Here is a 72,089-nt window from a genome sequence, read left to right on the forward strand (position 1 = left end):
TTTACCTTATATCACAAGTCTCCATAATTGGATGAGATGACATATCCAGTTGCCATAGTCAAAGATCACTACCCTATGGCATGTAGTGACCCTTAGGGGTGCTTCGGTTTGATGTGATTGAGAACATTTGAGCACTCAATGGGATGGGGCAAGCTTGGGGCTAGTGTGTACCTACCCACCTAGAGCTAATGAAATAGACAGTTCGATCCCACGATGAAAGGTGAGAGAGATTTGGCAATTGGCAACTTTGTACTGGCCAAAACTACAAGTTTTAGCATCACTTGAGATGGCATCACAAAATCAAACAAATTAAGATCACCAAAAAGTGAGAGAGGTTATTGTAGGTCTCTGCAACATAGTCCTATAGGACCTAGAATCACATACATACCTTGCACGAGCTTTGAGATATACCTCGTCAAAGATTGTTGCCCTATGGCATTTAATGACCCTTAAGGACATTTCAGTTCGATGTGCTTGAGAATGTTTGAGCACTCAATAGGATGGGATAAGCTTGGGGCTAGGGTTTACCCAACCACCCAGAGCTAACAAAATAGACAATTCAATCCCATGACAAATGGTGAAGGAGATTTGGCAATTGTCAACTTTGTATTGGTCAACACTACGAGTTTCAGCATCACCCGAGATGGCATCACAAAATCAAAACAGAGTAAGATCTCCAAAAAGTGAGACGTTATTGTAGGCCTCTGCAACATGGTCCTATAGGACCTAGAATTGCATCCATACCTTGCACAAACTTTGAGATATGCCAAGTCAAATATTGCTTCCTTATGGAATTTAATGACCCTTAGGGATATTTTAGTTTAGCGTGCCTAAGAATGTTCGAGTGCTCAACAAGACATGATGAGCTTGGGGCTAGGGTTTACTCAGTCACCTAGAGCTAATAGAATAGATAGTTTGATCTACGATGAATGGTGAGGAAGATTTGGCAGTTGGCAACTTTGTATTGGCCAACACTACAAGTTTCAGTATCACTCGAGATGGTGTCGCAAAATCAAAAAGGAGTAAGATATCCATAAAGAGAGAGAGGTTATTGTAGGTCTTTGCAACATAGTCCTATAAGACCTAGAATTACATCCTTATCTCACACGAGCTATGAGATATGCCCTGTCAAATATCACTACCCTATGGCATTTAGTGACCCTTAGGGATGTTTCAGTTCAAGATACCTGAGAACATTATAGTGCTCAATAGGATGGGATGAGATTGGGGATAGTTTTTACTTAGCCAATTAGAGCTAATAGAATAGACAATTTGATCCCATGATGAATGGTGAGGGAGATTTGGCAAATGGCAAGTTCGTACTTGCCAATACTATGAGTTTCAACATCACCCAAGATGGAATCTCAAAATTAAAATGGAGTAAGATCTCCAAAAAGTGAGAGAAGCTATTATAGGTCTCTACAAAATGGTCCTATAAAACCTAGAATTGCATCCATACCTTGGACGAGCTCTAAGATCTGCCCCATCAAAGATCGCTACCCTATGGCATTTAGTGACCCTTAGGGATGTTTTAGTTCGGCATGCTCGAGAATGTTCAAGCACTCAATAGGATGATACAAGCTTGGGGCTAGGGTTTACCCAGCTACAAGGAGCTAACATAATAGACAATTTGATCCCATGATGAACAGCGAGGGAGATTTGGCAGTTGGCAACTTTGTACTAGCCAACACTACAAGTTTCAACATCACCCAAGATGGTGTCATAAAATCAAAATGGAGTAATCTCTCCAAAAAGTGAGAGCGGTTATTGTAGGTCTCTACAACATGGTCCTACAAGAGCTAGAATCACATCCATAACTTGCATGAGTTTTGAGATATGCCCTGTCAAATATTGTTGCCCTATGGCATTTAGTGACCCTTAGGGATGTTTTGGTTCAGCGTTCCCAAGAACATTCGAGTTCTCAACAGGATGGGACAAGCTTGGAGCTAGGGTTTACCTAGCCACCTAGAGCTAACATAATAGATAGTTTCATCCCATGATGAACAATGAGGGAGATTTGGTAGTTGGCAACTTTGTACTGGCCAACACTATGAGTTTTAGCATAACCCAATTGGCATCGCAAAATCAAAATGGAGTAAGATCTCCAAAAAGAAAGAGAGGTTATTGTAGGTCTCTACAAGAGTGTCCTATAGGACCTAGAATTTCATCTATACCTCACACAAGCTCCAAGATATACCCTGTTAAAGATCGTTGCCTTATAGCATTTAGTGACCTTTAGGGATATTTTGGTTCGGCATCCTTGAGAATGTTTGAGCACTCAATGGGATGGGATGAGCTCGAGGCTAGGGTTTATGTGGCCACCTAGAGCTAACAAAAAAGACAATTCAATCTGACAATGAATGATGAGGGAGATTTGGCAGTTGGCAACTTTGTACTGGCCAACACTATGAGTTTCAGCATCACCCAAGATGGCATCACAAAATCAAAATAGAGTAAGATCTCCGAAAAGAGAGAGAGAAGTTATTATAACTCGCACAAGCTCTGAGATATGCCTCATCAAAGATTGCTTCCTTATGGCATTTAGTGACCCTTAGGGACATTTCGATTCGGCGTGCCCAAGAATGTTTGAGTGCTCAAAAGGATGGGATGATCTTGGGGAAAGGTTTTACCTAGCCACCTAAAGCTAATAGAATAGATAGTTCAATCGCATCACAAATGGTGAGGGAGATTTGGTAGTTGGTAACTTTGTACTAGCTAACACTACGAGTTTCAGTATCACCCAAGATGGTGTTGCAAAATCAAAATGGAGTAAGATCTCCAAAAAGTGAGAAATATTATTATAGATCTCCACAACATGGTCCTATAAGACCTAGAATTGCATCCATAACTCGCATGAGCTCTAAGATATGCCCCGTCAAATATTGTTGCCCTATGGCATTTAGTAACCCTTAGGGATGTTTCAGTCCAGCATGCTCAAGAACATTCAAGAACTCAATGGGATGGGATGAGCTTGGGTCTAGGGTTTACCTAGGCACTTGGAGCTAACAAAATAGAAAATTTGGTAACATGACCCTTTTCCCACTAAGTTGCAAATTTGAGCAACTTTTACAACTTTCAACAATGCAACTTTGCACAAAAAGTGCAATTTTTACATTTTTCACTTGATTCCACTTCTAAGACTCGAAAAAGGTTCCAACATACCTAAAACCAACTTTAAAAAACTCATTCCTATGATTTCTTTACCGAAAACATTAAAAATCCCAAATTTTTCTAATAAGCAACTTTTGCTTATAAATTGCATAAAGTGCCTTAAGCATACAAAATGGTGTCTTTCTTTGAAAACCATGGACTTCTCATCCAAGGATTGTTTATTCTAGCCTAAGTAGGTGAAAAAAATGAAAATCAAAATATAAACCAAGTTGCAAGCACCTATTGACTTATCAGTTTCAAATTTGGTATAATACCTAAATTGGAGGTTGATGCTTTTTCCTATTAGTATGATGACAACTCTACCATGGTTGTTTATCATTTCATTAAATTATAGAAAATATTGTGATGTATTTGAAGAGGCCCTTTGATACCTTTGTATGTCTCTATGAACTTTGTAAAAACCACTAGATTAGGATAGTATCTATGTTAGAGTTGACGAAATCCAACTCCGAAGATGCCCAAGATCACCTGCATGTGAAAACTTGTCAAAGAGAAGCCAAGGAGGGAAGAGTATGGAGCAAGGGAAAAACCCTAAATTGACATGAGAGAGAACACAAGATATTGTAACACAAGAAAATATGTATTTACAATATGCAAGATGTCTTGTTGTGTTGTTCTGAAATGCAAAGAGGGAGAGACCGCTTATAAAGGCCTCATGGAATCTCCTAAAACAAGCTAGAAGGCACTAGGAGATAAGTGTGACAACTAAGCATAAATCCACATGAAGTGGAAATTCCTTGAACAATGTAAGAGGATAAGTATGACTTAGCAGAGAACAAACTCCTGTATTGTCAACAACTTATAACTAACTCCTAGACTACAACTAATTAATAAAATGCATTTAACTAAGTAATCTTAAGTAAATAGAATAAATAATAAATAATTATTTATTTATTCTAAAACACCCCCTTAAGTGCAACTTAGGGAAATGCCTTAAGCTCACAAAAATAAGAAATGCAGAATGGAACCCAGTAACAAGGTCATGTTAGGTACCCATGTACAATGCAAAAGATGCAACCTCTGAAAATGGGGAAAGAGAGAAAACCACGTGGGAATAGCCCTCCCCCAAAAAGAGGTAAGAACCTAGTGAAGAACTAAAGAAGCCTCCAACTAGGGAAATGTCCCCTAAAACAGGAATAAGGAGTGATCATGAAGAGCATCACTGAAGCATGAAGAAGTCACAAAATTTTCCATCAAAAAGAAAAATGCTAATTTGAAGAACCTCCATGGAAGAAGAAGGCACAAACCAAGTATATCTATATGGTAGATGATCCATCTCACCGAAATGCATAGGTATCCAGCCACTGCAATTGCCTTATATATAGGATCAACCACTAAATACATAGTTCACACTAATGAACCATTGAACTATGGATGCATTAGAACAACAACATAACCCCCCTTAATGCAGATAGGGTGTGATGACAGGCAACTGAGTAGGTGGGCCAAAGTCTCCTGCAGACAAATGAAGAACAATGAGAGAGGAAGAGGTACAGACACCTATAAAGACATAGTCACATTGACACTACATGGGGCTAATGTCACTTGACAAAGGGAGAATGCCTGAAACAACAAACAACTATCTCCCATGGTGCTTTATAAAAATAGTGTATGTACAACTAACTCAAAAACAACGTTCATGAACCCAAAATGAAAAAGTGACACTTTATATTAGTGCTTATACAAAAGTTCTTAGAAATGATGTCTACAATGATCAAAACTAAAAACAAGCTATAACAAAATATAGTACAAGCCAAAACAAAGGAAACCATGCTAGGAAAATGATCCTCAGACCTAAAACACTCAAGATATCCACCATATAGAAAAAATGCTAAAAACATGATAGAAAGAGCATGGGCCAAAATCAAAAGAAAAGGACCACATTTTTGAAAAGGTGAAAAAACTAGCTTTCCAAAAATATAAAGTTTTCAAAAAATTGACATGGGACGCAAAAGATATGCATGCCAGAGTCAAAAACATAACTTTGGAATTCAACTGAAAAAATGGGCAATAAAAATGCATCAAAACCTAAACATACCTACACAAATGTCTCTATCTTAGAACCATCTTTTCGACGCTTCTTTTAGATCAAAGAAATACCTTCGTATACTCAAGTTATGGCCAAAAAACTGAAGGTAGGTCAAAAAGGACTTAAGAGGAGAGGTGCAAGAAGTGGATGATGTAGTGTTGATGTCATGCTAATGTCAGCAAATTAGGCCATTAAAATTGATTACCATTCAACTATCACAGTAAAAAAAAGATGCCACATGGTAGCCATGTGGTAGTGCCATGTGGCAGAATGGCTAACGTGGCAGAGGCCACGTGGAAAAGTGCCACATGGCATCCTTGCCACGTATCACAACCTGAACGGTGTTGACTACGCTACAAAATGCTGACTGTCCACTAATGCAGATAGGTGGCAGTGATTGTACAAGAGTAGCGATGGGGCTGAGCAAAGAATGCAGGAGGTTTCCACTAGAGGAGAGGCACAGACAGGGTGGAGCCACCAGTGTCAGGTGGTGCAGAGGAGGAGGTGATGCCTAAGGGAGGGGCACACTGGTTGTGGTGCTACCATGGTCATTTGATAGTCACACAACTGACTATGGTAGCTTGTGGGCTAAGCATTGATGGAATAGCGGTGGCGCACCCAAAATTATTATTTTTTATAAAAAAAATTCACTGAAATCGTCCATACGACTATACGGCAAGTGTGGAAGCAAAAAAAATTTGCCTCCCGGAGCTCTATCTCCAAAAATGAAAAGTTTTATATGAATCTTGACTGCAAATAGCCTTCTGAATCCAATGGTACTATCCATTTGGGTTCAAAGTGCTCTAAAAATTTGTTGTTCCATTGATTTGAAGAAAAATGCATAAACAAACTAGGGTTTGTGACTCCAAATCATGGCTTTAAAAATTCTTAAATGAAGCAGCAACAGGGAGGCTCTGATACCATGTTGGAGTTAATGAAATCCAACTCCGAAGATGCCCAAGATCACCTACATACGAAAACCTATCAAAGAGAAGCCAAGGAGAGAAGAGCATGGAGCAAGGAAAAAACCCTAAACGGACATGAGAGAGACCACAAGATATTGCAACACAAGAAAATATGTATTTACAATATGCAAGATGTCTTGTTTTGTTGTTCTAAAATACAAAGAGGGAGAGACTGCTTATAAAGGCCTCATGCAATCTCCTAGAACAAGCTAGAAGATGCTAGGAGATAAGTGTGACAACTAAGCATACATCCACATGAGGTGGAAAGTCCTCAAACAAGGTGGCAGGATAAGTATGACTTAGGAGAGAACAAACTCCCATATTGTCAACAACTTATAACTAACTCCTAGACTACAACTGATCAATAAAATGCATTTACCTAAGTAAGCTTAACTAAATAGAATAAATAATTAATAATTAATTATTTACTCTAACAATCTAAGATCATGGAGGGAACATTGCATCTACTAATCCTATTTATCATTATGATGGTGTATATTAGCATGAATATCTTCAGACTATTGTGTATTTTAGACTTGATGATCCCCTTGGTTGTATCAACTATGTCATATGAATAATCCACACCATTTTTCCCACCAACTAGTCTCAAAACTCTAATTAGAGACTTCTACATTTGTGCAATTCTTGCTCACATGAATAAAGATATCACAAAGTATATAAATATACCTCAAATGATTACAAAATCTATCTCAACTTGCTCTATTAAAAAAAATTCATTGTTGCTTACTGCTTTTTTGGATTTGGCCTTGTAATAAGTCCCACTCTATACTCTAAAGATAGATGTGAACCAAGTTCAGTAAGAGGTATGAACAAAACAATGTTTATGTCTCCTTTGTTAGGTCTATTTGATTTACAAGAATACAAACGAATTTGGAAAAGCTAGGACTTGACCAAATGACCCTAAGGATAATTAAAACCTTCTAAGGATCACAAAATTCTTATTTGCATAGAAAAACCACCAAAATTGCTTATTTTTTACCCATTGGTACAATTTGGCACTCTGGCTTATAATGGCCCTTAGAGCCCAATTGATCTTATTACAACCTTCTTATTAATGTTCCAAATCCAAAACTAGGACCTCTATCCATTTTCCTTAGTGCCCTACACTAGTTTCCTTCAAGCAAAATAATGTAAGCATCCCCTTTCTATTCTAACTGTGACTTGGGGATGGATTATTAACATGTATCATATGTAATTATGCATTCTAATGTAGGGAAAAATTAGAGGATGCAAATGAATGGTGTAGAGTCTATAGCCTTAATCCAACAAAACCTTCTTAAGTGCCTAGTAGCACACAACCCACTGCAAGATGCCAAACAAGGTTTCCAACCTTTACCCAATGCTAACCTCTATCTCTTCAAGTTGACTCCACTTTTCCAAGGTCTTACCCTCTCCCTAGGGTTCTTAGAAAACTTGGGCCAAAATAAGGCTTTAGGGACACCAGCCCTCAACTAGGCCAAATAGGAAAAATTAGAAAAAATACTTTTAGAGGTTCAAAGAAAGATATTTTTTGTCATATTTTTTCCTGTCCTACTAGAATTCATCCACTTTTAGGGTTCCCACACCACCAATAGACCTATTTCCCAAATCTAGGCCTAAAAATCCTAGTAGGTCTATTTTTAGTTTTCCAAGGTTAACTCCCAAACACCCCAAACAATGTGGCAAATAAAACAAATTTTTGGATATCCTTTTTCAAACTCTTGAAGATTCCAAAGAGTCATGTGTTCATCCTCCTCTAGCATACCCAAACACTAACTAGGTTCATAGTCCTAATAGGCCTAATTAGGCTAGCTTTCCAAGGCAAGTGTCAAGAGATGGGCTTATAGAATCAGTAAAACCACTTGGAACTCTTCCTCACCATGCAAAAAATCCATTTCACCCTTTACTTGGGTCATTACAAGAAGTTTGAGAGTTTTACACCAATTTCTCCTCAAAATTGGGTTAAACACATGATGATGTTCAGCCTAGGGCCTAGAAGCAAAAATATTAAACCAACTTTTCTTCCCCTAAACTCTTCCATGTGTAATAATACACCCCTAAATTTCTTCCCACAAAATGGCATCAATATCCCATCGTTGGATTGCAAGTTAGAGAGCCATAAGTGCAATCTAGTCAATTTACAGGCTTACCTAGGTAGCCCTTAGTAAAATGGCAATATATTACACATATGAAAAGAAAAAAATCTCAAACCAAATGAAAATTAAATATACTTAAAATTCCTATCCAACCATATCAAATTTTCACATGTGCTAATCCGTACACATCTGTACAACAAAAAAACATAGAAAAATGGCAGAAAATCAGGTTTTTATTGCTTCAAAAGACATCAAATCCATACAACCATCACCCACTAAGGCCTATATGGTCATATCATACATATTTTATTCCATTCCAATGGTTATAACCACATTTCAAATGGTTTTTCTAACATACACTTAGTTTTTCAACAAAATTGCAAAGTTGTTAGCGTTTTTGTAATTTTTTGCAATTTTTGACATCTTAACTCCTAGACACCTAAAAATTAACCCAATAACCCTAAGGACCTTTATAACCTTCTAAGAAATATAAAAATCCTTTTTTCCTTGAAAAATCACCTATATTTCTCATTTTTGACCCCTTGGTTCAATTTGGCACTTTAGCTTATAATGGCACCTAGAGTCCAATTGACCTTACATTTTGGGTCTTATTACATAATTTTGCAACCTTGTTCCTAATTCAAAACTATTATAACACCTATATATTTTCCTTGGTTCCCTGCACCAATGATCATCCAATTGGACAAGTTTGGAGTGCTTGGGTGCATAAAAATGCATTAAATTTGATGCCATACATATAGCAAAAGGAGATCTGCCTAAAGGAGGAAATTTTTTTATGTAAAATAGTCAAATTAATCATCATAAACATGGTTTAGGATCAGCTAAATGGTCTTGGAAGTGATTTCTTGGTCAAATTTGAAGAGACCCTAGTTTTTTGCCTTGTTTGGTGAGGGTTTCATAAAAAGCACATATAGAGAGTTGATGGGTTCAATCCAATTGAATGATCCTCACTTTAGGATCATATTAAGATAATTTACCAAGTTGTATAGTCGAGGGGTAATTATTTCATATAGTTCCTTTGTAAATGGAGGGGTTTTTATAATGTAACAGCAGAGACTTGGTCCAAAACAACCATACCTCATATTTTGATATATTATAGAGAAACCAAATGGGTATCCTAATATTCAATTTACTTTCTTGATATTATGGAAAAATGTGGAGAAAAATGCAAGAGGAAAACATTTGAGGGCTAATTGGGGCTTGTAGGCCTAGTAGGCTAGGATGATTGGTTCACCTTAGAGATAGGTTCTTGGAATTTGGTAAACTAGTTATTTGGGGTGTATTAGGGTATTCAAAACCATTATATTACTAAGAAGTATTTGGATAATTAATTTACCTAATTTTGGAAACTTAAGCTTTAAGGTTGCATTTAGAAGCCTATATAATTAAAATTTCTACTACATGCAAAATACTTTCTAACACTTCCAACTTGTTAAATGGGTTATCCCTTTGCAATTCCATGCTAGGGACCCTTCCCTAAGCTAGAGACTTATCCGTTAAGTTTCTCATTTCCCAATGGTAAGGTATGTCTTGACTTTTAAGCCAATTAGTGACTCTTCCAAATACATTGTGAATTCCTACACCCTAGCTATCACACCTAGGTCTAATGACCCTTATTGATGCAAAGCACATAGCCTATTTTTTCCACTTGGTTCTTAAACCTCTAAGGGTACCCAAACCCACTTTAGGATGATGTCTTGGTTACCAGCCTTTTCCAAATGATGACCTTTACTTATCCAAGTGGACTCCACTCTCCAAAGGTCCTTCCCTTTTCCTAGGGCTCTTGGCAAACTTGGATCAAAATATAGATTTAGGGACACTTGCCCTCAACTTGGCCAATTAAGGAAAAAAAAGTAAAAAGGTTTCAAGACTTAAAACTTAGACTTGATTCAGCATTTCTAGGACTAAACCACTAGGACTCACACACTATCAAGGCCCCAACATCTTCAAAGGATCAATATCCCAACTTAGGCCTAGAAATCCAAGTAGGTCAAAATTTAGTTTTCCTTGGAAAACTTCCAAACTTTCCAAAGGACAAGGCCAACTTATCACCTTTTCAAATACCTTTTACCTAGTTCTTGAAGACTCAATGAATTCTCAATTATCTTCATATCAAAATATTACACAAATGTAAAAAATGTTTGATTTTAAGATAGCTATCAACTTTGACTAGCATATAAAATGGCACTAGCTTTTTATGTAGAATTACCCATCTCAAATGAAAACAACAAATAAGTTCTACCCAAAAAAAAACACATGAACTATCTAAACAAATTATAACATAAATTATACTATTTAGATAAAACCATGAATGATGATAATGTACCTAGATTGACATGCATGTCATCATCAACCTTAACATATAAATCAACATCCCATTTAGCGAGTGTTGTAGAGAATTAGATCTTGGTCTTTGCTGAGAGATGATGGTAGCCTTCAACATGTTTGAGTCTAAGGAAGTCATTATGCTCTGCATCTTCTTCTTCAATTGCACGATCCAAAATGCCACCTAGTGTAGCACTGTGCCCAATCACAAACCTTATCACTATCCCCTTCTCCTCCTCCAACTTCTTCAGCTTTGCCCCTGCCATTCTCATTTCCCATTTCCCATTTTATTCATGGGCTTCAAACAAGACATAGTGATATTCAAATTTAAAAAATTATAATTGTTACAAGTGTTTTAATTGAGTATAGTTGTTGACCTTGTGGCATCCAAGTGTGTCAGATAGAATCATAACATTTTCTACTGCTAAAAGCAGTGTTGATTCCCACCATGACAAATGCTTTTTTGGTAGAAGATTTATTTGCTTTCTCCACTCCATTCATCTTCACTCCACTTGTAACTCTTGCTACTCCTAATTCCATTTCCAATGAAGATATTGTTTTGTGTAATGACCTACATCACTCATGCCCCTTTATATTCTTCAAATGAATCTTAAAACTATCCATTACAATACCACTTATCCCAATAGATTCAGCTAATTTAAACTTCTCATACATTTATATATATCTTAGATGATAACACATCAAAATTCAATCTAGCATTATAAGATGATTTTTATAAGTTTATGATTCAAAAATAAATATGTTTTGGAGTTTATCTGAAATAATTACAGATGACAAAACAAATAAAAGATAAAAACATGTTAGTCATAATATCATTATTGATAACTATGTTCCAAATGCAAATAATTATTTGTTTGAGCTTCTAGCAATGATCAAGCGGCTCACTAAATGGCTTGATGAGTCTTAGAAACTTCTCCCATTATATCCTTGCTTTCACTAGTTTCAAGTTTCTAGTTACATGCACACAATCATGACTCTACATCACAAATCATTCACATTCTAAAAAAATTCATGTTCTTTTATTACATTTTGATCTAAACAAAAAATTCTACACTTTCACTTATTCAAATGACTAATCTAAAAATGGTTCCTATTAAAGAATCTAATATAAATTCAAATAATGTATCTAGATTCTAAACAAATCAAAACATAAAATATGTGATTTAAACTTATCTCATCACTTGCACATAATAACAATACCCACCTTGTCATGTGGATAGTCTTAGGGGCGAGGTTGCAACATTGTATTTGGTTCCAAATGATCACTCTTTCTCTCTCTCTCCCTCTCTCCCTATTCAATCTAATGAACCAACTGGATCTGCTCTACATTTTAATGTCTCAAGTATTATCTCGTGGTCTAATTCTTTCCAAAGAATCTAATTATGTGGTTTTCTACCATATTTTATCAAGTGGACATTTGATGCAACAACAAGGTTTGAATAATGAAGAATCTTTCTCTTTGTTTGCCAATCCTTGAATAACCACAAGTTAGGGTTCTTTATAGAATATCGTCTAAGTGATGTGCCAATTACAACCACCACACTGATATGGTACTCTAAACCTTCACCATCTATAATAGAGTGATCCAAAAAAAAAAAAAATTCTTGGATACAATGATACGAATAATAATTTGTCCCTTCTTCATTGTCTTCAAGTGTAATAACAACAAAAACATGGTCTATAGTGACAAATGTACAAAATTTGGTCATTAATTTAGAAAATACTTAGGTAAAACTTATAAAGTTACATATTGAAATTACAAAGATATATAAATATATATATATATATATATATATATGAATTACCAAGTTGCACTAGATCAGACAAGTGGTCAAAGTCAATAGATAAATCCATCTCTATCATTTTCAGTGCTTGTGCGGGACGATAGGTGTCAATTGGGTCCAAAACCTGTATATCCCATTTGTCCACCCATTCAGTTGACTCGAAGTCATCCTAATTTTCCTCTACACATGATGGACAATAGCATGCCATTTTTCATGTGTGGATACTCCATGAACCTGCATCAGAGCTTCTAAAAGAGTACAACTCACTGGATCCTATTAGTGTGCAACAATGCTCATATGGTGCAATGTTAGTATTATCTATCAACCAAAAAAATCTATGAATCGTAGATTCACCTTCCTTACCTGGACCATTGTATTGCTCCATCTTTGTACTTTAGTTCTTCATGAGCTAAGGCTCTTTTGCTGCATGTGCGTACACCATCATGCTCTCCCTTTCCATGACCAGCCTCAATGAAATTCCACATATATTGAATTCTACACAACCTGTGCATCTTGCTCAACCAATAGAACATTCGTGCATTCTTGAATTGAGATTCACAATTGTCTAACCAAATAATGTGCTGATGATATCTTATGCCCTTGTTAGCCAAATCTCCATAAAATAGTTGAAAACAACCATGTACAAATACCATAGAATGTGATAGATCATCACTGATGTAAAAATGGTACTCCCTCAAAATCTTCCTATCATCCTTTGTACTTGTAGGTGAATGCATGAATGTTATGTGAACAAATATGGAAACCTATTCAGAAGTATAATACTTTTCTTGCACCTCATTTTGTGGTTGTAGTGTGTAGTTCTTTGTGAAGTCTACAACCAAAAAAATGGTATCTAGTAAAAATGTATCCTTGCACAACTTGAATTGCAAATCCAATCATTAAGCTCTATGTGTATACGTTGCATACTCATAAATAATCTTTTCACAAAAAATCTTCATGAACTCATACACTGGAATCTTTTCAATGACTAAATCACATCTTTTACCCTATTTCCCATCTTTTAGAGGATATGTCACTATCTTAAATTTTTCATAATCTACTATTTCATTTTTAATTGCATGTGTACTATCCATATGTTCACAAATTGATAAAAGTTGCAAAGAACCAAAAAATAAGCATGTACCATCCAAGCATGATGTCTTGTAAAATTGTTGGTTGTCCCCTGTTTCACATAAAATGTTGGATATAAATTCCCTTGAAGATCTTGGTGGATCATTCATGTCACAATCTTGCAAAACAAACTTAGAATGCAAAAACACACATGTATGCCTAAAAATATCAAAATGTTTAGAAAATTCAATATGTATCCTACAAAAAGAAGTTGTGCATGTTTGATTTATCTTCACATAAAAAGGTTTACCCATCTCAAAAAATCTTTGACTTATTTGAATTTGAGGATACATACCAATAAATTTTGCAAAAAATTGTGTCTAAGTTGAGTCCAAAAAATGTTTCGCATGTGGGTCACGATTTTGGCTACCAATCCTCCTTCTTACAACATCTGTTTGATTAGGAGAAACACGTGTGTTATTTTTTCAGAAATCTTTGATCAATGATTTCAAAGCTTCACTAATTTCTTTATCCTTTCATGGTAGTCCACTCCTAAATGTCCATAACTCTTTTTTTTTGGATCTTCCAATCTCTCATGCCTTAGAATGGTTCTCCTTAGGGTACCTCTACCAATTTTTAATATTTTTCTTGTCTTTCTCATGTGTCAAGCTTTCTTCATTTGGGTACTTACTATTGTTGATGGAAGTACTCATCTTGTGATATTATTATCTTTGGTGTGTAATTTAGAACCCACTTTTTCATAAGCACTCATTAGATTCTTTACAATATTTTTTCATTTGAATTGTCCATCGTTCTTAGCCCAAGAATCTTCATGATAGGCCTAAATTTCAAATTTCTTATCATTTCAAAAAATAATTGGCATTGACCTATAATATTTAATTCTTCAAAGAATAATTTCCACATACAATTAACTTTTTGTTGACAAGTACACTTGCTAATCTTGTCAAGCATTGATTTAAAATGTTAGTATCAATATCAATCAAATATTTTGGTCTTCTAAAAAAAATTATAGAAGGTGTTATAATCTCTTCCATTCCCTCAACATTTTGAATATTAACATAAGGTTGAGTGTTTTGCATACCTTGAACCGAGGATGATATGAATTGGCAATAAGATGCAAAAGATGGAATATCACCTACTTGATATATTGATGTTGTGCCTTCAACATGACATGATGGAGTGTGTACATCATTGGATCTACAAATTAATGTCTCTTCAACATGAGAGGATGATATGACTCCAACATTGGAAGATGGTGTAGCTTTTCAATTGTCTTCTTGAGCATAACAGTCTCATTCATTCTCTTTGTCTTTCCAATTCTTCATCTTTGTTTCTTTGTATCGGTGGTTCTTGTTCCTCTTCAAAAGTCAATTCTTTATTATTGTTTTGCAATTTTCTTTGTTCATGTAGCAGTTTCATTTTATCTCTTTTAACTGCCAAATCTCTCACCCTCTCTTCATTTGTTTGAGTTTTTGGTTTCTTCCTTGGCATGATGATGATTTCTACATGTCAAATTATTCAAACATCTGAATTACTTACAATTTTTAAATTACAAATCATTCAAATAAATATAAAAATTATAATTATTTCAATGAATACACAATATATATCAAACAACTTGCCAAATTTTTAACCATTTCCAAAAAATAATTCATTCAAACATACAAATTTTAACGAATTCACTATATATTAAACAACATGTTAAATTATAATCAAATTTGTCTCTATATATCAACAAACAATATTTAAAAAGGACTGTACTAACCTTTTTTATAGAAAGAATATTCAAAAAGCCTTCAAATAGCATATCTAATGATTGAATTTGGTGTTTGCTAGCTTCAAAAAGTTTTCAAATAGTGTTTGCTAACTCCTAATAGCTTGAAACTCGTGTTTTCTATTAAAACAATAGAATGCACAACAGACAATAAGAAAAATATGGATCAAAAGGGACCCAAACTTGCTTTGAGACCATTTTTTGGTGATTTCACATAGTGCATATGCACTATAGCATGTATGCACTATAAATCATGTACGCATTATAGTGCCTACGCACTATGTGAAAATACATCTTTCCCTATCCCACCATCCCCCATCCCCTACTTTCTCTCTCTCCCTACTCTCTCTTAGTCTCTCTCTCCTCTCCCATCCCTTTCTCTCTCTCCCTCTCTCACTCCCTCTCCCATTGCCTACTCTCTCTCACTCTCTCTCTCCCATCCCCTACTCTCTCACTTTCTATCCTTTCTCATCCCCTACTCTCTCTCTCCTCTCCCATCCCCTACTCTCTCACTCTCTCTCACTCTCCCTCTCCCACTGCCTACTCTCTCTCTCACCCACTCTCCTCTCCCATCCCCTACTCTCTCTATCTCACACACTCCTAGCCCCTCTCTCTCTCCCACTACCTACTCTCTCTCTCTCCCCTCTCCCATCCCCTACTCTCTCTATCTCTCTCCCTCTCCCTCTCCCACTACCTACTCTCTCTCTCCCATCCCCTACTCTCTCTCACTCTCTCTCCTCTCCAAACCCCTACTCTCTCTCTCACACTCCCATCCCCCTCTCTCTCTCTCCCTCTCCCACTACCTATTCCCTCTCTCTTTCTCATCCCCTACTCTCTTGAGCTCCCATCTCCTACTCTCTCTTGCTCTCCCTCTCCTACTCCCTCTCCCACTACCTACTCTCTCTCTCTCACTCTCTCTCTTACATCCCCTACTCTCTCTCACTCTTTCTCATCTCCCATCCCCTCCTCTCTCTCACTCTCTCTCCTCTCACATCCCCTACTCTCTCTTACTCTCTCTCCTCTCCCATCCCCTACTCTCTCTCTCAAGCTACTTTCCCTCTCCCCCCTCTCCCATCCCCTAATCTCTCTCACTCACACACTCTCATCCTCCTCTCTCTCTCGCTCTCCCACTCCCTCTCCCATTGCCTACTCTCTCTCTCCCATCCCCTACTATCACTCTTGTTCTCTCTCTCTCTCTCTCTCTCTCTCTCTCTCTCTCTCTCTCTCTCTCTCTCTCTTCTACCCCCTACTCTCTCTCACACTCTCTTGTATCCCCTACTCTCTCTCTTACACACACTCCCATCCCCCCTCTCTCTTCCTCTCCCACTCCCTCTCCCACCACCTAGTCTCTCTCCCCCATCCACTACTCTCTCTCTCTCTCTCAAGCTTCTCTCTCTCCCCTCTCACATCCCCTACTCTCTCTCTTTCACAAAAACACACTCCCATCCCCCCTCTCTCTCCTCTCTCATCCCCTACTCTCTAGATCTCTCACACACACTCCCATCCCCCCTCTCTCCCTCTCCCACTGCTTACTATCTCTCTCTCCCTCTCTACTCTCTCTCTCTCCCATCCTCTACTCTTACTCTCTCTCCCATCCCCCTACTCTTTCACACTCTCTCCCATCCCCTACTCTCACTCTCTCTCTCTCTCCCATCTCATCTCTCTCTTTGCCACCCCCTACTCTCTCTCAAACTCTCACACTCTCTCCCATCCCCTACTCTCTCTCTTACACACACTCACATCCCCCCCTCTCTCCCTCTCCCACCACATACTCTCTCTCCCATCTGCTACTCTCTCTCTCTTAGGCTACTCTCTCTCTCCCCTCTCCCATACCCTACTCTCTCTCTTTCACAGACACATGCTCTCATCCCCTCTCTCTCCTCTCACATCCCCTACTCTCTAGATCTCTCACACACACTCTCATCCCCCATCTTTCTCTCCCTCTCCCACTCCCTCTTCCATTGCCTGCTATCTCTCTCTCTCCCTCTCTACTCTCTCTCCCTCTCCCATCTTCTACTCTCTCTCTCTCTCATCCCCTACTCTCTCTCACACTCTCTCCCATCCCCTACTCTCACTCTCTCTCCCATCCCATACTCTCTTTCTACAACCCCCTACTCTCTCTCACACTCTCTTCCATCCCCTACTCTCTCTCTCTTACACACATTCCCATTCTCCCTCTCTCTCCCTCTCCCACTCTATCTTCCATTTCCTACTCTCTCTCCCCCATCCCCTACTATCTCTCTCTCTCTCTCTCCCCTCTCCCATCCCCTACTCTCTCTTTTACACACCCACACACTCCCATCTCCCCTCTCTCTCTCTCCTCTCCCATCCCTTACTATCTAGATCTCTCACACACTCCCATCCCCCCTCTCTCTCCCCCTCTCCCACTCCCTCTCCCACAGCCTACTATCTCTCTCACTCTCTCCCTCTCTACTCTCTCTCTGATCCCTTATTCTCTCTCTCCCATCCCCTATTCTCTCTCTTCCACCTCTACTCTCTCTCACACTCTCACACTCTCTCCCATCCCCTACTCTCTCTCTTACACACACTCCCATCCCCCTCTCTCTCCCTCTCTCTCTCCCTCTCCCATTACCTCTCCCACTGTCTACTCTCTCTCTCCCATCCCCTACTCTATCTCTCACTTTCTCTCCCTCTCCCACTCCCTCTCCCACTACCTACTCTCTCTCACTCTCCCTCTCTACTCTCTCTCTACCACCCCTATCTCTCTCACAATTTCACACTCTCTCCAATCCCCTACCCTCTCTCTCTTACACACATCTCCATCTCCCCCCTCTCTTTCTCCCTCTCCCACTTCCTCTCCCACCGCTTACTCTCTCTCTCCCATCCCCTACTCTCCCTCAAGCTACTCTCTTTCTCTCACCTCTCCCATCGTCTACTATCTCTCTTTCACACACACGCACTCCCATCCTCCTCTCTCTCTCTCACTCTCCCTCTCCCACTATCTCCCACCGCCTACTCTCTCTCTCCCCCATCCCCTACTCTCAATCTCTCTCTCCCATATTGTACTCTCTCTACCACCTCTACTCTCTCTCACACTTCCTCTCTCTCAAATCCCCTACTCTCTCTCTTACACACATTCCCATTCCCCCTCTCTCACTCCCTCTTCCACTGCCTACTCTCTCTCCCATCCCCTACTCTCTCTCTGTTTCTCTCTCTTTCTCTCCCTTTTCCCATCCCCTACTCTCTAGATCTCTCACACACACTCTCATCCCTCCTCTCTCTCCCTCTCCCACTCCCTCTCCTACTGCCTATTGTCTCTCTCTCACTCTCTCCCTCTCTACTCTCTCTCCCCCATCTCCTACTCTCTCTCCCCTCTCCCATCCCCTACTTTCTCTCTTTGCCACCCCTACTCTCTCACACACTCTCATCCTCCTCTCTCTCTCTCCCTCTCTCACTCCCTCTCCCACTACCTACTCTCTCTCTACCATCCCCTACTCTCAATCTCTCTCTCTCCCATCTCATACTCTATCTTCCACCCCTACTCTCTCTCTCTCTCTCTCTCACACTTCCTCTCTCCCATCCCCTACTCTCAATCTGTCTCTCCCATCCCATATTCTCTCTTTCCCACCCCTACTCTCTCTCACACTTCTCCTCTCTCCCATCTTATGCCCTCTCTGCCACCCCTACTCTCTCTCACTTCCTCTCTCACACATCCCCTACTCTCTCTCTCCCTTCTCCCATCTCTCTCTCTCTCTCTCTCTCTCTCTCTCTCTCTCTCTCTCTCTCTCTCTCTCTCTCTCTCACACACACACACACACACATGCACACATGCCCATCCCCCCTCTCTCTCGGTCTTGATATACCTCTCTTCTTTCCTCTCTATGCACTATTTAGGTCTCAATAGTGTGTGCACTAAAGTGCGCAAGCGCTATTAAGACCCAAATTTAACAAGCTTTAAATAGTTCACACACACTATGCACTATGCGCTATAGGGTGTACATACTATTCAAACCTTTGCATTCTACCAAGCCTAAGGCTTGGTTTTTCCTTGGGGATCAAACCCAAAGATTTGGAGTATACAAATTGGTTTGAGACGTGTTTTACTATAAACATACAAAAAATGATTGATTTTTCTTGTGTGCTCTCCTTCAAGATTCCTTGTGGTTGAGCATCGATAAGATCAGGTTACATGACATTGTAGGTCTCTGTGTTGGCTATATAATCATATAATTTATTTTTTATTTGAGCTATTTCAAGCCTTTCATCTATAATTTATTTTGAATGTATGTGCATTTTTGTCAAAAACCAACATGTACTAATTAGGCTATAGATTTTAGCTCATTCATTGAATTTTGCAACAACTTAGTTTTTTAGAAACTAGACTCCATTCTACACACTTTGAAAAAAAGAAGTTCTGATTTTAGATTAGTTTTCAATCATTTCTAGGGGGAGCACACAGATATTTCATGTTTTTGGGATGTGTTTAGTTAAAAAAATTCATTAAAAAAATACACATTATAATTAAATTACCCAAAAAAATTGGGATAAACTACATAGTATTAAGTAACTTTTGACTAGAGTGATTAAAGAATTTCAAAAATAAAGTTAAAATTTTAGGGGGGCCACACTTTGTACTGTGTTATATTTTTTTTGAATAAATAATACCACTTTCTATGGCCCCCTTAATTGAGGACCTAAAACTAAACCATTTTGGAAAAAAATTAGTAGTTTAGAAACTAGATTCAAAGGACTACTACTTTTGTTTTTGTCAAATCTTAAAATTTTGACTGTAACTATCTTCAAATTCTTGTTGAAGTTCAAAAATTGTTGATTTTAGAAAAAAGGTGTCCACTTATACCCCCCTTTTGGCACCACAACTTGGTGCACTTACCCATTATATGTACCTTAAAAATTTTTGATAAAAATAGCAAAGAATTTGGATAGAGCTCAAGAAGATCTTTCTAGTACTTTTTTGGGTTGAAAAATGGAGCTAAAATGAGCAAGTTGTGCCCCCTAGAATGCAAGAAGGATAATCCAGCTTCAACAACAAAACCAAGTACCGACATGGAGAAAAAAGACAATAAAAATCTCATGAGAGTGTCAGGCTAGAAATCAGATTTTTGGTGATATCTTGTTTGCCCAAAAATGTCTATCTTTTCTCAAGATATCACAAAAAAACTCAAAGTACCCTTGTTAAGCCAAAAATCCCTTTAAGGGCCAAAAAATTAGGTCTGTGGGCCTCCATAGGACCGTAGGAGGGCATTGATCATTAGAAGTGCTAGTTGGTGGAGTAGCGTGTAGGTAGTGGTCGAGTCGTGTGCAAGTGATGGTCAGCTAGTGGAGATACCTGGCAGTGTTCTGGCTATGCAACCGCTATAGGTGAAGCGTGTAGTGACACACTGACAGTGCATGGGCAACACATTTTTTTTATAATGGAGGATGGTTTTTTAAATCACAATAAAAATAAATCTTTTGATTTTTTTGTGTCTCGTTTTGCATGTAGATTCGTATAGGCCCTAGAGGTAAAAACAATTGTCACATAATTCAACTATCTCCAAAATTGAAGTACCTTAAATGGAAATAGAGGTTTTTTTATGCTGCAAGCTCAAGGGCGAGGTCTGCTTGAGACCAAAGTGCACCAAAATTCAGAGACCCGCTATTTCAATAAAAAAAATATCAAAGTGATCCAACAAATCCATGTTCCTCTATTTTTTCAAAAACAAACAAGATGCACAATAGGTCTGACTTTGATACCATAAAGGATTTGAGAAAATAGAAATCCATAGATCCCATTGAACACCTGAATTCAAGAAGCTATCACATGGAAGGAAAAATAAGAGAAGGAAAGGGTTTGGCTCTAAAAAAGAGGAATAATATATTTATTAGCGAAAATAATAAGTAAAATATACAATGGATCAATGATTATAGAAGGATATCAGAAACCTAAAAGGGAAAATCTAAGAGTTAAGCATTTAATAATTAATATAATTATTAAATGTGACTAATGAAAATGTACAAAAGTGAGATCTTTAGAAGGAAGTAAAGTTAATTTAATCAGTGTAATTAAATTAATACTTTAACAAGTAATTTTGACAAATTGGAAGTAGGGAAAAATTAATTACATATGAAATCCATGATTTAAATTATCCTTAACCAAAATAAATTTTAACATTTTCATTTTTGAAGTAGAACCTTAAAATTTGGTTAGTAGAAAACCTAGAAGAGTTAAAGTTATAAATTGGTCGATCAAAGAGTTAGATTTTTTTGAAGAAGGCTTCTTCTCAAGAAAAGTATATGATTATCACTTTAGATTTCTCTCCTTTTCTCCTTACTCTTCAAAGTGATCTCTAGACTAATGTTGGTAGAAAATCACTTGATGAACTACACAGTCAACTCAGTGTATTTGAAGAAAATTATAAAGTACAAGTCAAACAAATTACCATTAGATGGTCTTGATCAAAGAGTTAAAGCTTTTTTTTAAGGAAGTTTTCATGTCTCTCGAAGGGATTATTATGATTATAAACATAATTGAACATATATCTTGTAGCTTATTGATTTCGTATGTTATGGTTTATTCAACCCATAATACAAGCACCTTGTTGTTGCATTGATTCAATTTTTTACATTGATGGAAGCAAAAAATTGATATGCAAATACTTTGAAGGAATCACCTAGATACTTAGAGGATGTTTGAAAATAAGTTGGCTTATCATCCATTATATTATTTGCATAGTTTCATGTTTGATGGATTCAATGATATTATTAATTCAGGCAACATTTATATCTAATGACATATACTATTAGAAATGCTTTACAATAACTAAGAGTGGGGTGAGGGGGGTGGATGAATTAGTTATTCAAGGTCCAAAAATCCAATTCAAACTTTTTAACTAAGTGTAGTGAGCCCATTCAATCATTCATTCTTCTAAGCTTAATCATTTATATTCATCATTCCTATTCAGCAAGTTACTGTAAATCAATATGCAAACATAACACATGAAATATCAACACATAACACAGTGATTTACATGGAAACCTCATTTGAGAAAAAAACACTAGTAACATGCTACCCAATTCTCACTCTTTTGAAGTGATGCCTTGTAAAAGGCTTTCCCTATTAAAGGCTACAGCACATAGTTAAATGTGACCTGGTTAAAGGATTTAACCACCTTGTGATAAGTGGGCCTAGTTAGAGGACTTTAGAAAATTTACTTGGAATGCCACCCTATTAAAGGATTTACAAATGTTTGTTAAACCAACCTAAGTCCATAGGATTTTTACCCTAACTGATACAATTTCTAGAGAGTAACAATAAGGGGTTTTGATCTTATTACAATGTACAACTTATCTTGCAGATTTTAGATCACTCTTCAGCTCACAACATTGTGTGGCTTTCAACCTCTTCAACTTTGACAGCTTGTCCTACTCTCAAGCCTTATCTCCTTGAGTCTCCATGCTCAATGTACAAGTGCAATCCTCTCTTTCTGATCACTTATCAAAGTAGAGTCTCTATGCTCTATTCTTCCTTCTCCTAGATGCCTTCTTCTTGACACCCTTCAACCACTTCACAATTTGGCACACTAGCAACTCTTGCTTCTTGGTTTATGACTCCTTAAATAGAAGTCTGGACTTTCTTTTCTTGCTTGATTCTTCCCTCCTTTGATTTTAGTTCGAATGGATTAGGTAGGATTCATTGAATCTAACCTACTTCTTGTTTCTTCTAAAAACACCTTGAAGAATCCTCTTGAATTCACTCAAAAATGGTTTACATAGAATTTTGTACAACCAGCTCATCATCCTTATCCTTCAAATAGTTTAAAAAATTCAAGGTAACAACTTTGTTGACTCAGATCTAGCAAATCTTTGACTTTTCCAATAATGTAACAGCTTGGCACTATTGAAATTTTAGTGCTCAGCACCTACTATGTTACTTGGCACCAACTACATTTTACTAATGCTCGACACTTGAAGTCCACTTGGCATCCACTAAGTTTTCTATTTTCTCGGCTCCTTCTATATCACTCGACACTTGAAGTTCACTCGACACCTGAAGTTTACTTGGCACACACTAGGTTTTGCATTTGCTCAACTCCAACTGAAAATTTTCTTAGCTTAAACTAGCTTACTCAGCACTCACTGATGAACTTAGTTTAAGCTTTATAGTCAACCTTGTTACAACTTATTCCTCCAAAGTTTCTAAGTGTGGCCAACCTTTGTATCTTTTATTATGTGATCAATACATCATTTAACCATTATCTTAGCTAATCCTTGCACTTCATTACAAAACCATAACTCACCCTTTCCCTTAGGTGCTTTTGTTACACCTTATTGATTAAATCATCTTCATTAATCAACTAAACTATAGTACTTGGATCTTATAAGAAATTGTCATTCTTAAAAATAGTAGGTTTGACATCAATGACAAAAAAATAATTAAAAAAAAATTATTAACAACATTCTCCCTTTGTCAATCAATCTTCTTCTTGCAATGATCTTTTCAATTAGATTTCCAACAATCTCCCTCTTTAGCATTGATGGCAAACCAAACTGATCAACCATCAAACCAAACTATTTAACCATGTTATCAAAATGTGAACTAGGTTAGAATAGTAAGTCAAATGCCAAAAAAAAAAATTAGATTACACAATTTCTTCCTCTCTTGATCTACTATCCTGATTGCTTTACTTCTACTTCTCCCTCTTAGCTATTGTATCAGTTTTCTTTCCTTTCTTCCTTCTTACATTCTCTCTCTTTGTATGCATTGCTCATCTTCTACTATTCTGGTATCTAACCACTTCTTTCTCTGTCCATAAATATAATTAGTTTCTCCATTCTTCTTCATCTTCTCCCTCAATTGTTGATCAGTTTCTACATTTTCTCTCTCTTTGACAAAATGCCAAAGACATATTATCTCAATATCTTATCATGCAAGTGTACCATTTGTAGGTTCTTTCAATTTCTCCCTCAGTCACCTTGCTTGTGACTAATTTGAAACTTCAGCACCTTAATTACTTTAGAAAAAATCCTAAAATAAGTATCCTTTGCATCAATGTGTAATATTTTAATCAATCAATTCATTTGATGCAGGATAGTCTTTGTTATTGCTTAAGTAGCCTTGGCTAGGGGTATTACCCCTAGCTTACCTCTAAGATATTCAAAAGCATCTTTGGGTAATGCTTTTGTAAAGATATCAACAATCTATTCCTTTGAATTAATATATTCCATCCTCACTTGTTTGTCTTCCACCAATTCTCTTACATAATGATACTTAATTGCAATATGCTTGGTTTTGGCATGCATTACAAGATTCTTTGATATTTTGATGGCACTTGTATTATCACAATAAAGTATTGTAGGCTCATTTATCTCTTCCTTCACACCTTGAAAAAAATGTTTAATCCATACAATATTAGTGCAATTAATAGTAGCAACAACATATTCAACTTCTGCTATTGACTATGAGGTAAAACTTTGATTTTTGTTGGTCCAAGTAATCAGTCTTTTACCTAAGAAAACTTCTCCTCCACTAATGCTTTCTTTGTCATCAATATCACCTCCCCAATCTGCATCAGTGTAGGCTCTTAGTTCAAACTTTTCACTCCTCTTATAGTACAAACCAAAGTCATCAGTTCCTTTTAGATACCTCAGTATTCTCTTTAAAGTCATCATATGATTTTCTCTTGGATTTGTAAAAAATCTTGCCCCTATTCCAACAATTAATGCAATGTTTAGTCTACTATGTACAAAATACTACAACTTTCCAATCATTGATCTATACATTGTCTAATTTACTTTAGCTGACTCATCATTCTTTGATAACTTATGTCCTGTTACCATTGGTGTGTTGACTGGTTTTGAGTCTTCTAATCCAAATGTCTTGAGTATCTCCTTGATGTATTTTGATTGGGTCACAAATATACCATGCTTCAATTGATGTACTTGTAAGCCAACAAAAAATTTCATTTCTCCAAACATTGACATTTCAAACTCATGTTTCATTTGATCAGCAAAATCTTTGCATAGAGTATCTTTTCCTCCAAATATTTTATCATCAACAAAGATTTCAAATATCAAAATGTCTTTACCTTTTTCTACCTTGATATATAGGTTGTTGTTCTCATCTGTTCTCTCAAATCCTATCTTTACAAGATATTTTTGCAGTCTCTCAGACCATGCTCTAGGTGCTTGTTTCAAAACATAGAGTGCCTTATGCAGTTTGCAAACCATATCCTTGTTATCATCATCAACAAATCCCTCTGGTTGTTCTATGTAGACTTCCTCTTCTAGTATACCATTTAGAAAAGTAGACTTCACATCCATTTGGTAGACATTGAAACCTTTGTAAGTAGCATATGCAAGTAGTGTTGTTAATCCTTCCATTCTTGCAACAAGGGAAAATGTTTCCCCATAATCCAATCCTTCTTGTGCATAGCCTTTGCAAACTAGTCTAGCCTTGTTTCCTGTTATCTCACCATTCTCATCAAGTTTTTTTTTTTTTCTGAAAACCCATTTGGTACCAATTACATTCTTATCAGCTGGTATCTCACCATTCTCATCAAGTTTTTTTTTTTCTGAAAACCCATTTGGTACCAATTACATTCTTATCAGCTAGTATCTCACCATTCTCATCAAGTTTTTTTTTCTGAAAACTCATTTGGTACCAATTACATTCTTATCAAGTTTTTTTTTTTTTTTTCTGAAAACCCATTTGGCACCAATTACATTCTTATCTCACCATTCTCATCAAGTTTTTTTTTTTTTTTTTTTCTGAAAACCCATTTGGTATCAATTACATTCTTATCACATACTTGGCTAATATTGATTCTATTCTTATTTCCATGTTTGATCCTTCAGCTTCAGAGTCATTTTGCTCTTCTTCATCTGGTATTTTATCATCTCTTTCATGTGTACTATATTCAAAATTAGAATGTGCATTTTCTTCATTCTACATCTTGGCTTCTAAATGTAGCTCGACATTCACTAGTTGTGACTCGGCTGATATTGAAATTTGTTGTTGATTCCCAACTTGATTGGTAGCATCATCTTCAATAGTCATTCCTTCATAGAAGTATACAAAGGATCTATAATCTTTTGGTTACTTAGTTTCATCAACCTAAATTTCTGCATGCTCATCAAAATTTACATTTGCACTCTCCACAATCTTGTTAGTGTTAGTATTCAAACACTTATATGCCTTACTTCTAGTGGAGTATCCAAGGAATATGCCTTCATCACTTTTTGTATCAAACTTGTCATTTCTAGTATCTTTAAGAATATAGCATTTACAACCAAATACTTTGAAATGTTTTACATTATGTGAGTGACCATACCACAATTCAAAAGGTGATGCATTTGTTCCTTTCTTGACTTGGACTCTATTTAGGGTGTAAAAAATAGTACTTATAGCTTCTCTCAAGTACTTTAGAGCAACATTTTTCTCCATCATCAAGGTTTTGGCATAGTCTATCACTAATCTATTCCTTCTTTCAGCAATACCATTCTAAGATGGAGTTCTTGGTGTTGATGTATTCCTTTTGATACCTTTGTCATTGTAGAATATCTCAAATTCTTTTGATGTGAACTCTCCTCCTCTATTTGATCTCAGACACTTTAGACTCTTTCCTATTTCCTTCTCAACTCTGGCCAAATACCACTTAAACATTTGAAATGCATCATATTTTTGCTTGAAAAACATGGCAATCATCATCCTGGAGTAGTCATCTACAAATAACATTATGTATATGTCTCCTTGGTAACTTTGTACTTCTATTGGACCACATAAGTCTGTATGGACTAGTTCTAGTACTTCTTTGGAAGTGTATGTTTTTCTTTTGAAACTAGATTTAGTAATCTTTCCTAGTTGACATTGTTTGCACATTGTGTTTTCAGGTTTCTTCAGCTTAGGCAAACCTCTAACTTTCTTCTTTTTTTTGATGCTAATCAGATTGTCAAAATTAACATGACATAGTCTTTATGCTATAACCACACATCATCAAGTCAAACAACTAGATAGGTTGCATCTTCTATATCTAGGTAAAACAAATTACTCCTAGTTTGTTCACCTTTTCCTATTAGATTTCCATCAATGTCACAGATTTTGGCAGTTTTGTTTCCAAATCCTACTTTGCAATCTATATTACCTAACTGTGATACACTCAAAAAATTATAATTTAATCCTTCAACATAGTATGCATTATCACATGAAATTTTCTCTATAATTTTAATTGAGCCTTTTCCCTTGATTTGACATGGAGCATCATTTTCAAATCTAACACTATTTCCATTATACTGGGTAAAGGTAACAAACTTACTTTTATCTCCTATCATGTGATGTAAGCACCCATTGTCTATGATTCACTTGTCATTTTTGTTCACATAGGTTACCAATGTTATTGCTTCATCTTCATTTGATTCATCCTTCATGGCCACATAGACTACTTCTTCATCATTCTCATCAGAATCTTCTTCAACAATGTAGCATCTTTTGCCTTTGTCCTTGTAATCACTACTATCATCTTCTCTCTTGTTCTTGTACTTATTTCTTTCTTTGTAGATTTTCTTCTGTGTACACCTTGTAGCAATATGACCTACTTCATTGCAATTGAAACAAATGATAGGTAGCTTACCTTTGAATTTACCTTTGCCTCTATGGAATCTTCTAGCCAGTAGTGCTTCCAACTATTCTACATCTTCCTCATTTGTACTGCTACCACTAGATGCATGTTTTCCTTTTCTACTCTTCTTCTTAGATTTCACCTCCTCAGTGTCTTTCAATGTCATCTTGGCCTTGAAAGCAGATTCAAGGTTCTCAGGTCTATAGTTGTCAAAGTTGGATAACTCAAATGTAGTAAGTCTTCCCACTATACCTTTAAAGGTTAGTGTATTTCCTTGTACACACCTTATCTCTTGGATGGCTGAAACTCTAATAACATAGATAGGGAGTAGGGTCCTTAAGTATTTTCTATTTATAGTTTCTTCTTCCAATTGACCACCCAGACTTCTTATTGCACTTACCACTTCTTTCATTCTAGAGCCATATTGAGTAGCATTCTCACCTTCCTCCATTTTCATGTCATCAAACTTTCCTCTAAGGCTTTCTCTCTTTGCTCTCTAAACATTTTGATCTCCTCCATAGATATTTGATAGGGCTTTCCACATCTTAAATGCAGTATCACATCCTTTGATGTCATCAGATTCAACATAGCTGAGTGCATAGGCAATCTCCAACATTGCCTGATTGTGCTCCTTCATTTTGTTCAAATCATCTGCAGCGAGGGGTCTAGCTGAATCTACATGCTCCACTCTAATTAAGTTTTTTGCATAATCACCTATTGATCCAAGGTGCAATTTCATCAAACTTTTCCATACAACAAAGTTGTCTTTGTTAAGCTTGGGAACTTCTCTCTTGGACATCTTGATCTTCCTTCTTCTAGTACCTTGAAACTAAATTAGTAGATGACTTTGATACCAATTTTTAGAAATGTTTTAGAATAGCTGAGAGGGGGGGTGAATCAGTTATTCAAGGTCCAAAAGTCCAATTCAAACTTTTTCACTAAGTGTAGTGAGCCCATTCAATCATTCATTCTTCTAAGCCTAATCATTCCTATTCAGTGAGTTACTATAAATCAACATGCAAACATAACACATGAAATATCAATACATAACACAATGATTTATGTGGAAACCCATTTTGAGAAAAATCACTAGTAACATGCTACTCAATTCTCACTCTTTTGAAGTGATGCCCTATGAAAGGCCTGCCCTATTAAAGGCTACAACACATTGTTAAATGTGACTTGGTTAAATGATTTAACCACCTTGTTAGAAGTGGGCTTGGTTAGAGAACTTTAGAACATTCACTTGGAATGCCACCCTATTAAAGGATTTACAAATGGTTGTTAAACCAACCTAAGTCCATAGGATTTTTACCCTAACTGATACAATTGCTAGAGAGTAACAATAAGGGGTTTTGACTTGATTACAGTGTACAACTTATGTTGCAAATTTAATATCACTCTTCATCTCATAACATTGCCTAGCTTTTGGCCTCTTCAGCTCTGATAGCTTGTCCTCCTCTCAAGCTTTGTCTCCTTGAGTCTCCATGCTCAATGTACAAGTGCAATCCTCTCTTTCTGACCACTTATTGAAGTAGAGTCTTTGTGCTCAGTTCTTCCTTCTCCTAGATGCCTTCTTCTTGACACCCTTCAACCACTTTGCAATTTGGCACACCAACAACTCTTGCTTCTTGGTCTATGACTCCTTAAATAGAAGTCTAGAATTGCTTTTCTTGCTCAATTATTCACTCCTTTGATTTCAATTCGAATGGATAAGGTAGGATTCATTGAATCTAACCTACATCTTATTTCTTCTAGACACACCTAGAAGAATCCTCCTAAATTCACTCAAAAATGGTTTACATAGAATTATGTGCCACTAGCTCATCATCCTTATCCTCCAACTAGTTTACAAAATTCAAGGTAACAACTTTGTCGGCTTAGATCTGGTGAATCTTTGAATTTTCCAATAATGTAGCAGCTCGGCACTATTGAAATTCTAGTGCTTGGCACATATTGTGTTACTCGGCACCAACTACATTTTACTAATGCTTGACACCTGAAGTTTACTCAACATCCACTAAGTTTTTTGTTTGCTCAGCTCCTTCTATATCATTTGGCACTTGAAGTTCACTCGGCACTTGAATTTTACTCAGCACGCACTAGGTTTTGCATTTTCTTAGCTCCAACTAAAAATTTTCTTGACTTAAACTAGCTTACTTGGCACTCACTAATGAACTTAGTTTAAGCTTTGTAGTCAACCTTGTTACAACTTATTCCTCGAAAGTTTCTAAGTGTGGGCAACCTTTGTATCTTTTAGTATGTTATCAATATATCATTTAACCATTGTCTTAGCTGATCTGTGTACTTCATTACAAAACCATAACTCAACCTTTCCCTTAGGTGCTTTTGTTACATCTTGTTGATTAAATCTTGTTCATTGATCAACTAAGTGATAGTACTTGGATCTTATAAGAAATTGCCATTCCTACAAATAGCAAGTTTGACATCAATGACAAAACAATGATTGAAAACATTTTGTTAACAACATTCTCCCTCTATCAATCAATCTTCTTCTTGCAATGATCTTTTCTATTAGATTTCCAACATATACTTGTAAAAGTTTCCTTTCTTTGAATAAAATTTATATTATCAAAAAAAAGGGAAAGAAACCAAACAAAGTGCTTCCATTTGAAGGAAAATTATATAAACAAGTGTAGAGAATTCCACATACTCTAATATCATCACATTGTTTAGGTAACCATATGCAAGAGTTGGATTTTTTTCTCCTACTCTATAAATATTCTTGAATTCTTCTCACAATGGATTACAGAAAATATAGAAGAAATGGTTAGAAATTAGGTAGATTTGAGCCATTCAAGAGACATGAAAGCCTAAACTACTTGGGAAATAGATATGAGAGATGGAAAGAAGGGAGTCAAAGGAATCATCCAAGGAAAAAGGTTCACATCTATCAATTTGGGGGGGCAGAGTGGCTTTTGAAAATATTGCTAAAAGACTAAGGAAACTATAGATCATGGTAAACCAAGGAAGTAGATGACAGAGGAACAAAAAATGACAAGATGCACAGTAGAAAGGGTGATGTTAGAAACTAGTTCTATGAAGGAGAAGAAAGATTTGATAGAAAAGATTGCTTTCTTTATGAAATGGGGAGGGCCATGGCCTGTAATAGGGATGATAAAAACTTGGTGTCATGAGAAGTGGGGAAAGGTGAAAGATTTCAAAACTCTAGAGAATGGTTATGGTGGAGATGGCTCAAGACAAACATTTTGAAATGTCCCTTTACTGGTTTTTCATGGTATTTCCATCTTCAACTCGGATCTTTAAAATCAAACAACCAAAATTACAAAGATCTGCCAATTTCCCAATAAAACCCAAATCGGGTATGTCCAAATTGGTGCCAAAAACTTCACAACTTCACAAATTATTAATAAATCTGAGAATGGACATTTTTACATAAATTTCAGCAGCATAACAGCCTACAAAATTACATTTCTAGATTTGTATAGCCTTTACACAACAACTCACAAATGTAGGACAAAACTATGCTCAATCGGGCTCCTGAAATTAACACACAATGCCCGAAAACACCACAAAACACTCATAAACTATCTTAGAAGTTTAATCAAGACCCAACACATATATTCAGCTCTATTTTAACATCTTAAAGTCTGAAATACAGCAGAAACCCAAACTGATATGAAACACTCAACTGAAAACACCAAATTCAAACCAAAAACAACCCCAAAAACCCACAAATCGGCACTATTCAGCACAAAGGAAAACTCTTTATGAGCATGCACATGGAATGGCTTCAAACTCCCATCCTTAGCCTTCCTAGAAACCTACAAACTCTGGTTCTTGGGTCTCCTTCTCCACAGGTTTGGCAGCCTCTGAAGAACAACAAGAAAATTAGCAAAAATCCAGTTCTAGCATGAGCCCAAAATGCCTCCAAACCCCCTTAAAAGAGGGCATAACCCTAACTCACGTCCAAGAGGGGTTAATAAAATTTAATTTAATAATAATTTTTATTTATTAGTCCATTAGTTTCCAAAGATTAGCCCGAAACTTCACCTTTTTGGAGCCTGCTTGCCTTAGCAAAATTTATTATTTTTTAATTATTTGAAAAGGGGACATGACAAGTCCTCCCCTCCCAAATATTGCTTGTCCTCAAGCAATTAAGGTTGGAATTCTCAAGAATATGTGCTCCTTCCCAAGTTGCATCCTCTAGTGGTAATCCTTTCCATTTGACCAAATGCTCTATGATGCTCCTATTTCTCAACCTTTTCTCTCTTGTATCCAAAATCTTTTCTGGTATCAAAACTAATTTCCCTTCATCATCAAGAGGTGGTAATTCTGTAGATACCATGGTTTGCTGGCCTAGAATCTTCTTTAAGCAAGATACATGAAAAATATTATGTATTTTGTTGTTTGGTGGGAGCTCCAATTCATAAGCTACCTCTCCTACCTTCTTGATGATTTTATAAGGCCCATAGAACCTTGGCTTGAGTTTCTCTGCCCCACTCCTCTTCAAGGTGCTTTGCTTATATGGCTGCAACCTAACAAATACCAAATCTCCCACCTCAAAAGATCTTTCAATCCTTTTCCTATCAGCATATATATTTTTTTGGTTCTGTGCATGTTGTAGATTATCCTTGAGCGACCTTATTATGTCTTGGCTTTTCTTGATGAAATCACTTGTTGCGGGTACTCTACTATCGGAAAGTATTAGATCAATAAAGGAAAGGGCATCATAACCATAAAGAGCACGAAAAGGAGGCATACCAATAGACATGTGATGAGATGTATTGTAACAATACTCCCCTAGGTGTAACCATTTCACCCAAGCATGTTGTTGATTTGAAACATAGTTCCTCAAATATCCCTCTATCCATTTATTAACTATCCTAGGAGTGAGTTCAGTTCCTGCCAAATGAAAGAGCTCCTTCCAAAAAGAGCTGAGGAATATACTATCCCGATCACTAACAATGTTTCTAGGCAAACCATGTAATCTAAAAATTTCCTTGAAGAACAATTCGGCCACTTGTGATGCCTTGAAATCAGATGTGATAGGAAAGAAATGTGCATACTTAGTTAGTCTATCTACCACCACATATATGCAATCCTTACCTTGAACCTTGGGCAACCCAGTGATGAAATCCATGGAAATACTTTCCCATTTTTGTTCGGGAATAGGAAGTGGCTGCAACAACCCTGCAAGAAATTTTGCTCACTCTTGCTTTGTTGGCATACCATACATTCCTTAATGTGTTTAAGGACATCCTCCTTCATACCCTTCCATGAAAACTGCTCTCGAATTTTCCTGTATGTCTTGAAGTATCCCTGATGACCAGCCAAAGGTGTGTCATGAAAGGCCCTCAATATCCTCTCCTTAGTTTTTGACCCTGGCACTAAGAAGATCTTGTTCTTGTAATAAATCAATTCATCAACAACCTTGTACCTGTTATCATCCACTAACTTATCCAAAATCTTGGTGGCAAATGAATCTTTAGCATACTCTAAAATTATGGAGACTTTCCAATCAACAGAGATAGATGATAAGGAACACAAAGTGGGCTTTCTTGAGAGAGCATCAACAACCACATTATTCTTTCCTTTCATGTATTCAATATCAAAAGCATAAGCTTGCAATTTTCTTACCCATTTTTTTTGATGATCATTCAAATCCCTTTGGTTCAAGAAGAATCTGAGGCTATTATGGTTTGTCTTTACAATGAATCTCCCACATACCAAATATTGTCTGAACTTATGAAGTGCATGCATGATTGCCAACATTTCCTTATCATAGATGGAGTAACCTTTCTCTGATTGATTTAATTTTCTACTCTCAAATTCTATTGGATGTCCTCTTTGAGTTAGGACAGCCCCTATACCTTCTCTAGAAGCATCACATTCAACAACAAAAGGTAAAGAGAAATCTGGAATTGCAAGCACAGGGCATGAACTCATTACCTCCTTAAGCTTATCAAATGTTTTTTGTGCCTCTTCTGTCCAAACAAAAGCTCCTTTCTTTGTCAAATCAGTCAAGGGGGCAGCAAGTTGAGAAAATCCCTTGGCAAATCTCCTATAGTAGCTACACAACCCGAAGAAACCTCTCAACTGTGTAAGATTAGTGGGTGGAGGCCAATCCAAAATTGCTTGGATTTTTTGTTGATCAACCTGTACTCCTTTAGAACTTATAATATGTCCCAAATATAAGATCTTTGTCAAACCAAAATCACATTTAGATAGCTTAGCATAGAATGATTGCTGCTCCAAGATTCCCAAAACAGTGTCTATGTGCTTTAGATGCTCTTCCCATTTTTTATTGTATATCAAGATATCATCGAAAAATATCAAAACAAATTTTCGAAGATGCTGACTGAATACCTTATTCATACAAGATTGGAATGTTGCAGGTGCATTATTGAGTCCGAATGGCATAACAAGAAATTCAAAGTGCCCATAGTGACATCTGAAAGCAGTCTTTTCCACATCTTCACTCCTCATTCGGATTTGATGGTACCCTGATCTTAAGTCAATTTTTGCGAAGTATACAACACCATGTAACTCATCAATGAGTTCATCTATGTGTGGTATGGGATACCTATTTTTTATGGTCTTCTTGTTTAGAGCCCTATAGCCTATCCACATTCTCATTGTACCATCCTTTTTCTTGACAAGTACCACAGATGATGCAAATGGACTAGAGCTAGGCCTTATGAATCCCATGTCCAAGAGTTCTTTAATAGTTTTTTCAATTTCTTCCTTATAACCTCTTGGATGGCGGTATGGGGTTGTTATAACTGGTTTGGCACCCTATTCTAACTCTATAACATGCTCAAAACCTCTATCTGGTGGTAATCCTGGAGGCAAATCATTGAAAACTATACTATGCTTATCAAGAATATTTTGAATTTCAAAATGGAAATTACCTTGATTCTTTGGAGAGCTTGTTGGTTGGATTATGACTCCTGCTGCCCATGTTACTTGTCCTCTTCGAAAAGTCCTCTCCATCCTCTTTGCAGAGACTGCCTTAGGTGCTCCATTCGATAACCCTCTCAATATGACTTCTTTCCTATTGGAATGAAATTTAAACTCCATAGTTTGATGGTTCATGTAATAGCCTCCGATGGAGTGCAAACATTGAACACCCAATACAAGATCTGTCTCCCCAATACCAACCACATAGAAGTCATCACATAACTCATAATCTCCTAAGGTCATCTTGAGTTGTTTCACCACCCGTGTGCAAGGCATAGTGAATCCATCAGCTACAGTAACATTGAATCCCTCAAAATCTTCTACTTTAAGCCCTCTTTTCATGACAAATCCCTCATCAATAAAATTGTGAGTTGCCCCACTATCAAGAAGAACGGTCAACCTTTTCCCTGCTAGTACCCCTCGAATTCGGAAGGGATGGTATCTTGGGACTCCTGATAATGCTGCTAAAGTTCCATCCTTGCTGATTTCTTTTACTTTCTCTTCTTCTACCTCCTTCTTAGTATCATGAAATTCCTCATGCTCATCTGAATCAGATTCTGAAGCAACTTCAATATAGTGCACTTGACCTTTCCCCAAACATCTGTGTCCTGGAACCCATGGTTCTCTATAAGTAAAACAAAGCTTTTTCCTTCGTAATTCACTCCTAGTCTCTTCATCTACCTTCTTTTTTGCCACATTTGTCACATCTTTTGGTGGTAGTGTTGGAAAAGTCTTTTTCTGAAAATTTCCCTTATGTTGCCAAAGATTTGGGGGTTTTTGATTAGTGATTGATTTCATAGGCATGCAAGTTTCAAGTTGCAAGCTTCTTTTGATAGCTTCCTGTAAGGTTGAGGGTGAGAAAGCCTTAACCAAACCCTTAACAGAATCTTCTAAACCATCAAGAAAAAGATAAACAATCCTCTTTTCACTCATATCAGGTACCATAACAGCCACTTTTTGAAATTCTTCTATATACTCATTAACTGATTTGGTTTGCTTCAACTTTGACAATTCTTTAAAGTACTCTTCATCATCCTTGAGGTCAAATCTATCTATCACTCTTTGACTAAAATCTTCAAATGTAGTTACCTGATCATGACCTTGAGTAGTCATTCCATGATACCACCAATCATAGGCTGCATCTTCCAAGTGTAGACTTGCAAATTGAACAACATCACTCTCTTTCATGGGGTTAAGTGTGAAGAAAGTTTGTAATTTTTGTAGCCATGCTCTAGCTGAAATTTTATTTGTTCCATCAAAAGTAGGTGCTGTAAACTTGCTTATTTTATTTTTGAGCTCTCTTCCACTTGTGTCATGCTCCCTCCTATTCTCTTTCTTGGGCATCAAAGTGTTCATCATATCCACATATTCTCTAAAAGGAACTGAACTACGAAAGTCATCATCTAAGCCATTGTAAGTAGCTCTTAATGTAATCAAGTTACCTGTAACCTCTTCCACTAGATTAATGGCTGGATTTGGTACTAATGGCTCATCTACAGGCAAGAAAATAGTTTTGGTTGATTTAGATGGTGTGGATCTCCCATTTCTTGGCTCCTCTGAAGTGCTCCCTTTCTCATTAATAGATGCAACTCCTTGTAATTTTTCTGTCAATATTCGCAAAGCCTCTCTAGTTTCCGCCAAGCCATCCACTATTTGCTTCTGATTATTTTGGATGTCTTGGAAGAATTTCTTTGCCATCTCATCTGGATCAGCCATACTTTTTTCTTCCTTGGATTTTGTACTTTTGCTTTCAACTGGGGGTTTGATCAAAAAAATTTTATTCTTTTCTCGCTGCAAATATCTTTTTTCTCTTTCACTTAGTTGCATGCGATCATAATTTTTGACATGCAACTAATTAGAAGCAACATGCAACCATAAATTATGACATGCAAGATCTGGGTAGTTGTCAAAACTGACATGCAAGATCTGGGTAGTTGTTAAAACTGACATGCAACTTCTACAAACCCTCAGGCTGGCAAGATCATGGCTCTGATACCACTGAAATTTCCCTTTACTAGTTTTGCATGGTATTTCCAGCTTCAAATCAGATCTTTAAAATCAAACAACCAAAATTACAAAGATCTGCCAATTTCCCAATAAAACCCAAATCAGGTATGTCCAAATTAGTGCCAAAAAACTTCACAACTTCACAAATTATTAATAAATCTGAGAATGGACATTTTTACAAAAATTTCAGCAGCATAACAGCCTACAAAATGACATTTCTAGATTTGTATAGCCTTTACACAACAGCTCACAAATGTAGGACAAAACTATGCTCAATCGGGCTCCCGAAATTAACGCACAATGCCCGGAAACACCACAAAAACACTCATAAACTATCTCAGAAGTTTAATCATGACCCAACACATATATTAAGCTCTATTTTAACATTTTAAAGTCTGAAATACAGCAGAAACCCAAACTGATATGAAACACTCAACTGAAAACACCAAACTCAAACCAAAAACAACCCCAAAAACCCACAAATCGGCACTATTCAGCACAAAGGCAAACTCTGTATGAGCATGCACATGGAATGGCTTCAAAATCCCATCCTTAGCCTTCCTAGAAACCTAAAAACTCCCATTCTTGGGTCTCCTTCTCCACAGGTTTGGCAGCCTCTGAAGCTTAACAAGAAAATTAGCAAAAATCCAGTTCTAGCATGAGCCCAAAATGCCTCCAAACCCCCTTAAAAGAGGGCATAACCCTAACTCACGTCCAAGAGGGGTTAATAAAATATAATTTAATAATAATTTTTATTTATTAGTCCATTGGTTTCCAAAGATTAGCCCCTTTTTCCGAAACTTCACCTTTTTGGAGCCTGCCTGCCTTAGCAAAGTTTATTATTTTTTTAATTATTTGAAAAGGGGACATGACAGATTGGATTTTGAATAGTGAACCATATTTTCTCGAAGGTTTTGGGTTTTACATCAAAACATGGCTCCCAAACTTTGATCCTACAAAGGAAATAATAAAGCAATTTCCTCTATGGGTGGGGCTGAGAAACCTACCTCTGGAATATAGGTTGGAACATTGTTACAAATAGATTGGAAATAAATTGGGAACATTTGTTAGGGCTATGAAAATGGTGGATAAGGAAACCCTAGAAATGTTTCTAAGAATATGCATAATGTGGAGTGATTGTCACCCATTCCCAGAAATGGTTGAGATCATCAGTGAGGGCGAGGTTTGGAGATAGTCTGTGTCAATGGAAGAGGGTTTGATGGTGTGTGAGCATTTTTTATGTGAGGAACATGATTTAAAAAGTTCTAAGAAAGAAGGCCAACACAAAGGTAAAGAGGAGGAAAAAAATTTGAATAAGGAAATTGAGATAACTCAAGTAAAGTAAAGGGAGTAGGGAGAGTGTGAGAAAATTTTAAAAGGGGTTGCCGCAAAAGTGGAAAACACTATGATGAGGGAAATCAAAGAAAATAATTGTCAAGACAATAAAAGTGGTGGTTGAAATAATGGAGGAGGTACATGGGATGGATCCTAGAGAAGGAGGGTGTAGCTTCTTACAATGGGAATTCCAACAAGAAAACATAAGGAGTGAGGCTTAGCATAGTAAAGGTTTCAAAGTATATAATGGAAGCAAGGAAGGACAAAGGCTAAGGGAGCAGGGGGAAAGTTTTCAATAAGGGAATAACAAAGAAATTTTATTGGTAGAGAAGAACCTCAAATGTCACAAAGAAATGTGTGTAGGGAAATAGATGAGGCTAATAGGAATGAGGAAACACAAAAGGGTTGCGAGGAGGATGGAGGGTTTAGGATAGTTTCAAAAGGGGAAGAAGAAAGGGGTCTTGGGGAGGTTCTTAAATATATTGAAATCTCTCCAATTTGAGACCTAAAAGGAGGCTCTAGTGATTCAAGCATAGAGGAGAGCTCAAATGAGGAAGATCTAGATATGGAGGCTAAAGTGGGAGAAGATTACCTTAGGCTGGAGGAGAAAATGGCCCTCAAAGAAAAAAGAACTATAGAAAAGACAAAAAGTAAAAAGCATAAAGCTCAAATAGGGGAAAGCTAAAAGAGGGGGAGAAGAACACTAAATACTTTGATCCAAATTGCATGAAGTGTAAGAGGCTGGAGTAAACTGAAAATGGGAAGGGGGAAAAACCCCTCCCAGAAGGCATGAAGATACTCTAATGGAATGCTAGGGGTTGTAATTCCCTTGACAATATGCACCTGATCAAGAGGGGCCTTGATCAAGAAAAATTGGATGTCGTCCTAGTTCAAGAAACAAAGATAAAAATAAATGATGTTAAAGGTATAAAGAGGAAGTTTGGGAGGTGGAAAAGTGATTGGGTTGCTGCAAAAGGAGCTTCGGGAGGGATAAGTGTCTTATGGAAGTTGGATCAAGTGGTTGGGATTGTAATGCAAAAGGAAAAATATTGGCAATGAATTAAGGTAACTTCAAAACAATTAGGATTTGAATTTAATGTTCTTAATGTGTATGGACCAGTTCAAAGTCAAGAGAAAAGAGAGTTATGGAAAACCTTAACAAAAGTTTTAGAAATTCTACAAGATGAAATCACAATTTTTTGTTTTTTTTTTTTTGGGGGGGGGGGGGGGGGGGGGGTGTTACAATGATGTCCTTTACCCAGATGAGAAAAAGGGGGAAGGGGTGGAGAATGACCAAATAGGAGGAATTTTTAGCCTTTGTGACTGATAATGGATTAGTAAATGTTTCTTTCAAGTAGGGGAAATTCACCTGGAATAAGATAAGATTAGGGTTTGTAAATATAGCAAAAAATTTGGAGAGGTTCCTTTTTGGGAGAGATTGGACTAAGGTGGATTGGATGGTTGAAGTTGAAATTCTACCAATCTATGGATCTGGCCACTTTCCAATTAGCTTGAGGATTGAGGAAGAGCGTGCCCTAGATAGATGCATGTTTAAGTTTGAAGCAATGTGGTTGAGAGAAAATGGTTTTAAAGAGATGGTGGACTAGTGGTGGAAAGAGGTCCTTGTTTGGGAGGGAAATAAAGCTTTTAAGATATTTAAAAATCTATAGCATAATGAAGGAAAGTTGAAGGTCTGGAATAGGGAATCTTTCCAAAATATTTTCAAGAGAAAAGAAGAGCTGGAAGAGTCTTTAAAAAATTTAAATCAAGGAATTATTCAACAGAGAATGAATGAGGAGGTGGTCCAAGAAGAAAATAAGTTGAAAAATGAGTATGAAGAAATTCTAAGGAGAGAAGAAGTGTTTTCAAGGAAAAAGTCAAGAGAAATAGGGCTAAAAGAGGGTGATAGGAACACAAACTTTTTTTACAACTTAGTTAAAATTAGAAGAGCTCATAATAAGATATTCTCCATATAAAATTTGAAAGGAAGAGTGACAAATGGCCCAAAGGTGATTAAGAAGGAGGTGGTAGGCTTTTTCAAAGGAAGGGGATGGTTGGGGACAAAGGTCAGGCTTTAGAAGAGGAGGTGTTGGAGTGCCTTCCAAAGTGTATTACAAATAAGAAGAATTTAATGTTGGGTGTTGAAGTAACAAAGGAAGAGGTTAAAAGGGTTTTATGGGGATTAGGAAAGGATAAAATCCCAGGGCCAGATGACTTTACTGGGAATTTTTTTAGATTCATGTAGGAATGCATAGGGGATGAAGTGTGGGAGATGGTTGAGGAATCAAGAAGGGGTGGTTTTGTTTTAAAATATATTAACAATACCTTCATTGCTTTAGTTCCAAAAAAAGAAGAATATAGAACTTTTGAAGATTTCTGACCTATCTCTTTGTGCAATATTCTGTATAAAATCATCTCTAAGGTGATTGCGAATAGGTTAAAGTTGGTTCTAAATTATGTCATTTTGGAGGAACAGAGTGGATTTGCAACAGGTAGATCTATTTTTGAAGGGGTGATAATAGCTCATGAAATGATCCATTCTATAAGTGTCAAGAGACTTAGCAAAATGATGCTGAAGTTGGATATAATGAGAGCCTATGATGAGGTAAATAGAGATTTTTTGTTCAAAGTATTGAAAATTTTTGGTTTTATTGATGAGTGGATCAAGTGGGTTAAAGGATGCCTAAGTTCTTTTAGATTTTTTGTTTTGGTAAATGGTAGCCCCCAAGGTTTCTTTGAGTTAGAAAAGGGCATAAGATAAGGGGACCCTTTATCCCATTTTCTATTTATTATTCTAGCTAAAGTTTTGGGGAGACTAATCTGAGAAAATAGAGTGAGAGGTTTGTGGAAAGGTGTTAAAGTGGCAAGAAGAGTGGACCCTATTTCTCATTTGTAGTTTGTGGATGACACCTTTTTAACTAGGGAAGCTTTAGTGTAGGAAGCAAGATTGATGAAAAAGACTTTAGAAATCTATGGAAAAGTTTCATGACAGAAGATCAATTGAGAAAAATCAGGATTTTTTTTCTTCAACACCCCTATTAATAAAATATTTGAAATAGGCAAAATTTTGAATGTTAAAAAAGGTTCACTTCCTAGTAAGTATTTGGGGATCCCTTTATTCTAGGGGAGAAACAAAAGTGATGTATGGAAGAGTTTGGCTGGAAAATGTTTTAGAAAAATAGAAGACTGGAAGGGTAAATGGTTGTCATCTACAGGAAGAATCCTGATGCTAAAATCAGTAGTCTCAACAGCGCATATTTTCTCAATGATGTGCTTAAAAATCCCTAAGAAGGTGATTAATATAGTGGAAAAATAGATGTGGAGATTCTTCTACAGTGGTGCTAGAGATTGTAAAAAATGGCCTTTATTAAAGTGGGAAAAAATATGTAGACCAAAGAAATTTGGGGGTGCTAGAATTAGAGATTGGAATATTATGAATATTGCCCTGGGAGAAAAACTAGTTTGGTAGATGACAAGTGATGCTAATCAGATATGGACAAAAATTCTAAAGGCCAAATATTTGGATTCAAATGAGGACATAAGGATTTTAACAATCCAAAGCCCAATGAAGGGATCAACAATTTGGAACTTTATTTTATCTTGCAGACATACAATAATAGACCATATCTCATTGGTAATAGGAGATGGTAATCAAGCTAAGTTTTGGAAGGACTCCAATTGATCATTTGATAGAAGATGTTAGTGTTGCATTGTTAGCAAAAATCTATTAAAATGTTTGTCATGAGTTGTGATAGGATCATTTAGAAAGACTAGCTTGGGATTGAAATTGGAAGAAGAATTCTTCAAAGGTGAATTAGAGGGAAAGTGCTAGATGGGAAGCTCTTGGTGAAGGCTGGATCAAAGTTAATTTTGATGGAGTGGCTAAGAGTAACCTAGGGATTTCAGGAGTTGGTTGCATAGTAAGGGATCATTTAGGTGAGATAGTGACATTTGGTGCAAAAAAATTACCTAACGACACAAACAATGAAGTTGAATTTCAGGCTACCCTTATGGCAATAAAATGTGCTATGACAATGGGAGAAGTTAAAGTAATTTTGGAGGGGAACTCTATGGTAGTGGTGCAAGCATTGAGAAACAATACATGATCCCAACTTGGCACTTAAAAAATTGTGTTCTGTGTCAATGAAGAGTTGAAATCATTAGTGGACTTTAAAATTTGTCATGTGTATAGAGAAGCCAATCGAGAAGCAGGTCAACTTTCAAATTGGGTGGCAGAATGTTTAATGGAGGGGATGTCAAGTTTTGAATGGTGTAGTTGTTGGGAAGGTGTGTGGGATAATGATTAAGGATTTAGAGTAAAGTTAACTTTAAATCATGGGGTTAGTGAGTGAAAGGAAGTAATGTCAACAAGGATTGTTAGCAAAAGTGGGCAAGAAGATTTGGGAGATTTGTAATTGATTTGTTCACATGATGGAAGGACACACAAAAATAAGAAGGAATGATTATATTTAGTGGAGTCTGAAAGAAATTCAAAAAAAGGGAATTACTAACATGTTATAAATAAAGTAGTTATAAGGGAAGTTTTTAATAAGTTGAATAGAAAATTCTAACTACAGTGAAAGTGATTGGAAAACGGTGAAAAGGATGGAAGCTACCTTTACATTTAAAACTGAAGACAACAAAAGGCTACTATTGAACTGCTAGAGGTTGAAGCTACTATTGAAGTGCCCAACATAAGGAGTTGCGGAAGCATTGAAGGAAATGGTGGGGGAACTGTTTCAAAACTCATCCCACCATTGGAAGATAAATGTTTACATAGCGACAATGGTGATGGCTTGGGGTCTGGAATTGGCATTTCCAATGGAGGAGGTTGAACGAGTAATGAAAATGTTGTTCCTGGTAGATTTGATAGTAGGGATAGATTCTATGTTGGAAGGATAGATTCTATGTTGGACTGGGTGTGGCCAGGATAGGTGTTTAATTATAGTGAATGTTTTGAGAACATAGAGGAAGATAGGGCTCGAGGAAAATTTGGATTTGTCTGGTGGCCAATGGGGGTAGATAAATATGACTATAAAGACAAGATTAAAGTGGCATGGATGAGGATGGTGGAGGAAATTGGAATATTTGGGGAGAGGGAAGGAAGGAAGGTGATGGGTTTCTTTATTGACCATCCAAAGTAGTGGAGAAGCACGGGATATAGGAGGAGGAATTAAGTGGTGAGAGTTAAATTCCCAGTAAGGGTGGAAGATTGAAGTGAAGCGGAGATGGTGTTAAGATTTTGAAATTTTGAAATTTTGTTTTTTCATAAAAAATTACAGTCGAAAGCAAGGTAATTTGTAAAGAAAAAGTTAACAAGAAAATCCTGCAATTGAAATTTTGGGATTCCCAATTTTTAGAAATGCAAAAAATGGAATTATTGACATGTTATAAATAAAGTAGTTGTAAGGGAAGTTTTTATTAAGTTGAATAGTAAATTCTAACTACAATGAAAGTGACTAGAAATTAGTGGAAAGGATGGAAGTTACCTTTACATTTAAAATGCCAAGACAACAGAAAGCTTTGTTTGGCTTGGTTCAAAACCGGAGGCTAAAGCTGTTGTTGAAGTGCCCAATGCAAGGAGTTGCAGAAGTAGTGAAGGAAATGGTGGGGGAACTGTTTCAAAACTCATCCCACCATTGGAAGATAAATGTTGACATAGCGATAATGGTGATGGCTTGGGGTCTGGAATTGGCATTTCCAGTAGAGGAGGTTGAACGGGTAATGAAAATTTTGTTCTCGATGGATTTGATAGTAGGGATAGATTCTCTGCTAGAATGGGCATGACTAGGACAGGGGTTTGATTATAGTGAATGTTTTGAGAACATAGAGGAAGGTAGGTCTTGAGGAAAATTTGGGTTTATCTGGTGGCCAACGAGGGTAGATAAAGATGCCTATAAAGCCAAGATTAAAGTGGCATGGGTGAGGATGGTGGAGGAAATTGGCATATTCAGGAAGAGGCAAGGAAGGAAGGTGACGAGTTTCCTTATTGCCCATCCAAAGTAGCGAAGAAGTGCAGGAAATAGGAGGAGTCGTTGAATGGTGAGTGTTAAATTCCTAGTAAGGATGCAAGATTGAAGTGAAGTGGAGATGGTGTTAAGATTTTGAAATTTTGAAAATTTGTTTTTTTTACAAAAAATCACAGTCAAAGGCAAGGTAATTCACCAGTGGAAATGGCTAACAAGAAAACCCTATAATTGAAATTTTGAGATTCCCAATTTTGAGAAATGCTTGGCTAAGGATGAAGAAAGGGCAACAGGGAAAGCTAGAGAATCATTTTCACAGAGGATGGATGTGCAAAAGGAAAGAAGGATTTTTGCAGGAGCCTCAAGGAAAGATGGCATGAAGCAAGCGAGTTGTAGGTGTTTTTTTAGATGAAAAGAAAGGATAGATGACATCAAGACTAAAAGGCCCTTTTTGTATTGTAATGTAAAATATATATTTTATGTAAATGATAAGCCGGAAAAAAAGGGAATAGTTGAATAGATGAAAAAAGGAAGATAGGAAGTAGTACTATGATAGAAGTGTAAAGGAAGTGCAAGGTTAACCAAAAGAGCCTATTTTGTACTAATGTAAAAACCTTTATATTAATAAAATGAAAAACTATTACTGACCTAAAAAAAAAAATCTTCTCGCAATGGTCAAAAAGTGAAGGGAAAGTGGGCTTTGTAATGTCTATAAGTGTGTGAAATTCGGTGGAAGTATATATATGTGTGTGTGTGGTTAATATTTTACCCTACAAAATGTGGAAACAAGGACAAGTCACATGGACTATTCATCCAAATTTCCCAAAGAAGTGTGTCCTCTTGGATTGCGAAGAATGTAGGATCAAAAGGGAGAATCGCATGGAGGGCTCCTCAATATTTGTGCATTCCCTTATGGTAAAGTTAGTTTTTTCTTCTTTATAGTATGATATTAAATCAAATCCAAACCTAATGAGGTCATAGGAAAACATTATAAAAGATTTTAGCTCTAACAAATGTACATTTTCTTTTATTTAATATTAGCATTAAACTAGATACTGAATTGTGATTGGTCCATTTTAATTAAGATCAAAGGAAGAACCCTCCTATATTTTCATACCCTATTATAGTTGTATAATTCCTTTACAACTCTTATATAAATGAATAACATCTCACCTCATATCAACAAACTTATTTAATTTTTTGATAAAAAAGAAATTATGAAAAACTCAAATTGAATTTATATTATCAATTCTCTCCATAATACATTAGAATAAAAAAACTTGTAATAATATACTATTAATAAATTAATTATCAATTACTTCTAAATAAATAGTTGCTAAATCAATTGAACTTTGAACAATAAATGGAGAACATTAATTAAACCTTAATAACATAATTTGCAATATAAAAGTATATGAATAGTGCTAATATAGGTGCTTAAAATGTAGACAAGAAAAGTACAATGATTGAACATTGAATAATTAGTCAAGAAACATGCCAGATAAGTATAAATAATTTCGTGTAAAGAAAAAGTTGTCATGATCGTCGAAAAGACAAGAAGCCAACTTATGAAATGATCAATTCATTCTGCTGTATACATCAGATATCACCAATTAAGAGAAAAAACATGTTTCATCAATGCCTTCAAAAATCATTAAAACTTTTGTTTTTGTGGTCAATCCAAATATTACGAGTGGTAAAAGGAGAAAACCCATTGCAATAGGTAGGTAGTTGAAGTTAAAAAATTGTGGTCACTGTGGATGTGTCAAAAGTACATGGAACTACTTTTCAGCCCACTCTTGTTTGTTTCTCTTGCCCCCTCAAATTCTATAATGCACAATCTCAATGCCATTGGATACACCTATGGCAAGCCTAACAACGAGATATTCTTTTGTTGTTTAGTTTCTCCGTCTCTCCAGTCAAACAGAGGACCAGTTTCTGTTTTCTGCATCCATCAACTCCAAATCACCCTGTTTCATTTCAGTTGCAGGCAAGGCAGGTACAATTAACCTTGTTTCTCTCTCTCTCTCACGCATCTTTTTATCCAATGATTGCTTCTGCATGTCCAACAAATATTCTCTAGGCTTCCCGCCCCCATGTCCAGATGTTTCTGATGCCTTTATCCATTAGAACTTAATGCCCTTTTGAACAATCTGTGCAGGTGTATCACAAGATCTGAAAGAGAACATCGGAAGGAGCTCCCAAGGCCGTAGATCTTGGGAAAAAGAGTCGTTTTATTGCTTTAAATAAGGGACACAATGGTTGCAGGAAAAGGTGCCAAAGGCCTTCTCACAGCAAAATCCTCCATCACTGCCCCTGCTTCTGCAAATAATGGCAACAAGTCAAATGGTACTGGAAAGGCTGATAAGAAGAAGCCCATCTCCCGCTCTTCTCGCGCAGGCCTCCAGGTTTCTACTTCTTTCCATTCCTCCTTGTTGCTATCAGTAATGGGTCATTCATTAGATGAAAGTAGATGCATGCCAAGGTTATTGATCCTTGCTTCAGGGATGCACCTCTTTTCTGGCTTGTAAGCCTTTCTTGGTTCATTGTCTAGCCCTCTATGTACGATTAGCCCATGAAAATGCTTTTCATGGTGACAAGGCTGAGTGGCTCTTTTCTTTAAAACCCCCTTATACTTGATAAAGCAGTTTAAGGCTTAGACCTGTCCTGTTTACATGGGAAATTGGTCTGCGGCCTGTACTAGCATGTTTTTCAGGCATTAATGCTCTGCACGTCTGCACATAAAGAGGTCCTCCTTGTTAACATTTTGTGCATTTACTCTTACTAAGCTGGATAGGAAACCTCTTTTGCTTCATTATGCCTTTTGTGTCATTTCCAATAAGTTTTCCTTCCCATACAGATGTTCTCTGGCTGATCACGTTTCCTATGTTAATGTATTTCCTGCCATTTCCTGCCACCCTGGTAAGGTTGCTGCTTTATGCAGATGAAGTTACTTTCACATGATGTATTCTTCCAAGAATTCCTTCCCGTTTGACATGTAAGCCCTAGCTAAATTTATTGAAAAGCAGGGTGACGACATATCCTTGAAAACTTTTTTAAATGTCCAGATTTTTGTATCTTCTGATAAAAATGCATGGTGTTTCGTAAGCTTGAGCTGAAGAATTTACCCACTTTGTTCTATGCTGAATTTTGCTTATGTATATCCTTCTGTTGTTTTTAAGGTTTTTTCTTGATATCTGATGCCTTCATGTCACTTTTTTTATTTTATTAAGGCTGAGATCTTTAAAAATAACATCATTGGAAATTTCCTCTGCACAGATTTAACTTTGAATATATGTCATCATGCGTACTGAATTCTTATGGACTTCCTGCTCTGTTGTGTTTTTGGCAAAAGGATCATTAACTTTGGAGAAAAAATTAAACAGAAGATCCCAATCTTAGTGTTTCTTTCCCTCAGCTGATTTTCAGATGATTGGTGATTTGATTTGTAGCTAGGAAGAGCAATAGGGTCTAATTTCCTTGTCCTTTTGAAGTCAAGTCAGCTGTGTTGTTTTTTCTCCATATGAACTCCATATAGAAAGTTAGAAACAAGGTTTGGACCTTCGTAACAGGATTTATATATGATATATCTACAATCCTATTCAATTAGTCAACTATTCTGATTTCATGAGATCTCTATCCCTGTTGCGGTGCTCATACGGATACCTCATATATTCAGTTAACTAGGCTTCAGCTAGCGTAGTACATGAATATCTCCACCTTTTCAGAACCTGTTGGGTCTAACCTATTATGTGTCAGCAATTTAGAGCGATGAGGTCAATTTCCATATGCTTAGAACACTTCGGTCAACTATTATTACGAAGACTAAACCTCTTTATTTCACAATATATGAAATTGTTTCAAAAAAATTATTGCGATTCTGAGCACTTATTAGAGAGGATCAATAGTTGAGTAGATTTTGATAGTGAATATTGGTTAATCTAATGTGTAATATTTTAATATATAGTATTAGTAGTTGTGACTTTAAAATTATTAATGTTGATCATGAATATTATTGAATAAAATACATTTTTTAAATATTAGAAGTAATAAATCATTCAATGCTACAGATGCTATGATAGGACAAGTAAAACAAGACTTAATGCACAGTTACAGATAAAACTTTTTTGGAGTACTTTAAAGATACCTCAGTAAAAAAACATACTGATGTGGCATCGTAGATGCCTCAACAAAAAGAATACTAATGTAACACCGTAGAGTCCTCAACATGAAGCTGAAACCTTAATTATAAGTAGAAGACTTGTCAAATAAACTGTTGTAAAAATGAGAATGATTTGAAATTGTCATATAGAACTTGAACTACTCTGCTCTCCTAAAGCATTGAAGTCCTCAACCTTTGTTGTCCTACCTTTCAAAAATAAATCTTCCTCAGCTCAGCCATCCTCAGTGTGCTCACTGTGCTGATGAATGGTGTTAGGAGTTTATAATGGCCCAGAAAAGTTTTATGCATCTCAGGAGCCATAGTCATTCTTGAAAAAATGAATCATTTCATGATTCTGTAAATTAGTTTTTCTGATGCAGATGAAGCACACTACTTCCTTAATAGTTTGCTATTCTTAGCTCCGCTGTCTATTGTCTTTTATAATGTTTGGTTACATACTTGGCTTCATTACTAGCAGTCAAGCTGCAACTGGATGGTGTATAATATAAATATGACTCTATATGCCCCACTCTCTTAGGCTGAGAGTTGTGGTTCTAGAACAGCTTAACCTTATTGTCCTTGAGAAGCGAGACAATCATCTGGAAGAGCATTGTAAAGGTAATGTTCTAAACAATATTTTAGGAGTTTTCATATGGGAATGTTCGTTTGAGAACTGCAAAGTACTAGTCAGCCAAACTGATTCTATGCCTGATCTGAGATGAACATTCAATAGATGTTTTAAAGGTTATCTACTACGTGCATCTCTTGAGGAGGAACAATCAGTTACCTAGCTATCTTGAGCTTTCTTCTATGGCATACATTAGTATGTCTGCTGTATGTATTACAAAGAATTGTTTTTATGTTCTAATGTTTTAAGAAATGATTCTATCGGGTATATACTAGTGTCTTAATCGTTGTTCAAATTAAAACTCTGTGTAGTCTCCAGGGGAAATATTTATTTTCACCTGCCACCCTAACAAGAACCTATCTCGAAACCCTTGAAGTTTCCATCCTAATACAAACTCTTGAAGTTTTCATCCATGCTGTGCATTTCCCGATTGTGTTACTGCATTCTCCATTAAATTTCTTTGTCAATGTAAAACCCCTTTGACCTGATGAATATTTGAATGATACTGCTCTTCAAATGGAAGAAATTGATTTGTTGGAAGCTCCAGGTTTTAAGGATTTATGAAATTGTTGAGGCATGAATGTGATTTCATTGTTTGTTTCTGGTGCAGTTTCCAGTGGGGCGTATCCACCGTGTGCTAAAATCTAGAGTTTCTGCAAATGGGAGGGTTGGGGCGACAGCAGCAGTATATTCAGCAGCCATATTGGAGTATCTCACCGCAGAAGTTCTGGAGTTGGCAGGGAATGCGAGTAAAGATCTGAAAGTGAAGCGAATAACTCCCAGGCATCTTCAACTTGCAATCAGGGGAGATGAAGAGCTTGACACTTTGATTAAGGGAACCATTGCTGGTGGAGGTGTTATCCCTCATATTCACAAGTCACTTATTAACAAGTCCACCAAGAAAGATTAGTTTTCTGTACTTCGTCTAGTGTTTAGTCTTGACATTTCATTATAAAACTACTTTAGGAGTGAATGGGATTGATACTTGTTATTTCAAATCCCCTGTTTTGTAATATGGCTAAGTATGATTATAATTAAGTTATTGTCACTTGGTTGTACAATCCGCGTGACATTGTAAGACAATCTCGTTTCCTGAAATCAAAGAGCTTGTCCAGATGGTTTTGATAAGTTGATTCCAAAAGCCACATTTTTTCCTGCTCGTCTAAGGGTTTTTAAATCCCAAACATGCCTCATCACCGACTTTGAATGGAACATGTGAATTGGAATAAGATGAATGAGACTTAACATTATATTATATTTTTTTTAGCAAAACCATTTAGTAGTCTTTAGGCTAACTTTGTGTATGTCGAAATTTGTAGATTTTTTCACAAATGAATCAATCAGCAATCAAGAAAACTAAAAACGATCAACAATTAATATATGTGTAATGGACTATTAGTAATAGAAACATGAACCTGATTTCCCCTAATACATAAATCTTTTATACCTTATTCTAAAAAAATTTGTTTTAGTTCAAATTATTAAATATATAGAGACAGAACCCATAATTTTAACTCGTTTTGCAAAAAAGCCTATTGAAACTCAACTTAATCTAATTTTAGTACTCTCTCAAACCGAATCAAGCTTTGCTAATTGAACTAATAACCCATTCGTGACCAGTATATATCTCCGGTAAGTTAAAAAGTTTTCTTGTACGTCTTGCGTTCATTGTTGTAGAAAGGATTCTTTACTGGAGTCAATGTCACATTCTATTCCATTTTCATGAGAAATAAGGTCACGGGATTAAAAAATATTAAGCTTCTGAGCCATTGGGTTATTCTCTTAAATCATTTTATGCTCTACATCTGAACCTTTCATAATGTTGAGTGTCTTTTTATAATAGTATAAATTCTAATATTCATCTTGAATATTGAAAATAATTCATAAAGTTCTTTTAGTAATTTTAATGAAGATTTTATATTCATAAGTAGTGTATGACTTAATTTTTGGTAGGCTTATTAAGATTCTTTCAGTTTGACAGTTAAAACAAAAGTTTATTAATAAAAAATATGATTTTAATTGAATTCACTTTAAATTAAAAAATTTATGATAAGATTGGTATCAAAACTTTATACCAAGTAATGAGAGATATAGACAATATTTCTTATCTTATCATCAAAATAAATTTTGTTGGGGTGTTATAATAAATCTAAACCAAATTTCTAATCAATAATTAAATATTAAGCATCAATAGTTATATAGTAAGAGTTATATAATATAATATCATATGACTATATGACTTGTTACTTTCTACATATAATAATCACTAATTTTTCAATTTTTAATATTATAAATTAAACTATTAAATTTTCTTACAACTTATAGTACCACAAAATTCAAAATATTACATTCTACATGTTCAAATTATTATTATTATTATTGAACATTTAACTATTTTACACTCAAATAATAATAACATATTATTAAAATGTTGCAATTTACATGATCAAGAATTGTTGCAAATGATCATTACCAATTTTCAATCTTTGCCTTCAAGAGGGGGAGCTCTCTCTTACAAAGTGATATGATATAGAATACATCCAAATCAAGATGTCATAGAATGTACATATTTCTTTAGACCAAATTAAATTATCCACATAAATGCATAAAATAATCACTAATTTATCTAAGATGAATCAATTATCATATTTCAAAAGAAGATTTCAGACATATAAATAAATGCATTCTCCATTATCTTCTAGAGAGTATACAAGCTCAAGAATCATTACATATAATATGAAATTGAAATTTATTCAAGATTTCTCTCCCACCTTTTTACATTATAAATAGTCTTGTATTTATAGACTTTTCAAAATAACTACCTTCTTTCTATCTTAATAACTAACTCTATACAAAATTAATCCAAAATGACAAAAATTGAAATTTATTCAAGATTTCTCCCCACCTTTTTAATTTACAAATAGTCTTGTATTTATAGACTTTTCAAAATAATTACCTTCTTTCTAGCTTTAATACTAACTCTATACAAAATTAATCCAAAATGACAAAAATCATTGTTTACAAGATCAAACTTAAAATATATGAATTTTTTTTTGGGTGAATAGTCATTTTCTATTAATAAAAATATACTAAGAATACAATTCACAAAAAAGGGGTCAGGGGATACAAGATCACCTCGCGAAAGAGTTCACACTGCTGAAGCTGGACTTAATAACACAGCCTCAGCCAGAAACGACAACTATTCATTAAAATAATAATAATAAGCAACCTCAGGTGGCCAAAGCAATGCCAGCTGAGGGAGGAGGATCATCTTTGTCAAGAAAACCCCACGCATCAGTGGGATTGTGAGGCAGGCTGGGAACAATCCAGCAGTCATCAACAGCAGCAGGATCAGTGGCAATCTCTGCATCTTTAACCTCAGGCCACAGAGGAGAAATTGCCAAGGCCAAGCGAGGATACTTTCCAGAATGCACCTGCCAAGGACCAAGAGGAGGAGCCGAGGACCAACCAAAACCACCATGGGGTGGGAAAGCAAAGCAACGCCTCCATCCACCATCACCACCACTAGGAGAGCGGTGGCGAGAAGCTTGGGAGTGCGGAGTGTGCGAGTGGCGGCCTGAGGACTGGCGCCAAGAACGGCGGCCACAAGGTGTCGAGACATCAGCTGAAGCATAAGAAGGCACTCTGACAATAGTGCAGGGAGCATTGCCCCAATGATTTAACAACTCTTGTAGGTGAGAAACTTCTAGGGCAACTTTATTAGCTTGCACCTGGATGTACATAATAACATTGTTACAAATGCATGCCTTAGTGTACATAGCAATGTTAACATCCAAAAAAACTGTGAGTGAACAAAACAGCATTCCTATCTTTCCACAGAGAAAACAAAATTTTCATCCTGAAGGTATGCCAAACCTAGGTGAACTTCTGAGGAATTCTAGGGGAATCACCCAGTAGGATCATGTGCCATGAAAATGGTTCGGGCCTGAAACGCTTGAAAAAATCATGAATCCAATGCCAATAATTTTGAGTACACTTACAAAACTAGAATATAAGCAAAAAGGACTCTGGTTGACCACAGAAAGGGCATCTGGGATCAAGAACCCCAATGTGCTTGAGTCGAGGCCCCAGGGGAAGGCCTTGGAAGGCAAGGCACCAAGCAAAGTCGGCAATCTTGGGTATTGTAATAGCACTCCAAATGACATCAAAATTTTTTCTCCATTGAGAAAGCGAAGATTGCAAATGCCAGTGTTGGTTAAGTGTGTCCACCATCGAAAGATGGGGCGAAAGCCATCTGTACCCTATATTGGGCTTGTAATTGGAAAATGGAGTGGCAGGATACCACTTCCAATCATGCCACCAAGGACCGACAGTCTGAATCCCCACTTTATGAACTAAGTGTACAGGGATGGAAGACAACAGAAGGTCAAAAGTTGATTGATCTGTATTGACAAGGCGGTACTGGACTTGCATATCTTCCCATGACCTGAAACTCATGGTGACTCTTGAGAAGAGATCCTTAGGAGTTTGAATGCCTTGTTTGAAAAAACGCAGAGCACTGACACCTTGAGTCTTGGCGAGAGGAGTACCCTGAACGAAAAATAGGGGAGACCACTAAATTTTTTGTTGATTCAAGGAGAGCCTGTTGCGAAACTCATCTCTAGCCCAACGAAGCCAAGGCTTAATAGCTTCCCAAGCTTTCCATATGCTCTTAATAACAAAGGAGCCCTATATGGCCACGGGTTCATGCATGATGAGAAGGGTTTGAAAACCAATCCCCTTCCATGCAAGCCTATTAACAGGGAAATCAAAAGAAATACAGTGCCAAACCATAATCTTCTAGGCTTCATCTCCAAAAATAGTTTGGATAATCCATTTTGCATAGAAAGCAAGGCCCTTTTTTCGAGTGGAAAGTAGGCCAAGACCGCTAGACTCTCTTGGGAGACAACAAAAATCCCAAGCAACTCTGTGAAAACCATGGTGATCAAAACCAGAAGCCCAAAGAAAATCTCAGAGCAAACATTCCAGCTTAAGATAGGAAGCTTTGGAGGGATCCCAACAGGAAGAATAGTACACATGAGTGGCTGCCAGAATCTTCGAACAAATCTAAAATTTACCAGCAAGAGAAAGCAGCTTGGTGATCCAATATTCGAGCTTTTTTCTAATCTTGGCAAGCACAGCATTCCAAAGCTCCACAAGAGAAGCCTAGAAGGAAAAGGGAATGCCAAGAAAGTGGAAGATTTCCTTGTGAGTAACCCATTTCCACTGAAACTAGCTAAGCCAAGGTGGAGCTGGCAAGAATGACTGACGGTAGTAGAGCATTTTATGCCATTGAATGGCAGAGCCAGAGACTTGACAAAAGGTGTCTAGACAATTTAAAGCATTTTGGATGTTTTCTTCATCCTCAAGAAGAGTAAGAAAGGAATCATCAGCAAAATGACCATTGACTAACTGGGAGGAAGATTCAGGCAAGGAGATGCCACGAACCAACCCTGAAGACACAGAATTAGCTAGCAAATAGCCAAAACCTTCAGCAGCAAGGACATAAAGCACTGGAGCTAAAAGGAAACCTTGCCTGATTGAGCAAAAAAATCCAAAAGCCTTAAATTGTGAATTATTGATGGTAATGCAAGCATTAGCATCACCAAAAAGTATCTCCACGAACTAAAGGAAATTGGGACCAAAACCTAGAGCTTGAAGCATAGCCAAGATAAAGGGCCATTCGATGCGATCATAGGCTTTAACAAAATCTATCTTTAAAAAGATAGCCTGCTGGTTGGAATTGCGAGCCCATTCCATACCTTCCCAGACAACAATGATGTTGTCAAGAATATATCTTGACTTGATGAAGCCAGTTTGCTCAGGCCGCACAATTAAAGGCAACATGTGCCTAATTTTGAGAGAGAGCGCCTTGGCAATGATCTTATAAGACACATTCAGAAGGGGAATGGGCCTCCAATTGCATATGTCCTCAAGATCACCAGCTTTAGGTATGAATTTGATATTCCCTTTATTTATAATTGCTCCTAAGCTTTTAGAATGATATGCTTTGAGATAGACTTTTTGCAGATCAGGACCTATTTGCTCCCAGAGGTGTTTGTAAAATTCACAAGGAAATCCATCACACCCAAGGGACTTGTCATCCGCCATGGAGTAAACTGCCTCTTTGAGGTCACTGAGGGAAAGAAGTTGCTCACAGAAAGCATGTTGCTCAACTGCTAGGCAGTATGAAGTAACAAAGATACACATTTTGAGAGCTTCCTCCTGAGCAACCGAAGTTCCTTGCAAAGCAAAGACATTCTCATAGTGATGAATGAATGCTTGCAGGATGTCAAGGAGATTGGACAAAATAGTCATTCCCTGTTTGATCTTTTTAATCCCAACATTGGTATGATAGGCTCGGAGAGCTTGAAAGAACTCCTTTGAGGCGTTATAACCAACCTCCAACCAGTGGAGACGGGCCTTGATTTGGGCTCCTCAGGTAGCATAATTGTCAGTGATTTGCTTGTCATGGCGAAGCTTGGCAAGTTGAATTTGCAGAACCACATCAAAGGGGTTGAAGGTGAGGGCCTCAGAGGCTTTTTTGAGGGCAAGGGTGTTGGCCTCATAAGAATGTTTTTTGAATATAGCTAGCTGACACCCATGGATGTGCAGGAACTGAGCAGTTCTGGTAATGGCATCGTTCCACCATTGAATCCATCCCTTTGGGGAATGCGGATGTGGCTCCAAATTCCAGACATGTTGGATGTGTGAGATGGTGGAAGCATGCAATAGAACATACGTGTTGCGGAAGAATTGAGAAAAAAGAACCATAAAATAAATAAATAACCTCACTGACATGAGAGCATAGGTTTCTTCCAAATCACAGATCACCAATTTACTAGCAAATCTACTTTTTGCATCTCTATAAGGATCAAGTTGCCAATCCTCAGATACGGCTAGCATATCTACATTGTCATGTGTGACAAGGTGGCATTTCTTTCGAGCAAACTGTCATGGCATCTCTGGTTTTCATAAAGGCCCCAGGCTTCTCAATTCCATAGATCTCCTCTGTTATACATTCTTGAAGTATTTCCTTCTTTGTACTTTTACCCGCACATCTATTTGGCCACATTATTCGTGGATGCTCCCACACCATCCATATGTGTATGATGACTAGGGCATTCAAACCATGGTACCTAAGAAAAATTCCATCCCCTATGATGTTTGATGACATCTATGTACCATTCTATGCCCATCTTTCAAAATATTTCCTTTTGAGGGATTTTGTCAAACAACTTGCAGACAACATCCCTGCTTTCATGACATTTCAAATATGTGCTTCAGCTTGCATCAAATTGGCAATAACTAAATTAGATTCCACTTTATGTAATAACCCTCCTCAAATCTGCCCTCACAAATGCTGATGAAAGCTCAAGGAATTTCATCAAACAATTCACATGCAAGGGACGTATGACTAATATAGTATTCCAGCTAGCTTCAAATGACTTTTTCTTCAATTTGCATCAATGAGAATCTTGTGCTAGGAGACTATAATGGACTACACAATGACCTAACATGAGTGTGCTACTAATTTTGACAATATTCAATGCATATATATGATCTAAGCATGAGAAATGAACACCTATAGCCAACTGGCATTTTTACAAACAGTTGGTATGCAAACTAACTAGCTGATAAATAATGATATTAAATTGCTTAAATGACACCAGCAACTATTATCTTCTTAATTGCAATGAAAATTAGAATTCTCATGAAATATGGCCAAGACTTTGGCATTTACATGGATTACAAAATGATAATGCTGGTATAATGCACACTTACAGCTGAAAACTTATAACACCCTAAAAAACAATATTAACAAAAGAACCTGGTTCTAGATAGCTGTAATAATTTCCTTCTATGCTGCCCCTTTTGCTTTGCTTTTTTCAAACTACTTTTTCAGCCTGCTTTTTTCGGTTCTGCTTTTTTGGATTGCTTTTTCGTACCTGCTTTTTCGGTTTCGCTTTTTTGGACTGCTGCTATGTTGAATCTCAAGACCATATCTTTCAATGGCGTCAAAATTTCTAGCTTGAAGGGATTTCGTCCTCCAAACTATTGAGACATAATCTCCAGAAAATTTCCCAATTTCTTTGATATTTCTAAGCATGCCTAAATGAGAGCTATCCTCTTTCTTTTAATCCCTTCCTCACTTGCTCCACGCTTCCATCTTGCCAATGTGGGATAATACATGAGTTTTAATATTACTTCTTTTTTTCTTTTTACAAAGTCCATGTATGTTTTCAAAAGGGGGACTCTTGATTTTTATTAAGTGACTTTATGAAACATTATAATATTTAATTTAAATAGTCACTTTACCATTGTAACTTCAAACATTAAAATAATATAACAAATAAACTCGAAATCCCACATATAATAGCTCATCAGAAAGAGCCCAACAAAACACATATCATCCTATCACTGAAAATTGAAGGCACTGCATCCCCTTATTGGCTTACTAAAAATAGTAAGTCTTTCTGAAAACCCAACAAACGAACTCCGTTTGGCCTGTAATTAAATTTGACTAGGCCAAATAACCTCAGGATCCCTTTAGAAGTCCTGGTTAGCCCTCGGGACCATAAAAAAATGGGCTAACGACAACATACCTCCAAACTGGCTAAGTGGGGGACATTACAGTCCGCCCCTCTTGAAATTGCTTGTCCCCAAGAAATCTCAACTTAGGATGCTAAATAATCTCCTTTTCCTCCCATGTCGCATCCTCAACTGGTAGGTTCCTCCACTTTACTAGGTACTCCCTGATAGTCCGCCTGCGAAGCACCCTCTCCCTGGAGTCCAGTATAGCCTCGGGAATCAAGATAAGCTTTCCCTCATCATTGAGAGGTGGCAATACTACTGAAGGCACCGCATTATGCCCCAATTCCTTCTTAAGGCGTGACACATGGAACATGTTATGCACTTTACTGCCTGCAGGTAGCTCCAACTCATAAGCTACCTCACCCACTCTCCTGATTACTTTGAATGGTCCATAGTAGTGTGGTTTCAATTTCTCTGCTCCACTCCTCTTGAGAGAGGACTGTCTATATGGCTGTAACATGAGGTACACCATGTCTCCTACCTCGAAAGATCTCTCAACCCTATGTTGATCAGCATATTGCTTCTGCTAATTTTGTGCCCTTTGCAAATTTTCCTTCAAGGATCGCATAATGTCTTGACACTCTTGCAATATATCCTTGGCCTTAGGCACCCTACTATCCCCAAATAAAAAATTCAAAAAATTAGGAGCATCATACCCGTACAGTGCCATGAAAGGGGACATTTGAATAGACATATGGAAAGAGGTATTAGAGCAGTACTCCCCTAGATGCAACCACTTCACCCAAGCCTTCTGCTTTCTTGCAATGTAGTTTCGAAGGTACCCCTCAACCCATTTATTCACTATCTCTGTCTGCCCATCAGTTTGGGGGTGGTAACTGGTACTCAGAGTTAGCTCTATTCCACACAACCTGAACAACTCCTACCAAAAGTGGCACATAAACCTACTATGCCTGTCACTGACTATGTTCTGTGGCATCCCATGTAATCTAAATACCTCTCGAAAGAATAGCTTTGTTGTCTATATTGCTGAATATGTGGACAAAATCGCAAAGAAATGTGAAAATTTCGTCAATCTATCTACCACAACAAAAATACAATCCCGACCTTGTACCTTGGGGAGGCCTGTGATGAAATCCATGGAAATTCTATCCCACTTCTTCTCTGGTATGGGTAGGGGCTGTAGTAAACCACCTAGAAAGGAATGTTCTTGTTTGTTCTGTTGACATACTGGGCACTCCCTAACAAACTGAAGCACCTCTATTTTGAGTCCTTTCCAAGTGAAGCGCTCTCTCACCCACTAATATGTCTTAAAGAATCTAGGATGTCCTACTAATGGTGAATCATGAAATGCCCTCAAAATCTTCTGCTTCATAGCAGACCTGGGTACTAAATAAATCCTTTCCTTGTAGATGATCAAATCATTTACAATAGTGTATTGACTATCCTGAATAGTTCCTTCAATAACACTAGATGCCCAACTATCCTTGGCATACTCTTCCAAGATCAACTCTCTCCAATCGTCCATGACTATCCCAACAGCAAGCAAATGAGGCCTTCTAGATAAAGCATCTGCGACGATATTTTTTTTCCCTTTGACATAGACTATGTCAAAATCATAAGCCTGTAACTTACTCACCCATTTCTGTTGCCTATCATTAAGATCCTTCTATCCAAGGAAATGTTTCAAGTTGTTATGATCTATTTTTACTGTGAATCGACTCCCTGCTAAGTATTGCCTGAACTTAGCTAGCGCGTGCATGATTGCTAGCATTTCTTTGTCATAGATGTTGTAAGTTCTCTCAACACCTTGTAATTTTTTGCTCTCATATGCGATGGGATGTTTGTCCTGCATGAGGACAGCTCCTATGCCCTCTCTTGAGGCATCACACTGCAGCTCAAAAGGCTTGGTGAAATCTAGAATGGCTAGAATAGGGCATGTACTCATCAGCTCCTTGAACTTGTCAAAACAATCCTGAGCCTTCTCTGACGACTTGAAACTGTCCCTCTGTGTCAAATCTGTAAGTGGTGCTGCTATCTGTGAAAATCCCTTCACAAATCTATGGTAGAACCCGCAAAGCCCAAGAAATCCCTTGAGTTGTGAAGTGTTCCTTGGCGGTGGCCAATCTAGAATGGCCCTGATCTTGTCTGGGTTAGCCCGAACACTTCCTGCACTAATAATATGCCCTAGATAGAGAAACTCTGTCATTTTGAACTCGCATTTACTCATCTTGGCATATAATGACTCCCTCTCTAGAATGTTGAGCACTGCATCAATATGCTTCAAATGTTCTTCCCAAGTACGGCTATATATCAGTATATCATCAAAAAAAATTAACACAAACTTCCTCAACTGATCTCTAAATACTCTATTCATATAGGACTGGAAAGTGGCGGGGGCATTAGTCAACCCAAAGGGCATGACTAAGAACTCAAAATGTCCATAGTGGCATCTAAAAGTTGTCTTCTCCATGTCCAGCTCTCTAACCCGTATTTGGTGGTAGCCGGATCTCAAATCAATCTTAGAGAAGTAGCAGGCACCATGCAATTCATCAATAAGCTCATCGATGCATGGAAGTATCGGTTCTTGATTGTCTTCTTGTTTAGTTCCCTATAATCAATGCACATCCTCATTGTACCATCCTTCTTCTTCACCAATACTACTGAAGAAGCAAAAGGACTCTTGCTTGGTCGTATGTGCCCCATGTCAATCAACTCCTTGATTGCCTTTTCTATTTCATCTTTATATCTTTTTGGATGGCGGTAGGGTGTGATGATGATTGGCTTAGCCCCTTCCTCTAACTCAATAACATGCTCAATTCCCCTATCTGGGGGTCTCCTTGGAGGTATCTCACCAAACACCTTAGTATGTTTGGTTGTTATTTTTTGTACATCAGGTGGATACTCCTGTTTATGTTGCTTTGTCACCTCAGGCATTACTCTGAACTTTGTTGTCCATTGCACATGGTCATGTCTGAAGAAACTTTGCATCCGCTTGAGTGACATGACTCGAAGTCTCCCATCTGACAAACCTCTAAGCACTATCTTCTTACCATTTGCCTCTAACCTCATTTCCATTTTCTGGAGGTTAAATGTAAACTCTTCCAGAGACTTCATCCAATTCATCGCAAGCACCATATCCTGATCACCAATGTTGACCACAAAGAAATCTCCCACCATGTCATAATCTCCCAAACGAAGCTGCAAGTTGGTGATTTTCTTGGTACAGTCAATTTTGAAGCCATCGGCAACCATCACCTTAAATCCCCTATGCTCCTCTATATAAAGCCCTCTGTGTGATACAAACTTTTTATCAATTAAGTTATGTGTTGCCCCTATATCAATGAGTGCTACAAATCTTTGTCCATCCAAAGTTCCCCTAACTCTGAAAGTGACGGCCCCCTATATACTGGACAACTGAGCTATCGTGCTATCACTGTGTGCTTCCTCATGTGAAGAATTATCATCTCCATCTGATTCTGATGACTGCTTTGAATCTCCATCCATTGATTCTTCGGCTGAAAAGTACTCCATCTTCTTAGCTTTTGCTTTCAATGGACACTTATGTGATAAATCCCAAGGCTCCCTGTAATGAAAACAAAGCTTCTTCTTCCTAAGATCATTAAGTGTCTCATTGTCCAACCTCCTCCTTTCCTCCTTAGGTGGTTGAGCTTCTCTATGAAAAGGTTTATTGCCCTTATCTTTCCTCGAAGGGAAACTCTTTACCTGGAATTTATTTTTAGAAGCTGAAGAGGAATCCATGTCATGAGCTTTCTTAATGGCTTCTTGCAAAGTGGGAGGGTTGAGAGCTTTAATCCACCCTCTCAACGGATCAGCTAACCCATCCATAAATAGAACTAGTATCCTCCGTTTAGATACATCTGTTACTAACACTGCAAGTTTTTGAAATTCTGAAATGTACGTTTCCAATGATCCCAATTGTTTAAGCTAAGCTAACTCCTTGAAATGGAGTTTTGGATCCTTCCTATCAAAATGTTCAATCAGTCTTTCCGTAAACTCCACATATGAGGTAATGTGTGCATCACCCATAGTGACCATACCATGATGCCACCACTCGTGTGATAACCCATCTAGATGAATTGTTGCATACTTAATAGCTTCTTCCTCAGGCATAGGGTTCAATTGAAAGTATGTGTCAAGCTTTTGAACCCAAGCTCTTGCTGTAGACTTCCCCGAGCCATCATAATATGGTAATTGAAGTTTCCCTACTTTCTTCCGTAGCTCATAGCTCTGGTTCCTATCATGTCCACGTGGCATATGCTTCATCCGCACATCCATATACTCCCTAAAGGTAATTGCAGCAGTAAAATCTGGACCTCTGGCTTCCCAATCTTTCCTCAACTAGTCCTGTATATCAGTGATTTGGGGCTCTGGTATGGGCTGCTCTAGAGCTCTAGGAGGAAATGTGGGAATCATGGGCCTCAAACTCACTGTCCTAGCTTGCTGGGGTGCATGACCAAAATTGTTCCTAACTTGTTCACCTCCATTATGTGTCCCATCCTGATTATTCCCATTCTGATTGTTGCCATTTTGATTATTACCATTCAGATTATTTCCTCCACCTATATTAGCGTTCAACCCCATTTGACGAGCCATCATATGCATCATAAGCTCCATTCTCTGATTTTGTTCCTGTGCCCTCTGTTCTGCTAATCGTTGTCCCTGTGTCAAGGTTTCTAATAACTGTAAGAATCTTTACTCTCCAGGATCCTGAGCATTCATGTCTCTCATATTGCCGTCTTGATCAAAGAATACCTCCTTTGTGTCTATATGACTGGATTCTATGTCCACTTGCACGGATGAACTAGACTGTTTGCTCTGCAGGTCTGAAATCCTATTTTGTCTTCCTCTGGTATTGCGGAAATTATAAGGCCCCTGTTGCATGCTCAAACATAAATGCTCTGATTTTAGTGTTTTGACATTTCGTCAAACACTTTCCCCTCTATCCGGCTGTTCTAAATTCCCTATAAGACCTCCACAGGATGGCAGGACTTATAGCTCTGATACCATTGTAATAACCCTCCTCAAATTTGCCCTCAAAAATGCTGATGAAAGCTCAAGGAATTTCATCAAACAATTCACATGCAAGGGATGTATGACTAATATAGTATTTCAGCTAGCTTCAAATGACTTTTTCTTCAATTTGCATCAATGAGAATCTTATGCTAGGAGACTATAATGGACTACACAATGACCTAACATGAGTGTGCTACTAATTTTGACAATATTCAATGCATATATATGATCTAAGCATGAGAAACGAACACCTACAACCAACTGACATTTTTACAAACAGTTGGTATGCAAACTAACTAGCTGATAAATAATGATATTAAATTGCTTAAATGACACCAACAACTATTATCTTCTTAATTGCAATGAAAATTACAATGCTCATGAAATATGGCCAAGACTTTGGCATTTACATGGATTACAAAATGATAATGCTGGTATAATGCACACTTACAGCTGAAAGCTTATAACACCCTAAAAAACAATACTAACAAAAGAACCTGGTTGTAGATGGCTGTAATAATTTCCTTCTATGCTGCCCCTTCTGCTTTTCTTTTTTCGAACTACTTTTTCGGCCTGCCTTTTTCGGTTCTGCTTTTTCGGACTACTTTTTCGTACCCACTTTTTCAACCTGCTTTTTCAGTTTCACTTTTTTTGGACTGCTTTTTCGTACCCACTTTTTCAGCCTGCTTTTTCGATTCCGCTTTTTTGGACTGCTACTATGTTGAATCTCAAGACCATATCTTTCAATGGCGTCAAGATTTCCAGCTTGAAGGGATTTCGTCCTCCAAACTATTGAGACATAATTTTCAGAAAATTTTCCAATTTCTTTTATATTTCCAAGCATGCCTAAATGAGAGCTATCCTCCTTCTTTTAATCCCTTCCTCACTTGCTCCATGCTTCCGTCTTGCCAATGTGGGATAATACATGAGTTTTAATATTACTTCTTTTTTCTTTTTACAAAGTCCATGTATGTACTCAAAAAGGGGACTCTTGATTTTTATTAATTGACTTTATGAAACATTATAATATTTAATTTAAATAGTCACTTTACCGTTGTAACTTCAAACATTAAAATAATATACCAAATAAACTCGAAATCTCACATATAATAGCTCATCAGAAAGAGCCCAACAAAACACATCTCATCCTGTCACTAAAAATTGAAGGCACTGCATCCCCTTATTGGCTTACTAAAAATAGTAAGTCTTTCTGAAAACCCAACAAACGAACTCCGTTTGGCTCGTAATTAAATTTGACTAGACCAAATAACCTCAAGATCCCTTTAGAATTCTTGGTTAGCCCTCGGGACCATACAAAAATGGGCTAACGACAACATACCTCCAAACTGGCTAAGTGGAGGACATTACACTTTACCATTTGGTCTCACCTCTTCATAGAACCGTGCGACATCCTGTTCAATACTTTGCATGCATGGGCTTGTCAATGTTTTCACATAAAACTTATAAATTATCAAATGAATGGCTTTATTTTTCCACCCTTTGCAATAAAGTTTCAGTACTATTTCTAATGTCGATGTACCATGAATGTTGTTGCATTTCACATTGTTGATTATAAGGGCAGAGTTCTAATTAGGGAAAGGATAAAGGCAAATCACAATAGTATTGAGTTATCACTATTGGGTTGGATTGCCTGCATTTACCATTTGAATGGATTCTCAAATAATATATTTCGGCATGTCAGAACCTCCTTGTCATATCTTGATTCTGAAACTAAGGGTCTGTTTGGCAACGAGAATATGAGTGGAATAGACATATGTAAACTTTTAAAATTTCAAATTCTTCATTTGGGTGCACCAAATCGGAATTGTGAATAGAAATATGTATTTCAATTTTGGCCCAAAAATGAGCATTTGCAATTTCACCTAAATAGGTGGAATTGGAATACTTATTCCTATTCCAATTTTATTTATTTTGAAAAACATAAATTTTTGGATCCGTGAATTCTCCATCAAATTTTGATTGAACCAAATAAAAATAGAAATAAATATTCTTCTTTACTTGTAAGTTTCCTTTCCAAAGCTTCCATTGTTATTCTATAACCTGGACCACAGACCACAGAAGTAGTAGTGATATTAGAAGATCCATTGCCCGTGGCTATTAATCCAACCACCCAATTTTATTGCATAGGTGATTCCAAACTCTACTCTTTCTTAGGAAACTTCTGTGAACAACTCACAGCTTCTTGGCACGCTCATAAATGGATTCCAAGGGATGATAGGTATTTTATCCTATCAAATAGCTCGATTAGCACCACATTGTCTATAATGGAATTTTCATGAGGCATTATCTCTATCATTACAAATTTTGTGACCACAGGCAACCGTTGCATTCCATAAGATTATTTGCATAAGGTACTTTGACAAGAACACATAAGTCCAGGCTTCCATATTGTGCATGCATGTCTATGTCTATATGGGATGTTCGATGAGGTGACACCTCTTTATAAAGAAGACTCTATGGTTACGGTCCACCAATTCAGATATCTGCAATGGTCTTTGATCTGAATTTGGCTTTTTGTCAAACATGTAGTAGACGTAGTTGGGAAGATCATGGAATGGGCACCCTACAGAGATGGGATTCTGTCATATCATTGCTAAACTAGTCAAACCCACACCCTTTCTGCTACATTGAACATGATCTTCCTGTTTCTTTGAAATCTCGCGTCATAGGACCAATGAAGATGATTCCTTTCGCATATTGCCTTTGGCAACGAGGAACATCAGTAGGACCATGGAAACTGATTCATACTTACGAGCCTACAACGTTTCCATTAGCAAAGAAACTCATCCCGAAGATACTCAGATTGTGTCCATTCATTAAAAAGATTTCAGTAACTAACTTTTATATGAGTATATTAACTTCCTTTCTCCATCCATTTCACAAATGAGGTTAAGATTTGGGTTCTCCCTTAACTTCCAGCTTTTCAGGAAGTTAATATTTCCATCACAAAAATGCTTTCTTGATTTCCCGCTTAACCTCCTTTTGGTTAGAGAGGTTAATGTTTTGCTTTGGATTTCCCACTTAACCTCTTTGTTTCTAGGAGGTTAGAGAGGTTAATATTCTTGGCCAAAATATATATTTAATTTTTGTCTTTAACCTGTGTTGCATTTTGAGGTTAATGATTTAATTGAAAACACGTATATTTGGAGGATTTGATTAACCCACATAACTTTTGGCTTAGGAGTTAGATTCCTAAAATTCAAAGTATTGAGGGAGCCAGGTATGAGCGAAAGACCCAAATATATTAGCCTCAACATGGGTATTGGTACCACAAAAGTAACCTTAGTTGACATGATGACAAGTTTTAAAATTTAGGGTAGGGTTTAATACCAAGGCAATAGGTTGTAAGTAAATAAATTTTAACAAAAACAAAAATTGGAGGAGACGAATGGAGAATCGAAAAATTCTCTGGCCAAAACTTTCAAATGTACAAATTGCAAATCAAATCTCCTCATTCATAAGGAAGAAAAAAAAAAAAAATTAACTGCTGTGACCGATGAAGATTGAGAGAAATTGGATCAAAAGGTTATGGCTACAATCTTTCTTTCATTATCTGATAATGTTATGTTCAATGTATCAACACAATTGAAAGAAAAAGGACTTTGAGATTGTCTATCAGAGTTGTATGAAAGACTTTTTGTATGGAACAAGGTATTTTTAATGAAGAAATTGTATAGTTAAAAAATGTAAGAATGTGGTTTTATTACAAATCATTGAAACGAGTTTAATACTTTGGTTAGTTAATTGTCTCAAATAAACATTATAGTAGAGCATGAGATGAAGGCTATATTGTTATTATATTCATTATCTGATAGGTGGGAAAGAGTTGTTATGGTTGTTAGTAACTTAGAGTAAGACCCACCCATAGCTTGTTTTTGAATTCATATTGTTGAACTCTTTTAGGTTAGTTTTCATGTATGTGTTGGTTTATTCAGTGATACTTGATATTATAGATGTATGACACTACTTTATGTTTGGATTTGTATAATATGAGTGATTACATGAAACATTTTATGCATTGAGTTGGTGGTTATGATTACTTGCATAATGAAGATAATTTATATGCTCTTAGCGATTATAGTTATTTTTATGATGATGTCATACTATGTACTCTGTATTGATGATTATATTCATCTTTATGTTGATGGAATTTATATGGTAAGTTATGATATCATTTATATTCATAGTTTACTAGTTGTACTTATCTCATACTTGCATGTGTATTAGTAGTATGTATATTTTACATTTATGTTTGACGTGTTTGATGTGATTGAAGGATGGAGTTATAGGCTTTGAGATTAGGAGAGATTGTTGGTGATTATTGAGTTGGAATTTTGTTGATATGATTATATGATCTAGGGTTTTGTCATTGATGACAACACATTCTGTAGTTGCAAAATAGGTTCAAATTCTCTATGTTACAAGCTATTGATCGGTACAGTACAAATAGTGTACAACATTCCTGATTATGCAAGCAAGGATGTGTGATGCAAAATGAGTATAGATCTTATTTTTATGGTTATTTCTTCTTATGCATTTATTTGAGTGAGTTATAGTTAATTTGGTGAAGAATAGTCATAGGCTTGTGACAGAGAATTATGCCAGATGTAGTTGCAGTATTTTGGGTATAACATGATTGTGAGTTGGACATAATGTTTGCAAGCTTATAAGATGTTACAAGACTCGGTCATGTACACATCTTTCAATATTTTGGTCATTGGTTCATGTTGGATTGATTGTGAGCATGTAGCGTCTGGAATATCTTTCTTGTAGCCAACAATATCAATATATATATATATATATATATATATATATATATATATATATATATATATATATATATATATATATATATATATATATATATATATATATATATATATATATATATATATATATATATATATATATATATATATATATATATAATCAATGAAATAATTAACATTTTTATAACCATAATACTAATACTATAACCCTACATTACCATGATTGAATAAATAATCTCTGATTAAATTAATGTTGACACGTTAGGTTATAATTGACAATTGCACCAGGTGTTACATCATAACATTGTGCACAATTTTTTCTAGGGTCATGTCAGTACATGTGTCCATATTTATATGTGGAACACTAGGGGAGAGGACCTAGTAGTTGAGCTCCCTAACTTTGCACTTCTCAAAATCTTATGTGGAAATTTCAAATCACTCCCATTTTTTCATAGTAGCTTACTTGGCAAGTCCCCTACTTATAACTAAGGTTTCAGAACCACATCATCAAATACAATGCCACATTAGCATGTTTTTTGCCAAGGTGTCCAAAACAACACCAAAAAAAGTGAGACCAATCATAGTGCATTGGAGACCCCATACTTGTGCAACTGAGTGGCATCACACTATTGGTTTTTTTTTTTTGGGAAAAGGGACACTTTTCATTCAATTATTGGTAGTCATCATTAGCAAGAGCAAGTTTAAACTGACAACTATTGGTACAATCTTTTCAAAAATGTTAGATATTAAATCAATAGTGTGGGTGTTAAGTTAGAAACTCCTATCACAACCATTGGAGTGGGTCCTCTCCCCTATCAAACCATCATCAGTGACCGATCAAGGAAAATACAAAAGAAAAGCAATAACAATATCAATACATAAAGCAATTATAAAAAAGGCAAAAAATGGAGCAAATTATTGGCTTTGGTATGATCTGTAAAATGACATGCGCCTAAGTCTTCCAAGTATGACTGGACCATTATATTATTGATGATAATAATAGCAAACATGAAATATTGTAATAAAGACTTATTTCATATTCCAAGCATAGAAGGTGGGCCCGAGGCCAACATCAAAGGTATATTTTCTAAATTAATACATGGTCTTTCTATTGATGTTATATATGATAATTTAAATCAAATAAATAACCATTACTTATATTAAGTCTATTAAAGGAACATATCTTTGAATTTAATATAATCACAATCATTATTATTATTAATTTGTGAATAAGTTTGTAAGACCTCTTGTATCAATATGTAGGATAGGGAGTGTGCAAGGGGGAGGAGTAAATCGCTTATAGTGGGACAATATTGGAGCCCATGTAGATCATGTCCAAACTTGAGCAACTGTAAATCTACCATCTGTAATGAGATTTGATACACTAGGAATTATGAATGATATCCCAAATTACTGATAGTATGAGGTTGTGATATTTACAAGTTGTTTAAAATATAACCAAAAATAACATTTGAAACATTGATAAGACACTTTTGAAGGAAGGATCTTCAACGAACATGTAATTCTGAAAGGAAAAGTCAAAGGATAACACATGGAACAAGGTGGAAGCAGTGCCAAGCACTAAACCTTCTAATTCATCAAAAATTGATATCTTTTGGCCTAAATAGGGGAAATCTTACCAGTAAATATCCAAACCTCTAATTGATCAAATTAAGTTCTATGAGATTAGATATAGGATTTGGAGGCATAATGGAGTCCAAATCTAAGTTTGTAGAAATTAACTTGCATATATGGAAGGTTGATAAAGATTTTATGAGTTATTCAAGTTGTATTAGCTTTTTAATTACTTCACTAAATACATTTAATGAAGAATCATTTTGGAAAAGGTTTTTAAGGACAGGAATTAGTCATTTTATGCACCATTCAAGAAAAGAAAGAGTGCAAGTAGCTAGCAAAGTGATTTGGAGAAGATTTGAAGCATTTGGAAGCAATTCAGTTGATGTCCTAGACATGATCAATTGAGGTATTTATCATTTCCACTAAACAATATTAAGATTTGAATTTTTGTTATTTGGAAGTTTGAATATCATAGAAACCACACAAGCATGTAATGTCAAGGAAAGACATAGATATTGATTCAAGAAACACCTATTTATCTCAATAAGAGATTATCCTGCAAGATCTTTCTTGCAAACCCCAGAAGGAGTACTTCACATTGAGTATATTAGACTGTATATTCATTGTGAGTTTGAGACAATTGGAGATAGTGGCATATATGAAGGCTTATATATACTATTTATCATGAGGATAAGTCATTTAAGTAAGGGTTTATACACCTAAAATATTTTAATATTCTATAATACATTGGTTATGAAGAATTTGATGAACTACATTGGATAAGAGTAGTTTTAAGAAAATACTTCCTAGCAACATGTTTTGGATGGTAGATCAACCTGTTATGATCACAAATAAATTAATTGATAAGGTAATAGGATTGAGAAAAATTAGAATTGTTCCTATACTTGAAAAACTTGTTAAGAAAGTAGAGAAAAACATAGGAGCAAAATGGACAGAAGAGAAATGAGTTTGTCTAATATTAGGCAAACTGATGTGAGATTGGTAAGGTTCTTGGTTACAAAATGAACTATAGATCAAGGCCAAGTTTTATTTCAACAAGTTTCAATAATGCAGCTTCAAGATGGTTATTAAAAGAGAGTGTATCAATATCTGCAAGATCTTAAGATAATTATTTCTAGACAATATTAAGAGGATCAAGCATGATAAGTATTAACATTTCAGATTTTCATATTTGGTTATGTATGAAAGAGAATATACTACACAGATTTCCTACTATGCCACACATAGCATGGACTACTGGAATATGCATCATGGACTTGATCATAGAACATTACATTATACAAACCAAATCTATGATTAGTGTAGATATCTTTGAGATGGTTAAGGGTTTCCAAATGGAGATGAAAGAAAGAGTGAGGATACCTAGATCAGTAGTTGAAAAATATGAGTAAAAAATATGCTTTATGGTTGAGACTGACTACACTTGTATGGAAGTAGTCGAACCAAGAGAAATATGTATCCACCCAATAGGATATGAGAGGATAGAAGATATGATTGAAAAATATGCTTAGGTATTGTTGGAATAAAAAAGAGATACTACATGTCCTAGATGGGGCACCTACAAAGAAAAGTCAACTGAAGTAAGAGGAGAACTATATAGTGGAACTAGACAAAGGAAATTTTTTGAGATGGTAGAGGATATTTCAAAAGAGTATGGAATGAGTAAGGAATAATGAAAAGAGGCCAGGATGAAAGCTAGTGAGATATGTATTTAAAAGCAAAATTGAAGCCTCTAGAAGTGAACATGAAGAAGATCCTATCATGGAAGGAACTAGTACTATGTTGGAAACTTACAATTGAAATAATAATTATTTTCTCATTGATGTCAAATCTATGGATGAGACATATTGCTACCTAATTTAAATGTCATATCTATTTGATTGATGAAGAGGATTTGAGAAGTTACTCATAACTATAGCACCTAGAGGAAAGGTTGAAGTTATGAAAAGAAAGGTACAATGGACATTTGATTAGATAGACTTTGATAAGCAAAGTAATTATTTATGTCAAGAAAGCTAAGCTATGCCAAGCAAAAGAGTAAAATACTAAGGAGTGTTGAGTAATGCTAGTGTCAACTGAGCTACAGTTAGTGTCATGCAAATCTAGTGTTGATCGAACATTAGCATTGATCGAGCAAGTTAGTTGATGCAAAGCCAGAAAAGATTTACAATAACCTAGTATTTCAACGTTGACCAAGTATTAAAATCTAGAGATTGTCGAGTAACAGTAAGAGAAAAAAACTCAAAGAAATTGTAAGATCAAGCCAACTTGGTTGATTTCTTGGGAGATGTAAAACATGTTGAAGATAAGATTGATAAGTTGGATCATTAATTAAAGGAGGTAATTAGGTAAACACCTAACAGACATATTATAGAGAAGTTTCTAGAGGATGAACAAGATGTACAAATACATTAAATCAAATTGAATATGATCGTAAACCCTAAGATCTATGGTGGATATAGAAAATGGTAAAGCACAAATTTCCTATTTGAAGAGATACAAAAATGAACATTTGGTATTGGGTAAAAGCACAAACCTGTGTCACCCTTTTGTAAAGGAAAAGGCTAACAAAAGTATAACTCTTCACCTTCAATGATATAAAATTGGTATTATTATTTTGAATTTGAAAATGAAGTAAACTAATAAAATGAGTAGAAATGGATGAAGTTTAGGATTATAATTTTTAATAATTATTTCAAATAAGAATTGATATATTTTCTTAATTTTTATAGATAATTTTTTAGTTGTTGAAAAATGCTGAAAATTAGGGGTCTAGTTCCCACCACAAAACTATATGTAAATAAACTTATTTCCCTTTGATCTTAGACTGTGTTATAGATAATGTATACAGCTAGAACAATCAAAAATAAAAATTGGCTTTAGACCTATATTTTCTCTTTTATAATGATTCAAATTTGAACTCACCTGAAATCGATAGTTTTCATCTCCCACCATGTTTTTTCAAAACAAACCAGGCGAAAAATTATACATTCTAGAAGAGGACTCTCTCCTCTAGAATGTCATATAATTTTATTTTATTTTATTTTAATATGATTTTTTATTTTTTTCTTTCTCAAAACTAGCATATTTTCAAGTGTTAAAATGTGTTCTTGTAGAATTGTTTAATTGCAATATACTATATCAAATGAAAACACTATAAACTCTATATGAGAATATTATTGACTCTGAGATCTATAAATTGGTTCTTATATGT

General features: G+C 36.4%; 1 protein-coding gene and 1 pseudogene across 2 annotated transcripts; one reads left to right on the top strand and one right to left on the bottom strand.

Annotated features, from left to right (window-relative positions):
• Window positions 1-10,573: 10,573 nt before the first annotated feature.
• Window positions 10,574-46,169, bottom strand: LOC149537058 (putative beta-1,3-galactosyltransferase 8; annotated as a pseudogene).
• On the top strand, window positions 45,966-50,024 carry LOC149537059 (putative histone H2A variant 3). Of its 2 annotated transcripts, none has more exons than XM_089806982.1 (3): window positions 45,966-46,105; window positions 46,268-46,514; window positions 49,507-50,024. In XM_089806982.1, exons 2-3 carry the CDS (start codon window positions 46,365-46,367, stop codon window positions 49,804-49,806), a joined length of 450 nt encoding a protein of 149 aa, XP_089663108.1. In that variant the 5' UTR covers window positions 45,966-46,105; window positions 46,268-46,364; the 3' UTR covers window positions 49,807-50,024. The 2 variants fall into 2 exon arrangements, with proteins under 2 accessions (XP_089663108.1, XP_089663109.1); XM_089806983.1 differs by having other exon boundaries at window positions 45,966-46,101.
• Window positions 50,025-72,089: the final 22,065 nt, after the last annotated feature.

The sequence above is a fragment of the Cupressus sempervirens genome, chromosome 10 (genome assembly GCF_028749045.1).
Source record: "Cupressus sempervirens isolate cs-2001-9-10 chromosome 10, ASM2874904v1, whole genome shotgun sequence".
In the NCBI taxonomy this organism is placed as follows: Eukaryota; Viridiplantae; Streptophyta; class Pinopsida; order Cupressales; family Cupressaceae; genus Cupressus; species Cupressus sempervirens.

Bases quoted from the DNA above. Each gene is read 5' to 3' on its own strand.
- LOC149537059 (XM_089806982.1), top strand. From the start codon at position 46,365: ATGGTTGCAGGAAAAGGTGCCAAAGGCCTTCTCACAGCAAAATCCTCC. The intron at 46,515-49,506 runs GTTTCTACTTCT...TTTCTGGTGCAG, and splicing joins CTTCTCGCGCAGGCCTCCAG to TTTCCAGTGGGGCGTATCCA.